The sequence below is a fragment of the Ostrinia furnacalis genome, unplaced genomic scaffold, assembly GCF_004193835.3.
Source record: "Ostrinia furnacalis isolate ACB-3 unplaced genomic scaffold, ASM419383v2 OfSCF7680, whole genome shotgun sequence".
Lineage (NCBI taxonomy): Eukaryota > Metazoa > Arthropoda > Insecta > Lepidoptera > Crambidae > Ostrinia > Ostrinia furnacalis.
In genome coordinates, this window is record NW_021137919.1 from 294252 (window position 1) to 366340 (window position 72089).

The following is a 72089-nucleotide window of genomic DNA, read 5'->3' on the forward strand; positions in this document are numbered from 1 at the left end:
CAATTATCATTTTTTTGTTTTAGGTTCCTAATTTGACATAAGTAGTAAATAATGTAGAATCATGAGTGCTCAGTTACAGTTCAATAGTGTATCTAAAATGTGAGCAAATTTTAGGCCAATATTAAAGCGATATCTATTTTTATTAAGCTTCGAAAAAAAAGTGAGTCACTGTTGCCTCCCTGACCCTACATTAATTTTATGAGATTCTAAGGACTATTTTATACATGTTACTGTACAATTCAATTGGCTTATTAAACCATAAAGATCTTTTAGGTTTGGCATATTGAATAATTGAATTAATTAAATTACCGATAGGACCCTATTTAGACCCGAAGTGTAAACTAAAACCCAAAAAGAATAAAGTTTCACCATTCCCTACTTAAAAATACTTTGCACTCTTAGAGGATACTAATAAACATTAATTTCCCTAACTGGAATATAAAACCCTATTTATCATTTAGATAGATGTTCTACAACCCGATACCATTGTTTACCTAAAAATAAAACTACAATTTTCTGTTTTTCTAAATTACAAAATAACTTTGAACATTAGTTTCGAATTACATAGGTAATATATACGAATAATTTCACCGACATGGTAGGTTGATTAACCATGAGTTTTGTGCAATTATGTATGTTGTATTATACCAAATTACCCTGTGACAACCTTGACTAACCGGCATGAAATGGGTTCACCAAACATGTACTGTTTATGTTTAGTATAATATTGTTTATTCATTTTCGATAGAACTCATTTAGATGTCAAGGATATAAGAACTTAAAAGTTAGTCCTCATTTCTCAAAACAAATACATTGAGAAACATAACAATAATGACTAAAATGGTAACTACATAATTTTGATTAGTAAAAAATAAATAAAAGTTGTTTATAAAAAATTAGTTAGCCTCCATTATAAATATTTTGAGATCACAATACCAATATTTGTCCATCGAAAATGAGCAATAGCGAAAATATGTTGTAAGGCTGAGCTTGGCAAATGAAAGTTTATGGTACATAGTTCAATATAATCTGTCGCAGTGTTTCTCGACTAACTACTATAAATAACTATGATATTTCCGTCTGATATTTTGATTCCAGCCCTTCATTTGCCAGACTAGCCGGTAGGTAACGATCGGGTTTCATACAATAGATTCAATAATATCACGCTATTTCGACAAATATGTTTGTAGCAAACTGACTAGAATTAAATAATAAATTGTCGATTCATCGGTCTGGACAATCCTTTGATTTAAATTAGGTAAATCATTAATTCAGTTTAGTTCAAAATTGTTTTACAACACAATGGTGTGTTGTTGAGGAATCGTTCGTTGAGAATCGTCCGACAGTTGGAACTGCGAGGCGCATTGATGTCACTCCGTCCCACTTCAAACAGAATCGATTGTTCTTGTATCAGACCACCCGCGAACAATGCACAGTGATCTCTCGCATCACATCATTATTAGTAAGTAGGTTAGTAACAGTATGGCATAAAATTCGACTCACAAATTGCGAAGGTTCCATTAAAATCCTAATATAAGTTTCAATTTGGAAGTCTAGCAAAAAATTACCTATTCACATGAATGATTGAGCAATTCTTAACAAATCTATGTTGGGACAATAAATAAGTCTAATTAAATAAGTAGGTAGTGAGGAAAAACATACGATAAGTATAGGATATTCATGACCGTTAAAATTTAAAACCTATGAGATAGATAAGAGTGGTACATTGAACTAGCTACGCTAAAATGTATAACCAACTAACCTAGGGAAAAGTCACATTGAGGTGTATAAAAGATCTCGCTGAAAAAAACTGGATATATATAAGAATAGGTATAAACGTTTCTAAAAACCCCGTTACATTTATATAGGTACTCTAAAAGGGTTGGATTGGTCTCGAGATTCTGAGATACGACTACAACGCTACAACAATACAATAAGTTCAACAATATCTTACAAAATATACACACATTTCGATCATAACTAGATATTTGGCCGAACGCTTCCATGCTGTTCGCTGCCACGAAACGAATTACCAAATTATCAGCTCTGCAATCGATAATCGATGCCTATCTCTAAAATGACTATGAGTATGGTAATCAGATCTATAGTTGCTTACAGTTAAAGGGCACAGGTAGGTAGATATGCAAACGCGTTAGGTCAATCCGACAGCATGGAAATGAGTCAAGTGGAATGATGTACGTACTCGATCGTCAAGTGAGTGGATAAAAGGCTCAGATTGGTGTACAAAGGTCCGGCCGGTGGCGATCGCTGATTGTTAGATTGTTTAATCTGCGGCCTTGCGGTCGAGTTGGGGTACAAAAATAGGTAGAGAGCTCTAGAAGGAGATTCGGGCAGTCTTTAGGATTTGAGTTCGGGGAAGAGGTGTCGGAGGATGGCGAGGTAGTGGACCGTGGCGGCGAGGGCCACGAACACGTGCCATATTGCGTGCGCGAAGGGGATGCGTCCGTCCGACTTGAAGAAGAACACGCCCATCAGGTACAGCATGCCGCCCAGCTTCAGGTCGTACATCGCGGGGAACTGGTGCTGCGGGCAAACAAACATAGATTAACATACATTAAAAAATATTCTTATTTGGCACAGAGAACTTCATTAAAGAATTCCTACAAATATTATAAACGCAACAGTTTGTTATACGGATGTTTGTTCCTCACGCAAACTACTAAAAAGGGTTTTGATTAAAGGACATTGTCAGAAACCGCCTAAAAAACCGCCAAAAAACATTAACCCATCATAATTATTTTCTATTTTTTTTAATACATTAAGCACCCTTTCGTTCTAATGGACACTTAAGCATTGAAAAATTAAATAAATAAGTCTTTTAACGTTTATTCTATAATACTATTACAACTTCCGGACGTTTTGGTGCGTGGCATGGTCTAAAACCTATCAAGTTCCATAATTTTTGCCGATAAAATCTGTACGAGGCATTACCGTACTTTATTGCTGGGAGTCCATGTATAGTGATGTTCCTGCGGCCATCATAGACAATAAAATATCGATTTTGAAAATAAAATAAATCGATTAAACTGCTTTGAAGACTAGATTTGCGTTAAAAGCTAAAAAGATATTGACACTATTACAAGAAGCTATCTAAAGTGTCCAACTGGTCGAAGGTCGTAAATAAAATAAAAATAATTAGGACCATAAACTGATATTCATGGTATCATAACTGTAAAAGTGTCAGAATCCGATGTTGAATCCAATGCCAGTTGAAGTGTGAGAAACATATATNAAACATTTTTCGCGAATCGGTGTTCATACATTCACTTAATACATTAGACGCCATGTTGTCATAAACGACATATTATAAAATCGCTGTGATTTAATATTCTTAATCATTAATTTTATGGCAAGTGTCCATCAGGAATCATTGTTCTTACACACAGAATCGTATTATTTCGCTTTCGGGTAGTAATATGTCAAAATTGTTGGTTCTTAGGCGAACAATGTATGGAGAACGAACATTGTCCTTTACAGTTATTATCGTTTACAGTATTCATTAGATTAATAGCTATAATTTATAACAATCTGTGAGAAACTGAAATTCACGCGAGCGTGCATAAGCTTGTGTTCACATTAGGCTTTTTATTTATGAAAATAACATTCGCGCAAAAATACCAACTTGTGAACAAAATCTGTGAAAGAAAGACGAAAACCTCGTGAGCGGAGGCCAGAAGTTAGTAGTATTATCTCATACCTCATTACTTCGACGAAAAGAAGTACTTATGTATTAATGCAGATGTGGTTCCGCAGTTAAACAAAAATCAAAATACTAATATGCCGTGCCTATAATAAATGCTATGCTCATGCTGTGTCAAGGGAATTAATGAGAAAATATACGTTTTAGGGCCGATTTTTCAATCGTCAGATAACTTTTAACCGAAGAATAAGTTTGACATATTTCCCATACTAAAACTGTCAATGTGCCAAAGTTATTCTTCAGATAAAAGTTATCCGACGATTGAAAAATCAGGCCTTAATCGAGTAATAACGTAGATAATGCATCGCACGCTACTACAGCTATTAATCCAGCGCGGCAATATTTACGGGCCAATATCCTAATCGAGTAATGTAGAAACAATGTCGCATCGTAAACAATAACCATGAGTGAATTTATTATGGTTAGACTATTAGAATGAGTGAGTATTGTGCATTTAAAATTATAAGTAGGTACTTATAATTTTAGATAGGTATCTAATTTAGCATGAGCCATGTCTCTGAGCGTGTAGCTTCGTACGTGCCCAGACAGAGAGCACATAGGGGTCTCTCCAAGCCCAAAGACACTCCCTGTATATTCATAAAACATGTGGAAATCCAGAAAGCCTTCAGTTAGAATTCTAATAAGGTTCTGTAATATTTTTTCTTGAAATAGCAAGGTTTTGAAGCCTGTCTTCATATTGCAGTTTTTTTTATGCAATACAAGGCGGGTATCTGACTGCAATCGCACCTGGTGTTAAGTGAGATGCAGTTTATTGGATTCTATACGGGTTCCAAATACCTAAAGGCTAAGTTGCAGTTTTGGATTTGTTGAATAGGAACGTACAAAATGATTCATGAAATAAAATCCTGAATTCCTAGATGTATTTTAATAATATTGCACTTTATGCATGAAAAATGTTCCTCTCCAAAAGTAATGTCATTCTCAGTACAGTCGCATGCAAAGTATTAAAACAAAAGCAATAGAACCAACACGTTCGACTTGATTTCCAAGTGTATACGAATACGTTGCGAAAACTACGTGCTCTATAAATATTGGACTCAAAGAAAACCGGTAATACACATAGTGATTTGCCGATTTTTTTTAAGGCGACGGACACAATACGGCATTAATATTCATAGGCCGATCCAACAATTTGGTGACACGACAACCTCTAATCGGTTGTTAGTTATTTAAATAAAATATTAGAACATTGATAAATGGTATAAAACCAGGGCGAAGGGAATAGAAGAATTTAGTTTAGTTAGAGGTTCCCACAAATTCTCATGTTATCATCTCTTCTAACTATGGAATAGATAGTGGTCTTGGTCAAGTTAAAAGACGCGTAATTTAAATCTAAATTCCAGCGAGCTAAACCTGGTGGTATTCATTTCTTTATCTAATGTATTAAACAATTTATTAAGCTATTAGGGATAATAATAAAACCCTTCCACAAAGTAGGTATATTGGGCAATAACTTTATGAAATCAATTCGCTTTATGGCTAGCATTCCGCAGCCTTGAAGAGAAATTAAATTCAAGTTATGAAATGCCGTAGGTAGTGGGACTCATTGACATAATCATTTATCATTTCTTCGTTTTTCTTCTTAAGTCTTCAATTATTTTATCTTTTAGAAAACTTTAAGATAAAAAAGATATTGAAATTATGGAATGTTATCTCTATTTTTGTTTGCTTTTGCCACGAAAACTGACGTATGTCAAAGCCATGTTTACATAGATTTTGTCTACAGTTACATTTCCCATATTATGTTAGATACTACAAACAGTTATGAAACCTGTCACTCCATGGCGCGATGGCGTGTTTAACTAAATATTGTGAGTTATTACTTATGTTTGTATTTTTTGTATCTGTCTACACTCTACATGCCGAAGGACCTCATAAACCTGAATAGTTAGTTGACATTTTCGTAGAATATGTATTTGTTTTGCTGCTTGGCCCACAAATCTTTGAAGGATATACCTACAAAAGCGCGTTTTATTAGACTTTTTCGGATACGAATGTCCGAGTCGCAATTGATCGATATTTTATCGAAGTTAAAATGATTTTTATTCACCTACTATGTTATGTAATGTATTTGCTATTTCGTACTTGTGCCCAAGCAGGCATCGCGAGTGCCTGACCCAATGGCCCGTCCAAGGCGAACCACGTTAAATATTTCACGTTCTAAGTAACAAACAACTTAGAAACCGTACTCCATTCGATTTCGTTATTTAATTAGAGTGGAATGGGAATGAAAATCAAATGAACGTTTTTCATTGTTTATATTACTGTTTGATTACATTTTTATACTGATTTGCGTACCGGCAAGTAAATTTTGTGCATAACGACCAGCTTTCGACAAGGTCAACTGGGGAAATATGACATTAAAAGTAAAGTAGTAGCGTAATACATTAAAATACAAGTGAAACAGTTGATAAAAACATAAAAAACTTGTTTTCAACAAAGGCACGCTCACTCACATCCACTTCAAATATTTTTTTAACAAGTTTTCTACGTAAATACTAGAATATTAATTAATTGTTTGTTAAAAGGCAACTCTGTTTATCTTAGTGTAAATGTGTTGTTACTTTTTCTACCTGTATTTTTAAAACAACAGTTAACGTCGCCATAAAATTAGAGGAGAGAGCATATAAAGCGGAGTGACTGCAGCCTAGTTTTTTATTGCAATTTTGACCTCTTTATTTATGGCAAAACTACAAAATTGGAAAATAAATGTACAAAATGTGGGAAAGCCACCCGTATGATAGAAAGTAATCATCTTATACCAACAAAACATATTATGGCATTGATTTGTTTGCTTGACATTCATGTAGTAATTAACCTTTGGATTACCAACTTAATGACTGACTAGCTGGAATCTAGATAGCTAGTCTAAATAAAGTGTCATCAGGCAAAGTGAATAAGGCACAAAAAACTAGCGAATATTTTGCGCATCTTGTAAAGAAAATTAAAGAAATAATAATAGATCTCGAAATTACTGAAGCAAATATTTAAATAAACATTATTTTACTCTGCAATCAAAGATAGTCAAGTAGTATTACCGTGGTCAAGTTGATGATAGCTATGTAGAGGCTAATTTTAGTATCCATTTTGGTTGATATTGTTTGTTTGTAAATTTGTGAATATTAATTTATTGGCACGGATTATACATACGGATGGCGGTACATCAATACAAACACTAGGTGGAATTGGCATCTATGTAGTTGTACCTACTAGGTACGGTGAAAGATGTATGTATAAGCGTCGGAAAATCACGACTTTAATTATACAACCCAACTTCAACTCTTAGATTAAGAGCTGGTGAACGCCAGACCTACGTCATTTTATAAAAGCTGAAAGTTTGTCAGCGTATGGTCCCAATATAGGATATAATGTTGGTGAATCATGAAGTTTGGGTTATCGTGGCTTTGGCAGCTATCTTAAAAAAACTATCTGGCAAGGAGTTGGAACTGTCAAAACTCTCTGGCTGATGTGGAAACAACTTCTAATCATTGCCCTGTCAACGCTTCATACAACAACATTCACTACTTAGCTCTTAATCTATCTCTTCAGTGTCTAAAAGTTATTTATCTATCTCGCCTATGATAACTAGCGCAAAGGTCGCAAGGGCAAGCCGCAAACGACAATGCAGGCCGACCTCTTGTGCAACGTATTCATGTATGGAAATTCAGAGATAGGGCTTCCGAGCCACGTGACATCGTTGCAGTGACCGGTGACGTAGTCCACTTATAGCAACCGCACGAATTGCACCTGGCCTGGTCCACATAAAGCACCTATCGATATCACTATTCGTGGATTAAATATTAACACCTTCGCTGCCAGCCTAAAAATGGCACTGTTCCGTTCGGGCCATGGGGGACAATGATGGGCGACACTTTAACTTTCCGTTCGGGCCGCGTCGGACAATGATGACCGCGAGTCAGACCTATGTTTAAACCTCTGTATTGAGCCGATGGGCAGCATTTCTTCAATAATTCTCATATAAGCTGACCCGCGCGGCTCCCAAGATTAGTGTACGTCACTTGGTTCTTAGGTAAAGCTCGGACTTAGAAAAAAAAAATGTGGATAACGGTAGCGCAATGAAACATGGTAATTATACAATGCATTTTTGCAAATTTATCAACTTTTTAGCAAGATAATAACGGTTTATTAATTAAAACATATCGTTTACTTATTTTATATAATTTATAATATGCAGGACAATAAAAAAAATCACCTTCATTGTTGAACAACCACTTTGTATGAAGGGTTGGTACAGGTAGCTATGGAATGTATCTAGGTGACCTGGAGATACAGCCGGATTATACAGGGTGGTTATACATATGGAACGATAAGTGATCTCACTCGATTATTTCTAAACTATACAAGATATCGAAAAACTAGTTACTGATTCTGAAAGTGCTTCACGAGCTCTTTCAAATGGTACCAATAATAGGTTACAGATTATGGAAACTGGTAACATTGAATTTTTGGATTTTGTAACTTCTCGTTTCCACCCTGTATAATCCGACTGTATCTCCAGGTCACCTTGATACATTCCATAGCAGCTATTTAGGTACATACATTTACCAATTTTGGTGATAAATAGGCATTTTGTATTAGTTTTTGTATGACGCCTAAACAAAAACAAAGGGTAATAATTTGGTGTTATACATAGATTTCGAATATAAAAAATATATAATTTAACTAATTAAGACATGACAAAAAAACTGAGGTATGTCTCGTTTCTGTCGGGCCTGGGTCACAGATGACCGTTCTTCTTTATTTTTACATTTTTGTCCAAGAGAGAGAGAACAAAATATCGATAGGTGCTCTATGTGGACTAGGCCAGGTGCTATTCGTGCGGGTGCTGTAAGTGGACTACGTCGTTGCAGTTGCTATGCTATACAGCGCTTTGTTTTTAACTCGATAAGTGCTTTAATCTCTGGAGCCCCGTTGACTCATTCTTAATTCATCAAACGATTGTTTTTCTATTGTCTGTTATTGCGGCATGCGAGAGGTTAAAAATGATTAAGACCTGAAGCGTTTCATCGAAATAAAAGCAATAAATGTATTACATAGACTTATATGTCCGTTTTCACCATCAATCCCTAATTTGTAAGTGACCCCTATTTGTTAACACATAACAGGAATTTTGTTTTCAAAGGGGTCACTTAAAAATTTGGGATTGACGGTGAAAACGGGCTTTAATCTCTCATAGTAGCCTTTTAAAGTATCAGTTCGGAATTAATGACCGTAAAATTCGGTATTGATAAAAAAGCAATTAAGTCGTTAAACCGCTCTTAGTGGTTTAAATATTGAATACAATCTGTAACTTTATATCATACTGTTATGCCGACCATAATAGGAAATACATTAAGGGATAATCTAAATATAAACATCAATTAAAAGAAACGCATTTTCTTGAAGAGGTTTAGAAGTAACTCTAAACTCTAATGATAAAAGAAACACATCTCAGTCTAACGCCCGTATTCACAAACTGCTTGTGAAGCAACAAATCGAACAAACAGCGTTGAATAGAGCTTTGTGATTGGTTCGTGTGTCACCCTGTGCGTCCAAGCGCACTGTGAGACCTCATAGTAATGTTTGTAAATATGGGCGTCAGTCTCATGACGTGCTCATAATGACATCTCAATTAAATTGCAGGTTTGACATGACCACAATACATGTAGTAAAGTTATGTCTACTTACGTTGGAGGTAATGATTATGGCAGCGGGTCCCAGTCCCATGACGAGGTAGAGAAGCAGCTCCAGCATCTTGTACCGCTCGTGGAAGATCTGCTGGTAGGTGATCCCTAGCACCGCCAGCAGCCAGATGGCCCAGCGAAGTTCCCGGAGCATCCAACAGGATAATGTCCCGACAGTTAGCCAGGGGAAGTACGAGCTTGCGATGAAGATGTATATCATGGCCCGGTCGCAGCGGTGGAGGAAGTGCTTCATTCTACTGGAAAAATATAAAGCGTTAGATAAGCGTGAAACCGCACAAGACCGAAGAAAACAGGAGGCCAAGAAACACGTTTAGGGTCGCTGAGCCATCTGAGTAAGTAAGATAAGCCTTGAACGTAGAACGCGAACGTGCCTATTCGTATAAGCAAGGCTCTGGAGAAAAGAAGAATCCAGTTTTTTTTTATAAAGCAGACCTTTATTTATAAAACTGGATTCTTCTTTTCGAGGCCGCATTATTCGCTTTCTTACTCTTTTCGAGGCCGCATTATTAGGTCATCATCAGCCACCACAATCCCAACTTGAGTCAAGTTTAAATGATCAGCCTATCGATTTTAGAACAAACTAAAAATACAGGGTCTGAAGTTCTGAACGTCCGAAGCTGAAAAATTGAGGTCACATAGAATTTTTATAATAGCATCACTATGTAATTCTTCATTAAATAAGGTATAAACGTCCTCCTACGTAATAACAGACTTCCGTTTCGGCCTCGTGGAAGCCTTAAGACAGCTTACATAAGGATTATGTCTATTTTTACATCATCCATCACCCCTTTTCCTTACGCGTGGGCTATATCGGTCGCAGGTGAAATATTATACGTCATTTGTCTTCTTTATTGGACCGAACCGCTTCCGAAACTTAGTGGTGCTAAGGTACAGATGGACGGTATATCAAGGTAAAATTGTGGTATCTTATGTGGTTGAAATAAGGGCGATTTTGGAACAAAAATGTATGGTCAGATGTGCTATAGGTAATAGGTTTAACCCTGGCGAACATAATACTTCCTACAAATATAATAAAGACGGAAATCTGACAATAGTCGAACGAATATGGATTATTTGTAAATAGAGATAAATTATGCTGTGGAAAACATTGGATACATTTAGTCTGCCATTAAGTTATTAGGAAAACACATAGCTATCATCATCAAACATCAGATAATGGCAGTATTTGCTGTTAGTTTTTATACTAATAACTGTAATTATGTAATGTTTGTTTTAAAGTTGGAGTCCTGTAACCGAATTACTGATTGAAATTTTTAAGGCTTTCTTCAACCACGGCATTTACATTTTCCGGAGGCATATTTTTTTTTTATCCACAACGAGGAAGCTCTTGGCCTGTATCTCACCTGATAGTAAGTGACGATCAGGCCGAAGGTGGAAGCGAGCTTCACCCGGAATCCTCAACCACGGAGGAACTGGCTATCTTACCTCTAACTGCCGGAACACAACAATGCTGTTAACATTGTTGTTATGGCGACAGATTAGGTAAGATGGTGGTAGCAAGCCAGGCGGACTTAGAACAGCCCTACCCTACCACCAACCAAACCGAACAGAAAAATCTGCCCCCACTGGGAATCGAACCCGGTACCTCTGCGTCTGAAGCAGGTGGTCTACTCTAACCACTAGACCACAGAGGCGGTTAAATTAAATATCTTTTTAAAGCAGGTGATAGTAAGCAAAGTTATCTGGTTTTACCACTACTTGTTTGTTGTTTTATCCCAGAAAGAGTCACTTTTACAGTAAGTTTTTAAAGACTTTGTAAGACTTAAGATTTACAAAAAACAAAATGCAAATTACAACTTAACGATAAAAATTAATTATGCAATCTCACTCAATCAATTAAACTTTTACGATTAGACGTTACGTGCATGCGAGAATATCTATTAATTCTATGATAACATCCTAATTAATAAATTAGTGTATTGAACACGCAACTAAACAATCGGAATTCCAGATTACGAATAGGTACGTGTGCTTATTCAAGTAAATTGGTTATTTGATTTATTAACGAGCACCGGGTTGCTATGAGATAGATCTGCCTGGTTTTATACGGTAGTGGGAATATAGTTCCCACCAAATTTTGAACTTTATTCCCTTGTCTTAAGGCCCAAAAACAATTAAAAATTTGGACTTGTTAAAGGCTTAATTAGAGTCATTAACCACATCCCCCACACCAGCCTCCTACCTCTCTCGAGTTCATTAATCATTCAATGAGCATTTTGTCCGCACTCGAAACGTGACTTGCGTGACCGTAATGAGGAAAGATTAGTTACTTACTTACAAGTTTTATAGGGCGTTTAACGAAAGCTATTACCGAAATTAGCTGTTCCAAAATGAATGGACTGTTTGGCTAGCTGACGTCGCGGTGGGACTATTAGGCCATTAACACCTCTCATTCCTTTATACAGTTTTCTCTCAGCGGCAAATTCTATGTAAGTGTCATCTTAGATGTTCTAGACATGATATCAAGAAGTTAATTTTTAAATGTGTCATACAACGATGTCTGATATGTCGCAAGAATTTGTCTGACATGACTAGAGACATTATGTAGGGCATTTGTCCCTTGGAGAATACTTTTATACCATTTGAAGGTGGAGGAATGTTTTTGGACTTTTCAACTAATATTGGCAGCTTGAAGGAGATACAATGTTTTTGGTCATTTCAACTAAGAGTAGGCGCACACCGTTGATTTTTAGTTGGCCGATAGTTGTGCCCGATTTCAAATTGTATGAAGAATCGGCCAAATCGAATCGGCGTAGTGTGCGCACTCCCATACATGCCCATACTGATCAACAGCCCGACTAAACTATCGGCCGACGAAAAATCAACGGTGTGCGCCTACTCTAAGGCTCTTCTTGATTTCGAAGACGACGTGGTAACAAATCTAATAACACTCTTATAAAATTTACAATAGCTATTGGATTGAAATTCAATGCTCAAATGAAATAAATTCTACACGTAGATCTAGTGCTATGCAATGAAAGTTTAAACAAACAATTTTCGTTTTCAGTCGGTCCTTTTTAAATCAGTTTTGTACCTGACTCCATTAAATATAAACGAAATTGAATTGGAGGATACACAAACAAGCCAGCATCATGAGAATGGAAAAGTTATTTCAGCGGTGTACCCACAATTCAGTATTTATTTTATGAAATAAGTATTCCAAACATGAAACCAACATAAAGTGAAGAAACAGAAGCTTCTGAAGAAAAACTTCGGTTCGTTTTTACGCGATTTCTAGAGAGGGAAAGTTTTCGATCGAGAGTATGTATAACTGGTATTACTATGTATTTTCGTCTGATTCATTTTGAACTTAGTTACATAGCATTATTTTATGGCTGATGGCTTTTTGATTTGCTAATGAGTTTCAAACGTTCAGGGTAAGATACTTAAATTTTAATGGTGTAAGTTATACCACAAGTTATACTTAGTAAATTCAGTTTAGAGACGAAGATTCAGTGAAACTTTTAATAATATAATTTGAACTTTTACTGAACTTTGAAGAGTTTACCTATTGAATAGAACGATATGAAAATTATTTTTAAATATCAATTTCATAGGAGTCGCTGAAGATCATTCAACATGCATAAAGGCATAATTATCTAAGCCAAGCTTATACTCTGGCTGTGTACGTGGAATCAGAAGATGTTTGTGATGTGCTCCCCGAACCTGAACTCATATTATGACCTCTGTCATACCTAGCAGTCCGGTAGGTACGTGAACCATCAGACCAAGCGACCTTGCCTGAATTTAGTACTGAATTTTATGCTCGTACACTGCCCTTACGTGACGTCATTTGCAATCTCGTAGGACTCTAACAATGTCTCACATTGTAGTTTCTTTAGCATGTGTTGTAGGGCCTGTTCTCCTGTTTGTTGCCGGCTGAAAGCTTGTCTCAACATCTACAGACGGCACGTCTATTATTTGCAAATATCGATGCGTTATAAATAGCTTTTCTCCGATAAAGGCCGGGGCGTGGGAGGGGCGCTAACACTTGCGGCTGTCGATAGATTGTCTCTAAGTTCCACTTATAGAATCTCTTGGGCGTTGCATCCCTGCCTTTATAAATGCGGTATTAGATCTGTCTGCTTTCGTTATCTCGTGTAAACCGCTGATTAATTTCGTTAAGAAATAGATGGGAGCGAAAAAATGTTGTAAAAATAAAGGATGAAATTTTTACGAACCTATAATTTATCTTCGCGATATGAAAATGCTTTTAGTAGATACATATTATGTGTTTTTTATGAGACGCGCGCGGATTTGCATGGTTTTTCGTTACAGGCAGAATTTACAGCAGAATAAACTATACTTAGGTTCTTATAATAAACTATACGTGGCCTGCCTTTAATAACTATTAGGCTAGATGACAAAATTTCAATTATTTGTCCGTTAGACAGATAATTAGAAAATATTAGACTCATATTTTTTATTTTCTTTCATAATTAAATAATAACAATGCTACATCGAGTTGAAATGGCGCGTTACGTCACGCTTGAGTAGATTTTTTACTCAAAAGTGACGTCACGCGACATTTCAACTCAATTAATACTGTAACTATTCGATTAAAAAAAAATATGTGTCCAAAAATTTTTTATATCTGTCTGACGGACTAAATAGAATTTCAATTTCATTACCCAGTCATCATCCCTAATAGGGATAGGAACCATTTTATAAGATCGTATCTAGACGCGACGACGAGACTCACGGTTCAGTTTCCATCGCGACAATACTTCGACATTACAGTCAGTAACCAACTGAAGGCTGTGTATATTAACGCAATATTATGTGAACGTTAAGTCTGTAAACTTTAAGCTCCTATCTCACTGAAACACGCCTACGCACGTCTGGCGTCCCACGAGTTTGATAGGACTTAATAAAATTAAAGTAGTACCTGACTAGACTAAGCTTAACTATAAAATCGTACCTGTAATAATAAAGAGAGACAGATAGGACGTACTACGTTGTTGGTATGCGACCAGTAATTTTTGGAACTACAGCACTCTATTGCAAAAATCATTCATTGTTTGAAGAGAACATTTTATTTATTTAAAAGCTTTATTGTACAAAAGGCGAACTTAGTAACGTGTGGAATTTTCTACCAGATAATCTTAAAGATAACATTTAGGCCAGAGATTTTGAGAATATTAACCAAGAACATAATATTCACATTATTATTATATTATTAACCCAGAGACAGAAGCTAGTTATGCAAGCATAGTGGGTTTTCTGTCTAAGTAACATCGTTATTCTTGTCATCAGTAGCAAAAAAAATATGTAAGTATGTAATTCAATTCAAACACTCAGCTGGAAAACGAAACGAAAAAAATCTACTGAAGTTTCAATTATAGAATTCCATTTATAGAAGCGTCAATCATCCCAACTAATATTATAAATGCGAAAGTAACTCTGTCTGTCTGTCTGTCTGTCTGTCTGTTACGCTTTCCCGCTTAAACCTCGCAACCGATTTTGATGAAATTTGGCATAGAGATAGTTTGAGTCCCGGGAAAGAACATAGGATAGTTTTTATCCCGGTTTTTGAAACAGGGACGCGCGCGATAAAGTTTTTCTGTGACAGACAAAATTCCACGCGGGCGAAGCCGCGGGCGGAAAGCTAGTGCTGAATACTTCAACAATGGCCGGGCTATCCCCGAGTGCTTATCATACTTCCCCCGGGAACAGAGTAATAAAATAATTCGGAAAGGTCTGCCGAAATTGTTTCAGTTTCCAGAGATTACTTCATGAAAACGAGCTACAACATTTATAAATGGCGAAAGGTTCTAGAGACTTATTCTTTTGTTAGCTCAAAGTAGGAGTGAACAAAGTAAGTTATTATTTTTTACCCGTATGACCTGACTGTGATACGACTGAACAGCTTCTCTTGCACTTAAAATGTAAGGCTCCGTTTTTTTAAACGAGAGCTTTTCAGTTTCTATTGCCATCGAGTAAATTAAAATTAGAAACTGTTCTTCCTTGTCAGACTTTCATTTTTCTCTACAGCAAAAAAGAAGCAGTGATGCAAAGGATCGGTACGGGATGCGTAAAACACTTCTGTGCACCGCACCTAATGGAAATTTGAACTAGCACTTACGTGTCAGATCGGCAGCAGCATACGGAGTGGAAGGTGGTTGAGACTGCAAAAAGGAGGCATAGGGCCAGCCCGTACACCACCGCGGCGATCGCTTGCGGCGCGTTGACGGACCGCGTGAGCAGCTCACGCGCACCAAGCGACGCGGGCGCCACGCAAAGTGCGTGCGTGCACACGTTTGCCACATTCTCCACCTGGCGACAAGGATTAAATGGTCAGATTTGTGGTCTAAATGTTCTGAAAAGGGCCTGTGTACTGGAATGTCTAAGGGACACCCACTCCACACTAGCGTCTTTGGAGCATCTTTTTCTGGCATGCGCGCGCGCGTTGCGTCAACGTTGCAAGTCTATAATGCTCGAAATACACTAGTGTGGGGAATCCCTAATAAAATATGCTAGAAGCGGACAGGTATCATAAGATTTATAGTCACGACAACTCCAATGAAAGACTTGCTTACAGCGTAACGTATCCTTACCACGTATTGATCAGTTATTTGAAATTGTCGATCGATTCCTATTAGATGTCGTAATGGTTGGAATCAGTAATAATTTGGAATCGGAGCTCTGTAATCAGTGTAATGGATACCCTTGGTATAGTTTAATATTCCCATTGTTTTATACGTCAAAGCACCAAACAGACTTTGGAATATCCGTCTATTTTCGCTGAATGAAACCAACGTCTGCTCACGTGTGTTGTTATTGCACGTAGATAGTTGGAATCGTAAACATTGTGATAAAAATAGATACACTGATGCTGCTTAAACTGTTACGGAAGCCTTGGGCTGATACCGAGATCTGGATCTTAATCGATAAGTGATGCAATCGCAAATCGTTTCAGATAGTAGGTAAAGATTAATAGATAAAGGAAAGTTTAGAAGAAGCGTCCAGTGGCTTTCGTGTGGGGCGAACATTGTGACATAGGTGGGTGTAATGGACATTGTTATGACAAAACCTTTGATAAACTAAACAGAAGCACCAAACCAGGTGACTAAAAGCTCCCATCCCTAAAGTAAAACGCATGCTGTCTACAGTTCATGTGGCTTTTGTGAAGCCATTATTGTTTGCCATTTATCAACCGCTCTGCACTAGAGGGAAGTCGATCCTTAACTTCTCCTATTATATTTAGATTAAGTACCATCTACGTTGCGGGTCAGATGCCGGTTAAACATTCCCCCGGGATTAAGTTAGCCTTTACTGGTTGGATCTAGCTACCTAGCTGCAGAAGTACTGTAGTTGTGGGAACAATCAGGGTACTAACTAAGCGTCCCATTTAGGGTTTAACGTCACTGCGAATCAGGTCCACATTGGTCAAAAAAATTATATTGACTAAGTAGAAAGTTGATATCGTGATACCACGGGTGATACTGATACTAAAAGAAAAATCGAGTAGATAGGTAATATGGAATCTCATCATCAGTAAGACCTCCCCCAGGAAACGAAAGGGGAGGAACGTCAAAGAATACAATATAATGGAACGTTATATGTGTAGAGGAAAACAATTACCTACTTACATGTCAAGTTAAGAATGGGGAGGAACTCTTGAAAGGCGGAAGACAAAGCAATAGTCGAGGCCATGGTCGGCTCGTATTAAAGTATAATGGATGCGTGCTGCGTGCTCACCAACTCTTACGATCGTATGGCTATCGATTGGAGCCCTGCTGAAACTGGGATAGCTTATCAACGTTTAATTGGAACCCAGAAGCAATTAAGTTACGGTTAAGAACGCTCCAATGTGGAAATTCTGATCAACTAACGTGTAATTGTTATCACAACGTAAGGATATACCTGAAACGACTGACGACAGATTCTATTTTAGATTTCAGTTGATTTTAATGAATAGGGGTGCTAGGGGGGCGTCCATAAATTACGTGAGACAATTTTGGCTATTTTTCAACCCCCCCGCCCCCCTTTGTGAGATTTGGTGAGATTTTGCCTGACCCCCTCCCCCACCCCCTAATCTCACGTGATATTTTTAAAAATCCGAAATTTAATAGTTTTGGAGTAATTTAACTGAGTTTCAAAGACTATTTTTCGATTTAGGGATCCGTTTGCAAACTATTAAAGTTGAAAGTGCCAATTTTTGTTCGAGCGGGGCGTCCCCCCTAAAAACTAGACTGNCCCCTCCCCCACCCCCTAATCTCACGTGATATTTTTAAAAATCCGAAATTTAATAGTTTTGGAGTAATTTAACTGAGTTTCAAAGACTATTTTTCGATTTAGGGATCCGTTTGCAAACTATTAAAGTTGAAAGTGCCAATTTTTGTTCGAGCGGGGCGTCCCCCCTAAAAACTAGACTGTTGGCTTGAAAAATCTGGAAAAATTCATAATAATACTGCTTTTTATGAACTATCAAGAAAACAATAACGGTTAGGGTAGGTCAGTTAGTTTAAGAGTAATAGTCATTTAACTTATGTATTATAAAATTTCATATCTAATAAAAAATCCTTGGAAGAAAATATTAAAAGTTACTTTAGATGAAGTAATTGCTTGCTTCTGAAATATATTTTGTTAACGACGGACAACTACGGAACCTTACACTGCGCGTGGCATGACACGCACTTGGCCAATTTTTTTACTTAAGATTTAAACCCAGTTTTCTGGCAAACTCTATTTCTCTATTTCTTGCGGAAAAAATTACGTGATATTTCCTGAGACCCTCCTTCTCCCCCACGTGAGATTTAGTGAGGTTTTTGTTTACCCCCTCCCACCCCTAAAAGTCTCACGTAATTTATGGACGCCCCCTAGTTGCCGCAAACTGGGACGCTGTGATACAACTTATGATACCGAGGCCCGTATAAAGCCAAGAACTCGACTCAAACATGAATCAAGCCTGTGATGGTTTAACTTTAAAGTTAACATTTGAACCAATAGTTTAGTACCTATTCTTAACTCCTTTAGATTGATATTTGAGCGTCTATAGACGGGTTTTTAACTGACAATTCAACCGTGTTAATGCGACCTCCAGATTGCTTAGTGCTAAACAATGCACATTTGCAGCAAAACAAGTTATACATGCAATATAATGAATGCTCCGTGTAGCAACATCCTGCTCTCGCGTGACTGCGAAGTGGCGACACGTAATAAGTGTTTACTTATCGGTGTCCACTGACGCTGACGATCTACCAATGCCTAATTGGCAAGTCGAAAATAGAAGATTATTAGATATTAATATAATTTATAATAATTTTATGTTCTAGACAACCAGATAAGACCGATGACCGATCGTTATGGTTTCGAAGTAAGAGACTATTCTAAAATTAGGAGATTTTCATACACAAGAGATCATCACGAAATCTATGTATATTTATAAAAGCGAAAGGTCACTGACTGACTGACTCACTCATCACGAAATCTCAGAAACTACAAGAGCTAGGTAGGAGTCTCAAATTTTGCATAGGGGTTCCTTTCAGAACGTAGCTTAGGTGCTCACTAAGAACGGATTTTACGAAACTCCACCCCTAAGGGAGTAAAACGGGATCCGGGATACGAAGTCCGGGCGGCCGTTAGTAGAGTAATTTTCCTGGACGAAAACGAAGTTTACGCGGCGATGTCCAACTCGCAATTTTTTAAAGTCGTCTGGAACTCTGGAATGAGTCGCGTCGTGCGAAATGTAAGATGCACATTTAATTAAAAAGCAAATTTGGCACAAGGCGACAACGATATATTTAAATAAAAAGCTAATTTTCATGCATTAAAATAGTAGGTAGGTAATTACCTTGTATAAAAAAAACGAACTTTATACCATCTAGGTACCTAACTGAAAAAGAAATTCCTACTTTAAATTTTATGAATTTCATCTCAATTAGTAACCGATAGGTTTCCAATTTTTTTTAATAGGCATAGGTATTTATAAAAAAAATATAATCTCAGAGTTAAACATTGATTAAGTTTTTTTTTTAAATTAATTGTGTAATTAATCTAAATTGTGATATCATCATTCATAGTACTCAATCAAAACAATATATTTTATGTGTACCTATTACATCATTGATATCCCTCTGATAAACACAATGTACGTAATCATTGGAAATGTTTGAAAGATGAGATTTCAACTGTAAATTCGCAGAAAATACTGTGATAGGTATGCATGTATAAGTTTTATGGTGCAAACTTAGATTAATAAAACCTAGATGGATAGTCTTCATACAAACGCTTCGTCAAGAGTGAGGCAAAAATCTTATGTCATTAGTGTCAATTTTGTTGGGGAGTGTAGACAGTGAAGGCGATTTTCCAGAAAGTAGGGAAATTTTTAATACGTTTTTAATTATTTTATAATTAACAAAAACAAAACGCATCATGTACTTACTTATTTATTGAATTCAAAGTACCTACCTAATTACAATAAGATAAATCGACTTAAAAGTCTCGATTTCATAAAAAAGGAAGTGTATTTGTATGGCGAACAATTGGGAAATAAATTTTCTTGTTACTGGTATCATTCCCGTATTTAATTTTTGAAAGCCTAATTCAAGCAAAATACGCGTCGAATTGTAGTACTTACTTATGAAATGTAACACTGGTCACTTTCTTTCGTTTTTCTGATGTATTTTAGACACCCTTTCACAGCACAAACCGTTTTAATTAATTAAAATTCGTCGGACGTGTTTACAAATTTTTCACTTTGACAGTTCATGTGACGTTTACGGGTGAGCCGTGCCGGCTCCCTAAAAACTGCCTCACCTTTCGTGCACTGACTATCTATCTAGGTTTTATTAATCTAAGGGTGCAAAAAAATATCTGCTATTACCTACTTATTGTTTGAAACAAAAACTTGACTTAAACTTTAGTTTAATGTTATTACATTTTAATGTTACATGTAATTTCATTCTTGAATCGCATATTATTGCAAAGGTATTTCTATCATAATATGTACTAGTTAATATTATTATTTTATGTATGTAATAATTAATGAATCCAGTTACCTATTTGAATAAAGTTTTTTAAAGTTCATCACAATAATGTATTATATTACAATTAAAATATTATTTAATTAAACAAAGTAGCAGTTGTGTTATCATAGACTAAATAATTTAATTATGTATTACTGTGATTCCTTTAATATTATTAATAAAAATGTACCAAAATAGTTTGTACTCACTGTGGTTGGCACATAGGCCTTGTTGGACGTAGCCCTTTCATTCATCCACTTCACGGATTTCAGCTTTTGCCAGGGAAGATCATAGTGGAAATAAATTTTACTTTCATTGAACTTAGATTTAAATTTCATTATTATCACAGAAAATAAGCTTACAACGTCACCCATTTGGCTTATGTTTTATTGGAATGGCAGCTAAACATTAAATGGTCATGAGACCAAAGACTGTACGCTTAAGCTTATATTATTCCCAACATTCATGATATTAATTCAATTTACGTTTTTCTGTTAGAGAACACATTTTTCCTCCCTTTTGTACAACAACCACCTCGGTCGATCTCACTTGACAGAATGCAAAAAAAGTGACAACTGACATGACTGACAGCACCTGTGGTCCTTATCCACGTACAAACTTCTTTAAATTCAATATTATCTATCTCTTTTGCGTGCACTGGAACACTAGGAGGAGTGAAAGAAATAACTGAACTAGTATAGTAACAAAAACATTTTTTACAGTAGGACCCCGCTGTCAAAGATGATGAAGACATTTTTATTGTATTCTGTGGCAAAGATAATGATACTTATACAGCCGGTAGCTTCTTCTTTTATTAAATGTAAAGGATAGCAAGGGGTAGTAAGCCAAGCATGCTAGGAGGTTGCAGCAAGGGTTGTTGTAGGCAATCCTAAAAATTGTAAGAAAATTTGGCGTTCGAAACGAAAACTTATTCCCAAACCTGTCAGTTGGAAAGATAAGCGGCCTGCGGTTTCTATCATATAGATGACCCACGCTGAACTGTCCCACCAAACTCAAGGACAGGGGGGCGCTACCATCGTTCAACTATATGGTTTCCAACATGGCAAAAATCTGAACCAGCGATCCGGTATTGACGGTGGCGCCCCACTGTCAATGTCATCGACAGGACAGTCCAGTATTTTGGAACTATAAAGTTAATATTCCTTCCGAAGGAATATTAACTTTATGGTTTCTATCATCTTGAAGAACTTTTCAAATGCTACAAGTTACGGGGTTTTTTAAATTACTTTATTAAATGCTCTCACTATACAAGGGTACATTTAAATTAATTATTTTAATCTGGTGTATTTAACTAACTGAATTTTATACAAGTTGAACTTAAATAAATATAGTTATTATGAAGACATAAAACAAAATCTAAATGTATTATTTACAACTAACCACTAGTTACATTAATAACAAAGCAACAATTACATGCTAAAAGTTATTTTCAAAAATTTGAAGTAGTCTCTTTATTTCTGCTATCCTTGCAGCCTGTGCTTGGACAGGGATCATTGCTTGTGACACCTCTTCACCTTTAGCTAGAATTGTATACATGCTTTTGATGTTATTGTCCATCGCATCACATGTCTTGCCAACAGCATCCTTGTATACTTCCATATTTTCAGCAGTCAGCGAAGAATTGGAATGCAGTATGCTGGATAAATTTTCTATTAGATTATCTACTGACTGTGCTATCCTTTGAGCTTCATATTCGAGATCATTCAATACTGTTATATCAATTTGTCCTATTTGAGGAGCCAGTATTTGTCTATAAAGTTTTCCAGAAGGAGTGCTTGATCTGGATGCGCTAGTAGAACTACCAAATACTGGAGTTTCGCCTCTCTTAGTTATGGGACTGGAGAGTTTAATTTTAAACTCTAAATCATCAGCAACATAGTGAGTCATGTCCCCTTCGTATCTCACATGCCCATCCAAGTCTAAAGGAAACTTCTCTTGTTTGCGGTTTTCTGAGGGAAAGTTGTAAGGCCTGGAAGGCCCAGCTGCCTTCTGGTCTTCAGGACTGAGGCCTTGGTCTGAATGGAATGATATTTCACTGTAGGAAGCCGTCATCCGAGCTGATATCTCTTCATCCATGTCCACCACATCCTGTTTGTTGGAAGGGTCATCGGGCAATTCTTTGTCTTCTGTCGATGGTGAATTTCCTTCAGCTGGGTTTGACATTATTGAGCAAAATAGTTATTTGAACTTACAATCGTAAAACTACAATAATATCAACAAACAAAACCCATCCCAAAATCTGACAAAATCCATCATCAATTTTTTTGACGGTAGTTGGTTGACATTTGACAGCACAGATGAGATTTTTTTTTATAACAATACAAGCAAAGGTTTGCTTTATTGTGCGTCTTGTTGTCTGAGCACATAGACATTGCATTCCAACTTCTCTTTTTTTTCAATCACAAAGCTGTCAAATTTGCGGGAATTTTTGACAGTTGTCAATAAAAACATCGTGAGAATGAGAAATCGTGTGAATCTGCAATTTATTAGCTTTTGTTAGTGCCGTAATATGTAAAGAATAAAATAATTTTAGTTATAAATTGTGGTAAACTTTATGGTTATTCTAATTGGTGAGTTAAGTATTTCAAAATTGCTGTATCTCTCGACTTCATTGTCCGTTTAACATGGCGCTTTGTAGGGACATGTGCAGACGATAACGCTCGTACATCACCTTGTTAGTTACTATTTCTAGTGTTTAGACGTTTATTTTCTTGTTTTTCGAGTTGTGGATTGTGTGTAACGTTGTTTGGTTGTTACATAACGGGTTTGGGGTCTTGAATGTAGCGTTACGACACAGCTACTGCAATGGTGAAAACCCGTCGCAGTAATGGAGAGAACGGAGAGGTTGACGAAGGGAATTACACTATAAACGACGTTGGCAGCGTCTCCGATGAGAAGGTGACACGTTCTCATTGATACTACTTGATAGATAACATTAGCACCTATGCTTTGTTTAGAAATACTTTGTGACTCAACTTCCTGTCCCAATTTCCTTGTTGGCTGATGCAAGTACTTGCATGTGCTTTTCCAGTAAAATTAAGGAGGATTCAGTGTGTTGTGGTCTTGGGGATTACCATCATGATAAGATCTTGTCTTCCAGTCTTCCCAAAGTTGTTTTGTAGTACCTTTATTGAGTTTATGTGCTTTGGAATGACATTTTATGTTTTGATTGGAGCTGGAAAAGTAATTAAAGGGTGTCAATTGGGTTCTATTTATTTATTTAATTTGTGCACTATTCAGATCACTTGAGTGTGTCACTGTTTGTATGGTATCATTACATCATCATTCACAAAATATTGATGATAAGGGGAAAAATGTGTTTATCATAAATATGGTCCTTTGCACTCAAAACCCTAATGTTTTGGTAATGTAATGTTTTTATCCCTTGGTTTACATTTTATTACAAACAATGATATAATTGTTGAGCTTTTAAAAAAGAAGCTCCAGTTTTTATACAGTTCATGAGTAGGTATGCATTAGAAAACTTGTAAAAGTTTGATGGTGTTCTATCAATGGTTTTCATTGATATCATTGCATGCATGCATTGCGTTTTTATTATACAAAATGTATCTTAATTAGTAATGAATAAATTATCCATTGGATTAAATCTTCTCATCAGGGTTCTTATTTTATTGATGTGATTATTTAATTTTAGTTAAATAAGTATTACTATGTTTTTTTAAATGCATGTTATATTTATTTTGCATGGTATTGGGATCAATGTTTTAAAATGATTTATAGACAAATAAATGTTTTTCTATTTATTTTCAATGAATAATAATATTATTCACCATTTATTTTTAATGTGAGTATGGAACCAAATAAGATTTATGGATTTTTACTCAATATTTCACTGTTTCAGTTTTTTTGTTAGTCCATATAAAATTATCTCATTGGATTTGTTTAACATGAAATACAGAAAGGTGCAATGATATTCAATACATTAAAAAATAACTGCACATAGCACATAACTGGACATTGTATAGCAACTTAATGTTCTTTAAATGTATGCTGTATATTTTTAATTACTAGTCATTGAGGCTGATGTCTAGTCAAAACTACACTAGACACGCAAAATAAAAACTAAACAAGCATTCAAATTATTTAAGTAAATAACATATAAAATTTAAACAGATTTCCTTATTTTAGGCATCTAATTGGTCTCAACGGGAGTTAAGAAGTAGCCAACAATATAAGGTCACTCGAAAGATACAACATTGGCCTACTAAATGTAAGTATTGTGTCTGATATTATAATACAGTTATCTAGTTACAACTGATGCTATTGATACATATTTTATGCAGCCAGTCTTGTAACTGGGTACTGGATCCAATTGGACACTAATAATATTTGTCTTAATATAATTTTAGATAGCCGACGCCGCCGCACTATCAAAATGCCTCGCATAGTATTTCCAGAAAGTGATACAGAGCCTGAAAAATATTCTAGAAGGTAAGTGTGAGTTCAATAATGCACACCAGTTATTTTTACATGTTATTGCAAAATCACCTTTATTACAGTTGTATGAGGAGCTAAAGTGCAGCAGGGTCTAACTTGATGTGCTGTAAGGCTAGGCGTGCACGGGTGGCTTGTGATCGTGACAGTATGTCGCTCTTTTTCTCTCCATAAAGGTGTAAAAAAGATAGATATTTAGTGGCGTAACTATAGGGAGGCAGAGCTGGCAAAATGCCACGGGACCCCAACCCTAGGGAGCCCCGGCCCAGGACCCTAATCCCCCCTCTTGCGATGCTTCAGGGCGATGGTCCCGTAGTCCCCTGAAAAATAAACCCTAGATATGCCAAGGGCCCCATGCACAGCATTTGTCACGGACATCAAGGTTACGCCACTGCTGTAGATATTGTCACGGCGACATAAAGTCACCCGTGCGTGCCAAGCGTATTATTTGCAATATTGAACAACATACGAATTGGTATGAAGTTAGCTTATTTCTGATATTCTGTGGACACAGGTCTCGCCAAGTGCGAGTGTTTTTTGCGGAGGACAACGCGTCTACGAACAGAAGCGTGCGGATCAGGCACAGCCGCGGCCCACGGAAGAATTACGTGGAGGACAGTGAAGACAAGCCAATACAAGAAAGTAAGGATTTTATGACTGTATTTGAAACAATAAAACTTGTAATTATTGTTAACATGAACAGGCTTCTAGGTCATCTCGTCGCGTAAACTAAGATGTTAATCAAGGGGTATACCAGATGAAGGATATACTTCAATCCTTTATTGAAAGTTTACTGCTTGTGTAATTTTTAGATCAAGTCCAGAATTATGGCTTTATTTTACCCCTCGCAATGTTTTCTCAGCGTGTACTAGGTTTTTTTTTCACGCCGTGATTTCAAATTGCTCCGCGAATCCGAGGGTTGCCAGTATGTGGCATAACGACGAAAATAATGAACGAATGCCTCTTATTGCCGCAAAGAAAGAAGTCTAACGTCCGTATTCACAAACACTACTATGAGATCTCAGTGGGCGTGGATGCATAGTGAAACACGAACCAATCAGAGAGCTCTATTCAACGCTGTGCGTTCGTTTTGCAGCTTCACTTATGCAAGCATCGTTTGTGAATACGAGCGTAATAAACATTCGATGTTTCCTTAGATGTTCGTAGAAGTTGCCGCAAACGCAAACTCATCCACCACAACTTCAACGAGAGCTGGATCACCAACGAGCTGAAGGTGAAAGGTTATCCCGACCTGTACGGCTTCCCTGGGACCAGCTCCTCAGATGAGTTCTCCTCCGGCGACGAGGCGAGGGTTAATAAGAAAATTGTGAGTGCCAAATGTATTTAGAATAGAATAAAGCCTAAAGCCCGGTCTGTGAACACGTAGAATTTTGTCCAATGACCCCAAGCTACCCATCCTTATCGCTCGCGCGTAATTATGTTGCTGTCGCGCTCGCACACTCACTGCGGGCGCCCGTCGCATAGTCGCGACAGCAATATAATTACGCGCGAGCGATAAGGATGGGTAGCTTGGGGTCATTGGACAAAATTCTACGTGCTCACAGACCAGACTATAGAAAGCATTTATTTGTCTCAAAACATGTAAAAAAAGGTATTATTAAGCAAGACTTGAGGTCATAGCAGACTTATCAACTCGGAAAGGGATCAACACCATATCGCCTTTCGCGCGCTGTCAACTGCGTGGCGAGGCGTTTACGCGTTGCGGTTAGTATAAGTGTGCGTTACGGTATGGAAGGGAGTTTCATACAAAGAATACTGACCACCTCGAGCTGATACGGTTACGATCCTTTTCCGGGTTGATATGTGTGCCACGTCTTTAGTCAAGACCTGCTAATTAAAAACATATAGTTTATTTCCCCTTATTCTTACTTCTTATGTATAGCAATTGAGCATAACAGATTGTTATTGATAACACATTTGTCATTACTTTGTGAGAAAGAAACAATGATCTACAAAACCTCATTTGTTTGAACACATTATGTGGTTTTCTAACAATCAATATACAGGGTGTCCCAAAAAGGGCGCTCTTTACGGGACAAGATGTATTAATCATAACACTGTTTGGTTCTGTTAGTTTTCTGGCGATTAGCACTTTTTATATCTTATTACTTCAGAATAATAACAGTAATGTTTTATGCTTACGTCCAGCAGTGGACTTCCATTGGCTGAAATGATGTAGAGAATAAGAAGTGAGATGTTTTGTAGACACGCGATCTGCCCCCAACCAACACAGATGAAGACACACAGCTCTCTGCGCGCCAGAGGCGGACTTCGGCCAGATTTAATAACAGCAAGAAAACTAATGTGAGTCGCTTTATTTTATAGTATAATTTGAGTTTAAAATTATTATTTATGAATTAGTCATCAAACTTATATCTAAGAGCGCTTTCACATTAGGGCGTTATAAGCGCTCCGCTGTCACATAGTATGAAATTTTCGCAGCGCGTCTGTCGTGCGTTTGTCGTGCTGCTGAATCGCCTAAATGTGAAAGCGCTCTAAGATGTGTGATAATATTGTAGAACTAAGTAATAATAATTATTCTACAGACAATGCAAAGCGAATGTCCTATTTTCTCTGTTGATACAAGAGCCGTAAGTGACATTTTATTTTTACGAGTCAGATAAATGATTCTCTCTCTCTGAGTTCGATGTCGCGCCCGAGACAAGTCTGCTATTATACGACCCATACCTACATTATGTAGCCCTTAAAACTACGTATACATCTACGTATAATATTTCAACCAGGCATTGCTATGCGAAAGAAAGTATTAACAACATATTAAATCATGTCTCAGGATGCGTCCGGATCAGATTCCGAAGATGAGAACAATCAGACGGTGATTGAGAAAAAGACGACAAATGAAAGTAAGAAAGAGAAAGAAACAGACGAGGGGGCGGAGCCTAAAGAGGAAGTCAAGAATGAGACGCAAGAGGCGAACCAAGAGCAAGACAGCGAGAGGTATATTTTTCTTAGCTTTGTTTTAAATGAAAATGATATAAGTTTAACATGACTAGGGGAGACTGGGTACGATTGTAACAACTCGACTGTTGCTTGGTGAGGGTGAGGGGGAGTTGTTACAACCGTACCCAGTTTTCCCCATCAATGAATATCTACACTAAAGGAGAAAAGGCTTTCACTTTAACTATAAATGTTCCTTAAGAGCGTTGTCACATTTTTCATGCAGAAATCGAGAATTTGGCAGATTTCGAAATGATTTTAGTCATATAATTTATTGTTATAGCTTCTTTTGACTTATATCATCGTAATTATCATACGTTTTTACGGAATGTCTATTGACAAAATCTCGTTCAAATTGGATTTTTGCCTACGAAAACAGCGAATTTCGAAAGCCCGATTTCCAGTTAACTCGCGAAGGCACAACTTTGAACTAATATTACAACAAATTTATTTCTAAGTAAGAAGATANTCAGAATAAATTTTAATTTTTCCATCCCGCATCATAAAAACTAAAAAGTCAAAAGTAAAATTTAAATAGTAAATATTTTTCATAAACAAGCTTTTGATGCTGTAAAAAGAATAAAATAAAACATAAATTCTTTCAAACCCATCAACTTATTACTTTACTCAATTTAAAGATTAAAAACTTGTCACGGGATTTACTAGTGTAAAAAATACATTAATTACGTAACTTGATTTTGCTAAAAGTCTGATCTGAGAAAAAATCAAATGGGTAAATTATACATTATTTCTTTATTATTATGTATGATGTACTGTCTTAGGTACGATACAACTACGGATTAAGATCGTTTAGTCGACGCAGCGTTGAAATTGTACAGATAAATGCAGTTTGCGCACTCACTACGCGACGTCAAGCAATAAAAACCTAAAATTCGAACGCCAACTTTTTGCTACAACGCTCTTAAATCTATTTTGTTTCTTTTAGCAATCAAGCTCCAGCAAGATCTACTAGAAGAAATAGAGGACGCCCAAAGAAGGAAGATAGTCAACAAGAAACAGGTAAATTCCTTTTACGAATGTTTATTAGAATGAATTCTATTGGTGTCTGTCTGTAAATTAGAATAATACTGGTTGTGTGTGATGATACCATATTCCAGTATAATCCTGGGAGTGTGGTGGCCATATCAGTGCATGGTTTAAAAACGCCGCGTTATCAATAACCGCATGTGCCGCTGTTCAGTGACAAAACAGCTTGTAACTTCGTGACCTGTAAAGATACAATAACAATTTGGTATATGAGTACTGATTCTTTGGAATGAAAATTTGTTGAAAGAAGTAAGCCGAACTAGTGGTCTAAAACAGCTGTTCATCCCAAAAAGTACTCGTATTAAAAAAAACTGTTTCTGCATGTGTGTCCAAATCTATAATAAACTTCCTCAAGATATTAAAGAACTGTCCTTTAATCAGTTTAAGACCACATTGCAAAAGTGGCTTGTCGCGCGATTATTCTACTCTCTCCAAGAATTTTTAAGCTATAGGGAATAATCAGCAAAAAGTAATACCGTAATAATTATATGTAATATCAATATTTCTTCGATATATTTGCATGCTATTGTTGATGGCTGGATAGGTGATCATATTTTGTTATTTTCGACATTCTGTACACCCTATTCAAAGACAAATAAATATTTCTATTTCTATTTCTGTATTTTCTTCCACAGCGTCTGAATCGTCATCGTCGGAGTCAGGTAGCGAGCTGGGTTTGCAGCCGCGCCGCTCCAAGCGCACGCGTAAGCCTAAGCCCGCCTTTGTGCAGATTGCGCAGCGAGAGACGCGCGGCAGAGGTAACTTAGCAAAATAGCCTCTATTGCATGCGTATTAGGATCAACTCCATATTATTACTTCAAAGCCCGCCTTCGAGTAGATCGCGCAGCGGGAGACGCGCGGCCGAGGTAATGTAGCCATTGTTGTGGAAAAATAGCCTTTGTTACAACTGTCTGAAGGATCAGTGTATGAACATTGTTGAAAGTTGAGGCGAACACGGTTTGTGGGTCTCCTGCAATCACTGAGTCATAGACCTTTATGTCTCTTACTACAGGTGTACAATGTGATGACTTGTAAAGTGAAACTGTTTTGAGACAAATAAACACTTATCTTCTATCTATCTATCTACTCACACTGATGTAATATTTGAATACAGAACACAGATATTACACATACAAGTTTAAACACTGACTACGCTAGCTACCTCGCTCATGCTAAATATGTGCAAATGAGACAGAAAGCATGAGCGTACAAAGATAATAATTTTTGCTTGTTGATCGCCTCAACTCTCGTTGCGCAACCTTATCTGTGGAAATGGTTATTAACATATTATTTATTGTTGCAGCCAAAACATTCACAATCAGAAAGAAACCGTACTCTTTGCGTGAAAGGAAACCTACAATTTTACGCCGTAAGACTATCCGATGTAAGTATTATCATAGGTATTCGAATCACTTAAGCTTTTTGCTCGCTCTCTAAAGCTTCAACCACGCCAACGCGTGCAGATTGCCATTGCCCGGCGCGATCAAAGGCTAATGACAGGTTGCGCGATCTATGACAGTTCACGCGACCTGTCATTTCCTTATGATCGCACGCGTTGGTTTGGTTGAAGCATAAATGAAATGATAGTTTTATATTTCAAACTGTGAATGTATGTTATTCTTTTTGCAGCGCAATCACCATCTAGTAGCAGTAGTAGTATGTCAAGTAGTGACACGGAAGAGGACCTAAATGTTTCCATGAAAAACAAAACTAAGGGCAGGTAAAGTATTACATAAAGTTTTAAATTAATATCTACACTTTGTTGAAATGTTGATCATAAGTGGACGCAGTTTAGCAATAAGGATCCAACAACACCATGTTACATTTGACACTTTTTGCTACATGGTAATATAGATCGTAATGACCACTTTGGTATACTTCACTCATTTTCGACGACTTTGTGGGTTGGATCCTTTTTGCTAAACTATGTCCGTAATGAAAGTACTAAATAAAAATGTTTTCAGACAAAAGTCAAAGTCAATGGATGACAAGAAAACAGATAGAGCTTTGAGAGATATACAACCTGTTGAGGTCGACGGCAGCGTGAGATTTACGTCAGTAAGTATCCTATTTGTCTATTGATTGGCCAAGTTAATCACAGAAAGATCACCTCAGATTTTAGTTCAAAATCTCTATGAACACCGGGTCATAGAGATGTTGGAATAAAATCTGAAGTTCAAAATTAACACACCACATTGATCACCTGGATTAGATCATCCAGAAGGTGATCAAAGTGGACTCCAGGCACACTTTAGTTTCCTATGATAAGATGGATAAGAATTCCATGAGTGATCAAAGGAAATCTAATAAATCCAGGTGATCAAAGTGGAATAGACCAAAATTAAGCACATTCTTAATCTGAATAACATTAACTTCTTAAATTAATAAATAATTGCAAAAAGTTTGACCATTACTTTTTGTCTCTTTCAGGTCGGTGGTTTAGAAGAGCACATAAAGTGCCTCCGTGAGATGGTGCTATTCCCTCTCATGTATCCGGATCTGTTCCAAAAGTTTGGCACCCGCCCCGCCAAGGGGGTGCTATTCCACGGACCCCCGGGCACGGGAAAGACCTTACTAGCCCGGGCCTTGGCTAATGAGTGCACTTTGGTTGGGGGCAGGAAAGTCGCCTTCTTCATGAGGAAGGGGGCGGATTGCTTGAAGAAATGGGTGGGTGAGAGCGAAAGGCATCTCAAGCTGCTGTTTCAACAGGTCAGTGAAGTGTAATGAAGTTATGAAATGTACTTTGGGTGTCATTTATGTTTGGCAAAATTTAAAGGAGAAGAAGCTTTGAGTCTCGTGTTTTTTGGTCTTCCTCGGTTTACCGATTTGAAAGGTAGGGGTGGAAAGAGTCCCTTATGTAGCATTTGTACAGGACTGGCCCTCTTCTCGACCCCATACAAATGTCGCACGAAATGGCCACGCCCCTCGCACGTCACGTGGTTATGCCTTAAATATGGTTACGTAAATGTAAACTTATGTAGCATGAATTGGGAATAGAAGGCGAATATTGTATTCGCGAAGGCGAATAGACATGTATTTAGTCTGTTATTAAAAAGAATATGATTTCAAGCTGCAATGTAAAACACAATGCCAAACTCATAACATAATGCTTCCCTTCCAGGCAAACAAAATGAAGCCGTCCATAATATTCTTCGACGAGATCGATGCGTTGGCGCCGGTGCGTAGCGTGCGGCAGGAGCAAGTTCACACTAGTGTTGTTGGCACACTCCTCGCTGAGATGGACGGCCTTTGTGATAGGTGAGATATACAGGTTTTATTGCAAAATAGCTCCTATTGGAACGACATAAGATGCCAGTGTTTTGGCGCAAGTACACTATGCGGGAAATAAACCGAGATGAAGCGCGTGCCCGCACACCGAAGTACGGGCGATGCACGGCGAAACCAACCGAAGTGCGGGTTTACACTATACGTCACGATCAATTTCCCCCATGGTGTACTTGTGCCATTTAGCTTGATAATCTAATATACTTACTTCTTAGCGTCCGTGTCTTTGCTAATCTATCTACTATTACTACATCCTATCTGTGTCAACGCGAATTTTTTTATGAAGTACATGAGCCTTAAGTAATCAAGTCCTCAATTTTGTTCACTTCTGAGAGACCACTTAACTAACCAACCCTTCATTACCTCAGGGGCGAAGTGGTAATCATAGGCGCAACCAATCGCCTAGACGCTGTCGATCCAGCATTGCGCCGCGCGGGTCGCTTCGACCGGGAACTATACTTCCCGCCTCCACACGCGGCCGCTAGAAGGGACATCCTGCACATATACACCAAGCACTGGACCCCACGCCCAGGGGAGGAGGCTTTGGACCAGATAGCTCAGCTCACAGTCGGCTATGGAGGTCAGTCATTGGATAGAGTCACTTGAATATTATCAATTTAGGTTTCCGCTGTCGCACGCGGCTGTCAGGAGATATCCTACACATTATACACCAAGCGTTGGACTCCGCGACCATGGGAGGAGGCTTTGGACCAGATAGCTCAGCTCACAGTCGGCTATGGAGGTAAGTTAGTTCCGTCCATAGAATTTCTTGCTATTAGAAGTATCCGCTAGGAGAGACGTTATCTTTCTGCCTCCACACGCGGCCGCTAGAAGGGATATCCTGCACATATACACCAAGCACTGGACCCCACGCCCATGGGAGGAGGCATTGGACCAGATAGTACAGCTCACAGTCGGCCATGGAGGTAAGTTTCGTCAATAGCAATCCTATCTTATGCAAGCGGCTGCTGGGACAGACGTTAGCTTCCCGCCTCCACACGCGGCCGCTAGAAGGGACATCCTGCACATATACACCAAGCACTGGACCCCGCGCCCAGGGGAGGAGGCTTTGGACCAGATAGCTCAGCTCACAGTCGGCTATGGAGGTAAGTTAGTTCCGTCCATAGAATTTCTTGCTATTAGAAGTATCCGCTAGGAGAGATGTTAGCTTCCCGCCTCCACACGCCGCCGCTAGAAGGGACATCCTGCACACATACACCAAGCACTGGACCCCACGCCCAGGGGAAGAGGCTTTGGACCAGATAGCACAGCTCACAGTCGGCTAGTAGGTTCACTAGATAGCAATACAAAGAGACCAGTTAGATTATTATCAGAACAGTAGTGTCTCAGAGATTTTCCATGACCAAACATATTTTATTTATGACTTTATTTTGGTTGTTACAGGTTCAGACCTAAAAGCTTTATGCTCAGAATCAGTATTAAAGGCGTTGAGAAGAGTCTACCCACAAGTGTACGACAGCGAACACGCCTTACTTATCGATGCTAAGAATGTGAGTATTGAACTTTAGTATTATTATTATGTGCATTTACACAGCTCTTCCGGCAGGTGCCTGGATGCGAGCGGCGCAGGATCGGTCTTTGTAGAAATTCTTGGGGGAGGCCTTTGTCCAGCAGTGGATGTCTTTCGGCTGAAACGAACACAGCCCTAGGTTTTGTGTTCGGTAGTCGTACGTGTCAAAGCCGCTGTCAGAGGGGGGACAGTATTCAGAATCGCGCTTGTCGACGACTTTTCTGGCGCTTTGCTTATTACAACCCGCTGTCAATGCAGCTGGGCTGTGTGGGCACCCTAATGTGTTGGAAAATATTTGGGTTGCGTTGACGTTATTCAAATGTTTCCAGGTGGAAGTGACAACCCAAGACATGTTAGAGGCGATGCGTTCACTAGTGGCGGCTGGAGCCCGCGCCTGCCCGCCCCCCGCGCGCCGCCTGCCGCCGCCCGCGCGCCCGCTGCTCCTCGCCCAGCTGCAGGCCGCCCGCCAGCTGCTGCCGCCGTGAGTGTGTCCCTAGCCGCTGCTGCGTGACGTCACGCGCGCCCGCTGCAGGCCGCCCGCCAGCTGCTGCCGCCGTGAGTGTGTCCCTAGCCGCTGCTGCGTGACGTCACGCGCGCCCGCTGCAGGCCGCCCGCCAGCTGCTGCCGCCGTGAGTGTGTCCCTAGCCGCTGCTGCGTGACGTCACGCGCGCCCGCTGCAGGCCGCCCGCCAGCTGCTGCCGCCGTGAGTGTGTCCCTAGCCGCTGCTGCGTGACGTCACGCGCGCCCGCTATGACGTCACCAGCATAGTCATTTCGAAGTGTGTGTGAAGAGGCTAATCTATGACATCATCATGATTCCAGCTACAGAACGTTCACTGCTAAACGTAGACGTCTCCCTGCAACCTTTATGACGTCGCAAATTAACTTGAAATATTACGATTCTTATATCATTAGGGACTACGTAGCGCAGTTAGTGGAGCTGTGCAGATGGAGAAGTCATGTGACATAATAGAGCTGTTATTTGTTGACGTTTTAATAACAAAAACACGACCCACACCACTTCACTGCAGTATTCTACTCAGTTAAGCGTCATATTCTATATCAATACAGTTTTTTATTAGATCCTTCTTCCAGGTCGGACATCCCGCCAACGTCATCCAGCGTGCTTCTGATCAGCGGTCCCTGTGCTGAGACCTATATAGCGCCGGCGCTGCTAAGCGATATGGAAGACTGTACTGTCAAAGAGCTTAGCATGTCAACACTACACTCGGCGCTCGCCTTCACGCCCGAGCAGGCGCTTATATCGGTGAGTGGTGATGATAACTAAAGTCGCGCTCGCACACTCACTGCGGGCGCTCGTCGCACAGTCGCGACAGCAATATAATTACGCGCGAGCGATAAGGATGGGTAGCTTGGGGTCATTGGACAAAATTCTACGTGCTCACAGACCGGGCTTTAGCACGAAATATTTCGTATTAAAATCATCTTAAAATAACGATCCACCGATTGAATGACGAAGAAAATCGTATCAATATGTGTCTGGAACAATTTCAGGGTCTACTATGTTAACCATAATAGACGTTACATATACGGACTTATTTACAGATACCGAAGATTCTACATACTCATGTTCTTTACCTTGTTACAGCTATTTTCGGAATGTCGACGAGCGGACAGAGGATGCGTGCTATTCGTCCGCGACGTGCTATCAGTGTGGACATCACTAGCGGCCACCGGGACAGCGCTACTGTTACAACTATGGCGGACGCGCGCTGCGGGAGATAATACATTACTATTGGCCACCACAACTGCGCAACACTCTGACTTGCCGGCAGAGGTAAGAATGCGTGCTATTCGTTTTAGTGTGGTAGTCTTTAGCGCCAACCGGGACGACGCTACTGTTACACCGATGGCGGTGGCGGAACGCGGGGGATAACACGCTATTGTTAGCTACTACCACAGCGCAGTAGTGCGCAGCATTCGGAATTGCCGGCCGAGGTAAGAATGCGCGCTATTCGTTTTAGTGTGGTAGTCTTTAGCGCCCACCGGGATGGTGCTACGGCACTACTACGCGACGGGGGACAACACGCTATTACTGGCTACAGCACTCGGATTTGCCGACCGAGGCAAGACCAGCGGAGAGGATGCGCGCTATTAGTCTTAGTGTGGTCATCACTAGCGCCCACCGGGACAGCGCTACTGTTACAACTATGGCGGACGCGCGCTGCGGGAGATAATACATTACTATTGGCCACCACAACTGCGCAGCACTCGGACTTGCCGGCAGAGGTAAGAATGCGTGCTATTCGTTTTAGTGTGGTAGTCTTTAGCGCCCACCGGGATGGTGCTACGGCACTACTACGTGACGGGGGACAAATTTGCCGACCGAGGCAAGACCAGCGGAGAGGATGCGCGCTATTAGTGTTAGTGTGGTCATCACTAGCGGCCACCGGGACAGCGCTACTGTTACAACTATGGCGGACGCGCGCTGCGGAAGATAATACATTACTATTGGCCACCACAACTGCGCAACACTCTGACTTGCCGGCAGAGGTAAGAATGCGTGCTATTCGTTTTAGTGTGGTAGTCTTTAGCGCCCACCAGGACGGTGCTACTGTTACACCGATGGCGGTGGCGGAACGCGGGGAATAACACGCTATTGTTAGCTACTACCACAGCGCAGTAGTGCGCAGCATTCGGACTTGCCGGCCGAGGTAAGACAGATGGATGCACAATATTCGCCTTGGTTTGGTTGTTTCTAGCGGCCATAGGGATAGCACTACAGATGCAGCTGTGGCGAACGCGGGTTGCGGGGGATAACACGCTATTGTTAGCTACTACCACTGCGCAACACTACGACTTGCCGGCCAAAGTAGGAATGCGCGCTATTTCTTTTAGTGTGGTAGTCTTTAGCGCCAACCGGGACGACGCTACTGTTACAACTATGGCGGACGCGCGCTGCGGGAGATAATACATTACTATTGGCCACCACAACTGCGCAGCACTCGGACTTGCCGGCAGAGGTAAGAATGCGTGCTATTCGTTTTAGTGTGGTAGTCTTTAGCGCCCACCAGGACGGTGCTACTGTTACACCGATGGCGGTGGCGGAACGCGGGGGATAACACGCTATTGTTAGCTACTAGCACAGCGCAGTAGTGCGCAGCATTCGGAATTGCCGGCCGACGTAAGAATGCGCGCTATTCGTTTTAATGTGGTAGTCTTTAGCGCCCACCGGGATGGTGCTACGGCACTACTACGCGACGGGGGACAACACGCTATTACTGGCTACAGCACTCGGATTTGCCGACCGAGGCAAGACCAGCGGAGAGGATGCGCGCTATTAGTGTTAGTGTGGTCATCACTAGCGCCCACCGGGACAGCGCTACTGTTACAACTATGGCGGACGCGCGCTGCGGGAGATAATACATTACTATTGGCCACCACAACTGCGCAGCACTCGGATTTGTCGGCAGAGGTAAGAACTAATGGAGAGGATGCGCGCTATTCACAATTTCACACATATGGCGTGTCACTAATCACGGAAAAGACGCTAGTGTTGTAGATATTGAGGACTAGGGTTGCGGGGATAACACGCTACTGCTAAAGCCTGGTCCGTGAGCACGTAGAATTTTGTCAAATGACCCCAAGCTACCCATCCTTATCGCTCGCGCGTAATTATATTGCTGTCGCGACTGTGCGACGGCGCCCGCAGTGAGTGTGCAAGTGCGACAGCAACATAATTACGCGCGAGCGATTATGATGGGTAGCTTGGGGTCATTGGACAAAATTCTACGTGCTCACGGACCAGGCTTTAGCTGTCTCGCATAATTAAAACTTGAGTAAAACGGAGGATGCGTGCTATTCGAACGCAATATTGGTGAAGACATCAAATCTGATAATATCTCATTCTCAACACAATGTTCTACCGAAATTGTAGTCTAAATTGATATCTATTGGCGGTCAAGCTGTAACCCCTGGCGAGACGATGACAATGGCTTAAAATTATCTTTCTATTTCAGCTTCAAGACCTGTTCCCTCTGTACAAGGACTGCGTATACAGAATGCGGGAACCAAATGCGGCAGAAGTGATCGCGTTCCTAAAGCCGTTGATTGCCGAAGCTCTGTTAGACCCGCCTCCTATCGAAAACACGGAGCCGCCGCCACCGCTGCCTAGAGGTAAGCGAAAGACAACCTTATAACAATGACATATGGGTCATAATTGAACAATCACTACATAGTACAGTCACGGAATGAAAAGGTTCGTCAGTTTTCAAATTGATTCCTTCAACGAATCGCGAGCACATATTACCTTTTGAAACTATGTTACAGAATAATCTCTAGTTAGAGAAAATAATCTTTAACTGTTCGCCAGTAAAGTTCAAAATTATTCAGATCAAAGTTGTTTGACGATGTAACTTGTCAAGAAGATTATTATGATTGAACTAAAACCTTCTTGTTGGTTCAACCTGCCATTATCTATTAAATAAAAAAAAACTACATTTTGTAACATTGCACTGATGGGATAGAAAAATAAACAAGCAAAACCTTATTCGTTAGCAAACGTCATATTTATTTTAATGTTAGCAGCACTGTTTCTTGCACGGTTATGTTGGCAGGTTTGACTCTTACAGTACCTAGCAAGCGAAAACCGACACTAAGGTGACGAACCTTTTCATTTCGCGACTGTACATATAAAACAAAGTCGCCTTCCGCTGTCTCTCCCTTACTATGTATGTTTAGATCTTTAGTACTACGCAACGGTTTTTTTAATAGATAGAGTGATTCAAAAGGAAGGTTTATATGTACAGCCTTGGCCTGTATATTTAGCACCTGTGCAAAGCCAGGGCGACTCGCTAGTTCTAATGGTAAAACTCTTTTTAGCACCACCCCCTCCACCGCCGCGGGAGAGCCAAGAAGACATGGCCCGGCGCAAGCGCAAGGAAGACTACAAACTGCGGGAACTGCGCATCTTCTTACGGGACATCTGCCGCAAACTGGCTTCTAACCGTCGATTCTATAAGTTCACCAAGCCTGTCGACTTGGAAGAGGTTAGTTTGAATAAGATGTTTTCATATTAGGTTACTTAGGTGCTGTCATTGTGAATTCCCTTTAATATGAGTTCTCCAAAACTGATAATTTTGATAAAAATAAGTCGGGTTTTCCTTCCTGACGCTATAACTCCAGAACGCACGAACCGATTTCCACGGTTTTGCATTTGTTGGAAAGGCCTCGGACTCCGTGAGGTTTATAGCAAAGAAAATTCAGGAAAATTTAACAAACGAAATTCCACGCGGGCGAAGCCGCGGGCGGAAAGTTATTAAAAATATTTAACTAAATATAACAGCTTCAACTTGCTTGTTTCATAAATGTGTTCCAACTTAGCAACGGATTTTCTCCCATCCCAAAATACAACAGATCTTGAAGCAAATGCTAGTGAGAAACGTTGTTTTTTGTATTTAGAAACCAAATAGCGACTCACAATTCACCTCTATACGGTTTTGTAGATGTGCCCATTGCAACATTCAAGGCTATAGACTATGCAAGGATACCTATATGGTTTAAAAACCTTATGTTTTCAGGTAACTGACTACTTAGACATAGTGAAGCAGCCAATGGACTTAGAGACGATGATGACTAAAGTGGACATGCACAAATACAACTGCGCCAAGGAGTTCCTAGACGACATCGACCTAATTTGCGCGAACGCGTTAGAGTATAACCCGGACAGGTAAGAATTTAATTTTCTGTTTTTCTTGTTGAAAATAAGTCTTAGGCCCCTTGTACACAAGGCTACGCTAAGCGATATCGACTCGTCCTAATGAGGGCTATCGTTTTACCGCTCACCAGTTAGCGCCACTGTAGAGTAAGGTCCTGTCACTTGCTAGTAGCGAAGACAGTGGCACCAACTGGTGAGCGCGAAAGTGGTACGAGGACTATCGCATTTGCATTCATCAAGATGGCGCCACTGTAGAGTAAGGTCCTGTCAATCGCCAGGGGGGCCAACTGTTAAGTATAAAAACGATAGCCCTCATTGGCGACACATAAATGTTTGAATATGTTCGTGATCACGTGTCATGTGATCAGAAATGGAGAATGTGTTTATTTATTTTATTTATTGTTTATCAAATGACAAATCTTTGAAATTTTTATTTACTATTCTGCCATTACCATGACCATAAAATCATGTTTTATGCCTCTAACATGATGTATTCGTTTCCAGCACTAATTTTACTTTATTTTGCGTATTACCCCACTACATTGTAACCTATTTTTAAATGTGTTTATTATGTTTTCTTCCACATAATTTCCTGCAAATCAAAAATCAAAGGGCTAGAGGGGTGTATAGGTATGCCAATACGCTTGTATATAGCCTTAATAACCACTATAGTCAGTATTTATAGCCTAAATATGATTTGTAAAATATATTACATCCTCTAACCTTTTCTCCGTAAATTTTTTGGATATTGAGCTTGATTCCTCTCTTCACTGAAATGTATTTATCGGATGAAGATCAGAATCAGTCCAGTTGCATGTAATATAAATACAAAATCTATATACAACAGTCATTGTCATTAATTTAGTTATTAGTTGTTATTATTTACACCCATTATAGTGATTAGAATGCTTTTAGCTGTCATAACTAAAAAGTTTAACAGACAATTTACATTAGATATACAGTATTCGTAAAGTTTTGTAAGTACTGGCACGGTTACACGGTCGGTTGATCTTCACAAAAGTTTAAATTTTAAGATTTATAAATTAATTATTTGTATAACCTAATTTCTATATCATAACCATTCGTCACCTATTCACTAAATTGATGACACTCACCCTAAAAACCGACCGTGTTGCTTTAGCTTCATTGATAGCAGTTCCGTCATATCAGTCTCAAATAAAGATTGGTCTTTTTAAAGCTTTAATCCTACACCTACCCTTTTATTGGATAACCAATAGACAAAATTCAATAAATCAGAAGATGTACCAGTCTCGTAATTGGACTTCATTAGTTATTCACCTAGTCTACCTCCACAACCTCTACCTTTTATACATCGCCAAAAACCTTACCAGGACATCATCAGACAAGCAGATCCGGCACGAGGCATGTTCGCTAAGGGACCATGCGCACGCACTCATTGATGTTGAGATGGATAGCGACTTCGAGGTGGAGTGCCAGGAGATAGCCAAGAAGCGGCGCGAGGAGGGAGACATGGCTGACGCAGACCTGCCCGATTTTATCTACACTGCCTCCAACTTGCGTGAGTCATAATCGTCGTCATTTCAGCCACAGGACGTCCACTGCTGTACAAGTGCACATAGGCCTCCCCCAATGATTTCTACATCGCCCGGTTGGTAGCAGCCTGCATCCGGCGCCTTCCTGCTACCTTTATGAGGTCGTCGGTCCACCTTGTGGAGATGGATAGCGACTTCAAGGTGGAGTGCCAGGAGATAGCCAAGAAGCGGCGCGAGGAGGGAGACATGGCCGACGCAGACTTGCCTGACTTTATCTACACTGCCTCCAACCTGCGTGAGTTATCATCATCATCATTGTTTCAGCCACAGGACGTCCACTGCTGTACAAGTGTACACACGGCCACACTGTTAACTATCAATTTCAGTTTTTCCTCTTGCTCTCATCAAATGGCGATTCTTTGCGATAGAACGAGACGTCATGACAGGTAATGGATAGTTAACACTGTTGCCGATGGTACATAGGCCTCCCCCAATGATTTCCACATCGCCTGGTTGGTAGCGGCCTGTATCCAGCGCCTTCCTGCTACCTTTATGAGGTCGTCGGTCCACCATGTGGGTGGACGTCCCATGCTGTGTTTTCCGGCCACTCCAGAACCTTTCTGCCCTATTGGCCGTCAGTTCTCTGTACTACACGTGAGTACACGTGACATTATACTACCACTGTGTATTATTATACGGGGAGACGGATAGCGACTTCGAGCTGGAGTGCCAGGAGATAGCCAAGAACACGTGTATTATTTCAATCAGTCTACTGCTGGGCTGACACTTTTTGATAAGGGGCGCCAAAGTACCCTACTTTATTCATCCGGCCACTGATAACTGACTTCTAAAAGTTGAGATGAGAATAAGCTGCTCGTCTTATAATTAATTTCCTGAGACTTGTTATCCACTTGGAACCTGTTTATTCTATCATTCATGGTGTCTGAAATAGATATGGCTGGCTTACTGATACTTTAGATTTGCTACACACATAAGCAGGCGTGTATTTTCGATGACACTCCAGCCAGGCGGTTTTGGGAGGCATTTTTCCTCATTTAGCCAACCTAAAACCTATTTGTATGTTAAGTGGTGTAAATAATATGACTTATGTTCCATAGAATGCTTCGCAGACTCCACTGGAAACGACAGCAAGTCGATGCGGACGCCGCACAATGGCGAGAAAAGCGCGGAATCGTCGGCCAAGCGCAAGCGCCGCCGCATGAACGCCTGGTCCAAGGGGCTCGTCGTCAAGCGGCAGAAGACTGCGCAGAAGGTAACATTAACGGCACATTTGTAGCAAACTAGCTCTTATTACCGCAACATAGAAAGCAACGGTGAAAAGAGCGCGGAGTCGTCGGCCAAGCGCAAGCGCCGCCGCATGAACGCCTGGTCCAAGGGTTCAGTGGTCAAGCGGCAGAAGACTGCAGAAGGTAACATTGTTGTTGCAAAATAGCTCCCATTATCACTGAATAAGATGTCGCAGTGTTTAAATTCATACGTCATCGTTTGTAGTTGGATAATAGAGAGCATTTATTTTGTCTAACTTTATGTCTTTGCAATATTGGAAAACACTTTCGTCTCGATTTGAAGTAGTTTTCTCAAAGGAAAAAGTAGAAATTATAATATCTTTCAAAGAAACTAAACTGACTATCTGACCTGTTATTCTTATTTAAGAGCGTTTACGTCTAGCGTGGCATGTCAAGTTTAGGTAATTTCGATGCTATTTTTATTCACACTAAAATAATTGTNTTTTTATAAAAATTTCAGCTTGTAAACTGACGCTAAAGTGGAAATTTACAAAACCTGTGTGGACTTATCTTGATATAATTCTTGAATACTAAACTAATCGCAATATTTTCTCAATTAACTATTTAGACGACGAAATTGCCTAACTATTTATGCCTATAACATATTTGTAGTATTACTGGTTAATGATTGTAACGAGTTGAAAAAGTACTGTTTTTGCGCCAAACGGCGTAAACGCTCTTAAATAGTTTTTATTTACTTACCTCTCTACGACATACACCTGACTACGGTCTGATAAACCTTATTTCTTTCCTCAGTCATTCAAAGACTCGAGCATGGCGATCACCGACGAGGAGTCAAAAGAGAACAAGCCGATCACGTCGACGCCGCTGCCCAACGGCGAGGTGACGTCATCATCAGCGTCAGATGACGACGCGCCACTGCGTCGGCCGCAAGATAGCGACTCTATGCTCAACATTACCGTGCAGAGTGCGGTTCATAATCATGTCATAGAGAGGTGAGATGTCATTTAAAACCTTTTAGGGCCCTCGCCCACGGCGACTTTTTGTAGCAATGCAGTAGCGCGTTAGTAGCTCGTTGGCATCACTTCTGTAGTGCGTTGCAAATGCGACTAACGTGCGTTAGTAGCGATGCTAGTAAGAGTCGACGTGGGCGAGGGCCCTTAGATGTTAAAAGTTAAATTACTTGTCTGCGTCGCGGTGACGTCATCTTTGCATTCGATGACGCGCTGCTGCGATGCCCCGCTCCGCATTATGCTGATTGCGAGGCAAAACCACATCTTGGAGAGGTTATGGTTGAAGCAATGAAATACTGGGCTTTTCTATCTTATTACAAAACTAGCGGCCACCCGCGACTTCGTACGCGTGGATCAGATATTTTCATACAAATGTTTTTTCCCGGTAACTCCCGTTCCCGGGGGAATTTTGCAATATCCTGTTGTAAGCTTTAAGTTTACTAAGGTACCTGCATGCCAAATTTCAAGCGTCTAACTTAAGCGGTTTAGATTTTTCATACAAAAGGATTTTCCCGCTAATTCCCGTTCCCGTGGGAATTTCGGGAATTCCTTTCTTTCTTTGCACCTCTACGGTACCTAAGCTACGTCCCTTCCAAATTTCAAGTGCCTACGTTGTTTAGGCTGTGCGTTGATATGTTACTAAGTCAGTCAGTTTCTCCTTTTATATATTTAGATTAACTGCCTATAATTGGGTATTATTTCTTTACAGTCCTACAAAATCGACGGAGAAGACGAAGACATCACCAAAGAAAAGGAATTCAGGGCATGATACGTCCGCCGGAGGTGACTATCACATTACATATTTCATCCTCTTTAATTACCTCCAAAGGTTCAGAACCTTACATTTATTAGGTAAAGGACAGTGCCAATCCATGTATGGAAGTTGGACCAAGTGCTGCCCAGAATGAAACCATAGTGCATTTTGTTCCTTAGGCCAATACTAATTTATAAACTGGAGCGCACTGAAATCTATCCCTGGAGTTAAGAGAAAAAAAGAGTTTTGTTTTGAATTATTTACATACAAAATATCATCGATGTATACCTACTACGCATAAGATTTAGCGATTGTGGCATTAAATAACACTCGCTATGTTGAACTTAACCATACTGCATCCGTACACCTTACTTTAGTACGACTTCAACATTCTTTAAGCGATCAAGCGCTGTTGCAGTAGTTTGGTTAGTTGACAGAAATTAATTATTTCCAAAATAGAGCAAGAAGTTTTAGCTTACAATAATTTCAATAATCGATTGTAATACACCAATGAATTGATTTTTTGCAAGGACAGAGAACTAAAAATTCTTGCTTCATTTTGGAAATAATTAACTAACTTACCAAACAATTAAAACAGCGCTAGATCGTTTATAAAGAATGTCTAAATCGCACTAAAGTAACGTGTACGGATGCAGTATGGTTAAGTTCAAAATAGCGGTGTTATTTAATGCCAAAATCGCGAAATCTTATGCGTAGTACGTATACATCGATGATATTTTGTATGTAAATAATTCGAAACAAAACTCTTTTTTTCTCTTAACTCCAGGGATAGATTTCAGTGCGCTTCGGTTTACACATTAGTATAGGCCTGAGGAAGAAAATGCACTATGGGTTGATTCTGGGCAGCACTTGGTCCAGACCCTGGCACTGTCCTTTATTTTATCATCATCATAATTTCAGCCATAGGACGTCCACGGCTGAACATAGGCCTCCCCCAATGCTTTCTATGTTGATCAATTGGTAGCGGCCAGCGCTTCCCTGCTACCTTTATGATGTCATCGGTCTACCAATCGGACTACATTTATTTACAAATTAATATTCTTTACAGAGGCCGAGAAAGTACTGATAAACAAGACTGAGCTAGATAACGTCGTGTATAAGAACGCAAAGGCTCTGCGCTCGATAGGATTGGAAGCGTTGCTTGATTTGCACGCGCAGCTTAGTGGGATCATACGCTCATACGCGCGCGCGACCGACCGCACGCGTCTGCCGCACGAACTCACCGCCGTCGTCACGAGGTACTTGCAGCATACAAAGAAATGAGACGAAACAAAACACCGGTACGGTCTCAGAATAACGCGTCGAAAGAATCCAAAATATATTCAGTAGCTACCGTATGGTAGGAACACGCGTTAGTTATAATAGCAACTGATACTATCAAGTTTGTGAGCTGACATTTGCTAGCGCTATTGAACTCCGTTCCCCCGCCATTTTTAAGTTGCTACGCGTCTACTATAGTGTTGGTGAGAGCTACATATATTTTTGGTAGGTGGCTCGAAGTTACCTAGGTATTAGGGTTACGTAAACCATAGGGTATATGAAATTTTGCGAGAGTTGTCTTGAGGTATGTTAGGAAATTGTTAACGTCCTTGTTGATTGGTTTAGTGTTGGAATATCACATTCCATATCTTCGAACTAATAATGATCGAAACACTGCCGTCTCGGCTATAAAATTATTTATAAATTATCTTAAGATCGAGCGACCATTCCTAATTAGCCAAATTGTGAGTGAGATTACCAGATATAGGTTAGTTTACCGGTTGTAAAATTGCCCAAAGGACTGTGATATGTAGAAGAAGAGTATAGACGTGTACATAAAACATTGCTTCAATTATTTATTGCGTTGCGTCGCTAGCTGAGTGTTTGTCTGTGCCATGCGTGACGTCAGTGTTGACATTTGGATGCGAATGACTCAAAAACTGTCCAGTTAGGAAAATATCTAATCTATAATTTCAGTATTTACTATTTATTCTTAATCATTAGTGACTAAATACACATTGCGCCTGCACATGTTTGTCTATAGTCCGGTCTCATTGCTGCCGCCCGTCGCACAGTCGCGATAGCAATATAATTACACGCGAGGGATAAGGATAGGTAGCTTGGGGTCATTGGACGAAATTCAACGTGCTCGGCGACCAGACTTTAGATATTCTAATTGGCATTTAATGTAACACAAATAGCTATATCGCTCCAGCCCACATTAGAATTTTGACCTTCTCTTTAATCATTTAAGACGCAAGCGAGCTGTAACGCGAATTATGATAATATAATCGAAATGAAATGACTTTCTGATCAGATATTTTATATTCTTGCCAGCTTATGTCACTGCACAAACTAGTATAAAATTATAGAACTTGGACTCTGATAATTTAGTCACAGAGGAGTCAAAATAAATGAAAATTCAAAGCATCCAAATGTTAATACGGACTTAATCTTGCATGGCGTTTTAAAATTGTGTATTCAAAACTATTTAAATTAAAATATACATACGATATTATATCAGTGCGGAGTGTCCAATTTGGCTTTTTAGGCGTGCTACAAAATTAACGCACTGATTATGTTTTAAAGAATTTATTAATTACCAAATAAGCTGATTAACCATCATGTTTATCGTAGGATAAGGTTGTACTAACAAATTAATTTTAATATATTAATTATGATTATGATTGTTGTGTGGGATGGCGAGTTAAGATTTCACTGCCAACACAGTGGTGTCGATTGAATAGGTATTGTGTACAAAATATTAATACTCTTTTCGTAACCTGACTTAAACTTTACGGTTAAACGTTTTATCGGTACTTAAGATAATTTGCACTAACACAGATTATAAATTAATCTAAATTGCTACACAATATTTATGCAGAGGCGGACATCACTTCGTCAGGTTCAATTGATGTGACTGTTATAGTAATACGATGTTTAGGATATTCTGCAACTACAGTTTTCTGGCGTTTGATCTGAAGTCTGTTTAGCCATAATTCATGAGCCCATCTGACAATTAAAACACTTATTTAATATTTATACACTGTTCATTAACAATTTAACTTCACACAAATCGCCTAGTCAAAATCACGAGTTCAGATCAAAAGTTGTCAACTGTAGTTTACATTAAGGTTTAAACTTATATCCGCAACTATTCGTACCCCCTCGTTCCGAAATATGTGTAATAGTTTACGACGAAAAGGGATGATTGCGATTACGGCTGCTACATTGAATGATCAAGTATCAAGGTGTCATCCAATTTAGGCTTATTGCACGTGATTTCCGATAATAAGTGTGATGTGCCCTTAACAGTATTGTTAATCGAATTTTTATATTAGATAAGGACCCCTACCACATTAATGCCGTACTATTCTACTTAATTCTTGTACATTATAATATGCGTGGGATTTCGTGCAACTATTCGGCGCTAGATGGCGCTAATTCTACAATATTATAATGTACTTAATGGTTCCAGAATTAACAAAATAATAAGTAAGATTTACCTGAAATTTTTAACGAAATACATTTTACAGTATAAAGTATCGGTTACATTGTCTATGGATTTAATCGCATGATGGTGTTGTTTAATCTGTATGTACTTAAATGATCAAAGTGTGAATCGATCAACTTGTATCCCTTGCATACTTCGCAATCGTGTACCTACTCTATCTTTTGTATAAACGTTTATAGAACTACGGGCGAGTATTGTGCAACAAATAGGTCTAAACTAAAATTATACTATCTGTATATTTATTTAAATGATTTTATAAAATTGAAAAGAAAAAACCAATCGATTAGAGATTTCAGAAATTTAAACTTTGTTAAAGTAATTTATTTATTTGGAAGAATTGTATTAACGTAATCATGAAGCTTTATTTGATCAATTTAATCAAATTAATATCGAAGTTCGCTACGAGATAAAATGTTCAATCGAGTAATCTTTCATTTGTTTAGCTCAGTCTAAAGTGCTTGATATTTTATTGTTGAGAAATCTAGTGAGTACATCTTCTTGCTACTGTCATAGTAACTCTTGCATCAAAGTTGCCCAATACGTGCCCGAATAATATGTATGTATACCCACCTAAACCGCGTCTTGGATGTATCTCGGCTTGATCATAGCATTATAGTTCTAAAGCACTATCAATTTAAAGTTTAATTTAGTGTGAACTGATTCCAGGGGGTGTGGCTTGTCTTGTATGGAACATGCTAAAGTAAACCTTATTGTAGTGTGCTTAGGTCTATAAGAGCAAAGGTTGAAGCGAGATCGGATCTAGATAAGAGCTAGGTGAAATATACTCTAAAATTACAAAACTGTGTGATATAAAGGAATAAACGCAACATTTACAAAGCGTAAGTTACCTCGTTCCGTGAAGGAATTAAATCCTATGCCATAGTAAGTGAAATAATTATGTCCTGACGTCTCGACCACTTGTTAAACTACAACTGTTACTAATGCTTGCATTTGCTCAATCGGAGTGTTTTAAGTGTACGCACTCAGTATCCACCGTCTAGTGTATAGTTTTGTATTTATAATGTTGTATTTAAATTAAAACAAATAAAAGGGTACGATTTCATGTGATATGACATTTTGACTTTTATTTTTAGTAGTCCTTTTGAGTTTTTCGTTTAAAATATTTGTGAATGTATCTTGGTGTCTACATGTGATGGTACTTCGTAGATATTTAAGAGTCAAGTTTGATACTAGGAATTTATGCACGACGCACGTCGATTGCTAGTACGCTTTGATTGGTCTAAATAGTCGCCAAACAAGTTTTGAGCGTCTTTTCGTAGTAATGCAGGCCTGTACAGAGTTAGATTTCGCAGTGTTTAAGATACGTGTCAGTATCAGTGTCTCTTCTGTACCGATTAAACCGGTATTCAGATCTTTTTTTAATGATGTAAGTTGTACATACAGTACACACCTATTTTAGAGCGCAATAGCGATAAATCTTGAGTATGATTGAATGACATGCAAAATAAAACGGCAAATGGTATTTCATATTTTTATTTTTTTACACTTTACGTCGGTGACCGTAAACGAATTTTACTACATCGCTCCATCATTTCAATTCAATTACACGATAGAATGATACTAGAACATAAATATTTTTTCGTATTATTTAAGATCAAATAGATAATCTTTTTTACACCCTAATGTAACGATATCATTTAATTTGTCATTATATTAAGCAAAATACAACAAATTAAATTACACAACTTATAATTAATTATACTCTTTATCAGAGAGAACAATTATCTAAGAGCTAAAATCATTGCAATTACAATATATAAATACTCGTAACAAAAATGAAGGAACTAAATATTTGAATCTACTACCAACTAAAAATAAGTACTCAATGTGTCTTAAATATATTATCTATTCTTTACGTCCTTACATTTGGCTCCTGATGAAATTCATTTGTGTAAATCTATGCTTAAATAACTGCCGGGAGCGAGCGCTGCGACACCACGAGAACAGACCTGAACAAGGAACTACAGGAACTCTCAAATCAATCCGACTTCGATCAAATAAAAGACTGCCTTGTAACTACCAAATTATACTCCGGAGACGCGTCCACGGACGAACAACACAATAATCATTTCGTCAACCCCATTAACAAATAACAACTTAATTAAAAACGTCTCAATTAAAACTTTAACAAAATCACTCTAATACTGCTGAATTTGTACGAATTAGGTAAAATGTCCGATAACAAAACGATCACAAGTTCACAACACAAGTAAACATAAAGCCAGCCTAAACAGTGTCGTAGGCAAGATACAGTCCGTGCGCCGGCGCCGGTGCCCTAGGCCCGCGGTCGCCCATCTGCCAAACGTTAGTGCTCACGATATCATAATTTTTGGCACATGTAGTTTTCCATACACACATTGGTTTACTCCGTTTAACACCCTATATATTTTACATTACGCTACTCTTTTAATACCCCTCACAAAAGTGCATCGAAACTTTCAACTGAATACTAATTGGAACGAAACGAGAAAAAGCAATAGGTATCTGTTAAACTATAGTTACATATTCAATTATACAGTAATTCGTTTATATATAAAATCCCTGTAATGATAATATTGTTATATGACGTGACACTAGGTGTACTACTGTGTGTGAGGTTCACTGCCAGAGTTCTGAGATTATGTGTAATGTACAATAATTATATAAAATAGAGTCGTAAATAGTGTTCAGTCTTCTGGTAAGTTTTGCAGCGTAGTAAATGTACTGACGAATATGCGATTAATATACTGTAATCTGGATTGCGAGTCATACTGCATGGGTGCACATAGAATTGATTAAATATAAATACGGAACAACATAAATACTGTTAGTGATATTTGGGAATGTTCATAGCATCGTTATAAAGGAAACATCAAACACGTTCAACATATTTTAAAATCATTATTATACAAATAAACCGTATATACAACAGGTAAACCATTTGCGTCTAGTCACATGGTATCTCTAATTCATTATGAAATCATTGTATACATTTATCTAAAGCCAGGTAGGATTGAACCTCGATTTATTCTAACCTTCATTATTATTCACTAAAATTTTGAAAGCTCCTTTTGATTTGAACATTGAGTGCAGAAACGTTTATTTGTCTAACCTGGCGCGCACTGTCGTGGGAAAGGTCCTCGTAACTTCAACTCGCCACCGGATCGAAAACGCCTCCTACGCATCTCGTGGCCTATAAATACTTCAGAGATGAATACGTAACGCTAAGTCGACAAGTGTGCGAGAACCTTTATTCACCCGAAAAGACGAACGGCAATGAATCATACGCAATTTATTTTAGATTTTACAACAAATCTAGCACAAAAGTGTCTAGATAACGACGCTCGTTCAAAATCACTCCTTTATTCCTCTTGTAAGTAAGAAAACATGTCATTTCTGAGCAAAAAAGCAATAAACGAGCGCCTTTTGAACGAGGATCCGCAACAAATTGCGTCCGAAACTGCAACAGGCGTCCATCATCGGGGCTGAATTGAATTTGTCATACTACAATTTTGTCAGTAATTTCCAGGGAAGTGTAAACAAAACAGTTTGAAGACAAGTGAAGAAGGCTAAACGTCGTTGGTTCGGCGCCCAGGGGCGTGACTAGTGCGTCGCGGACCTCTGCCTGCAGGCAGTCATGAATCAGTTCACTAATACTACAACAATTACAAATACACTACATTACCATTTTAGACACATAAATGTCCCCTTAATAAATGGTTATTAAAATTTATTCACCATTCAATTATCAATAACTATTTACATTTAAAAATTGTATTATCATCGAATATAACTATTATTACGAAATATTTTACAAACTTTGGTGAAATGCAGAAGTGGAATCGCACATTAACACATAATATCTACATTGGGATCGAATTAAAACAATTAGGACGCAATTAAAATTAAACATCGTTTCTTAAATAAAATTCCATTTATAATAATTAATAATTACACTGTAAATGATAATAATTCTAAAAGGAATGTTTGATACGGAATGTGATAACAATAAAAAAGTATTCGGAAAATCTTAACGATAACAATCACAACACCTTTCATACTTATTGCACTCCTTCGGAATAAATTATCGCCTATCACTTAAGAGCGATTTAATATACATTTACAATATTAACACATTTTAAATATAAATTTAACTAATTTTAATGTGGACGTCGCTCGTGCGAGCTACGGAGGTGTTACACAAATCTCTAAAAATATTGTTACACAATTTGTGTACTGCGCACGCGCGCGACGTGGAGATCGGCGCCCAACCTCGGTCCAGTAGCAACGAAAGAGGAGCCCATAGAGGTGGGCACAGCCCATACCCCCCCAAGAACAAGGCGTATGTAGAACTAGTAGAGTGCGAAAGTAATTTATGTTCTAGAAAGGAAACAACGTAGAAAAGTTTACGGTAAGGTGCGACCGAAGTTAGGACAATAATCAGATACCAAAGTATCAAAGTAAACTAATTTGGGCAATAATACACTAATCGGATCCCAGTTTTACGTCCTCAATAACATGTAACCTAAGCGAGATTTCGTCCGTATAGAGAGCACAGAGCGAGCTCGGGAAAGCCTCGTTACTAACACAGTTGAAGGTACAGTAGAGATTCGTAGACGTTTGGACTAAATTTAAGGGGCCCTTAGTCCTGCCCGTTGTGGTGCAGCAGCGTGCGGTTGTCGGGCGGGTGCGGCGGGTGCGAGGGCGCGCGGTACGAGTCGCCCTCCTCGTCCGCCGAGTTCTCCTTGGACCGATCACTCTTGCAGTCCTCCTCTTTCGTCACTCCCGACAGCGAGTCCAGGGCCATCGGCATCGACTGGTACAGCTCCCTCGCCTTCTCGTTCGGCGGCAGCAGGTGGAGCATATTCAGCGGCATCGGGAAACCGGGAGGGAATTCGGGGTAGAAGCCTTGCGAGAACGGGTTAAACATGGGATTAGAGGCGATGTCCGGCTCGGAGCTCGCCGGTCTTTGGCTGGAGTTCTGGTGGTCGTCCTTGTCGTGTTGGTGTTTGCTCGGCGGGTGGTTGTTGTTGTTGTTGCCGGAGTTCATATTAAGTACGTCGAGGGGCCCGCCGATGCAGTCTTTCCGGAGCTGCTCCAGCTTCAGGCTCTTGCCGTACTTGCCGCGCACGTACATGAGCAGCGAGTTGTACGGGATGCCGAAGATGCGCGACGCCTGACTCGTGGTCATCTTCTTGTTCCACACGTGCTGCAGCGCCTCGGTCAGCTCGGCGTTCGTCCACGATCGAGGTGGCCCGCCGCGCGGCGCGCTGTGCTGCCCTTTCGGCCGCCCTGGTGAACAAAAACGGTCTCGTAAATAGCAGGTTCGTGCATGCTAACAGAAATGTTTAGTTAGCTAATTACGTTATGAGCAACAATATAGAGTTTTGTGATTTACGAGTAACAAAGTGCAGGCGGGCAGGGCCTGGCACGACATGTGCCGTGTGCCGCCGTCGCCGGCATTACGCGAATGCACCACTATCTAATAACCGTGTTTTGGTGGAGCAATAACTCCGTACGGGGCACAGCCGAAATGAGCGGGTTGCGGCGACATTTCGTTGGCGGCGATTTGTCATTAATTCGATGCGAGCACGCGATTATTACGGCGAGTTTTGTCAAAAAGAAACGCGGACATGCATACGCCGGCGACGTCGCCCCACGTAACTTTATAGTTTTATAATTCCAACTGAGCACGTTAACTCGATTCCGATCAGATAATTCGGAGAACGTTTCGGATTACAAGCGGAATGATATTTTATTATGGAAATTAGTTTTCTTTTAATAGTCGTCGCGGGTCACGCGAGTCGGGGGTGTATCGGTGGAAAATTAAAAGGATGTTTTCGATTTGTACTCGTTAGCATTTAGCGGGCGCGCGAGTCCCGCGGCCGGGGCACGCATGCAGCGGGCGAGATCGATCGGCCATTGTGCGCTCGACTCGAGTGAGCGCATTCAAAGCATACGTTAGACTCGGCGCCTGTCCTTCCCCTATGAGATACGCTATCAGATCGTCTTAATAAACATGCGCGGGAAACAAAGCGTCCGCTATAGCGATGTGTGATGGGATGCATCTGCGGCTGCAGTTGGCGCGCCATTATTGGCAGCGCCATTGTTGCGTAACACAACGCTTATTCATTGTTTCAATGTATTCGTATTATTCAATAAATCTTAAGTAATCGTGAATGGAGGCCTGGGGTGGCCGCTTATCTCTTGTCTAGCCTTTACAATCGCCTGCTGGTTGAGTAAAGGTAACTAGTTTGCAATAATATAATTACAGCGTAGAATACAAAGTTTACTGAGACCATTGTATTTTATTTTTATCTGGTACGGATTGAAAATTATTAGTTATCAATATTAATTAATGGACCAGCAACTGTGTAGGTTGGTTATCGATCCATGTTTAATCACCAAAGTTTATACCTGAAGCCTTTTGTGAATGGGCTTACGGCTGAACGTTAAAAGTAATATTTCTAAACCTTAGACCACGACAGTCATACAAATGATAGAGGCCATTGAAGTCGGCTTTAATCAGGTTGGAATTGTGACCTTAAAAGTTGTAGGTCGAGGAGCGAGGCGTCTGCGAGGGCAGGTCCCTCCTGCGAAGGGTGGAGGGAGCGAATTGCGGTGACAAACAATTTCAAATGTCTAGATGAAGGTTGAGGTTTGAATTAGTTAAAAAAGTATGGGATTTAAAATAAATAGGTATTAATTACCTATTTGAGTTCTAAAACCCTAACCTACCTCAAAAATTTAGTCGTAGCGTCTTTTTGCTTAGGGGCTTAATTTTTTATGATCGGAATTATTTCGGATTACCAATCATGTAGGAAGGAAAGCCGCGTTCGTAACATCCCACACATTACAAGAAAATCTACTTATTTCAGGACTTGTAGGTAGAGCTAGCTAAACCATTATTAAAAAAATTGTAGAGATGAGGGCAGGACTTACACAAATTTTTTTGAAGGTGCCAAACTGCAGAAAATGGTGGAGGAAATACATGATTTAGCATGAATTATCATGAATAATATTAACTACTTATTTACCTCAGTGTCTTCAGGCAACTTAAAAAAGTACATTCTGTGTTTTTATTATTATTTAGGCAGTTAAATACTGCACAGTATTTAGTACACCATTTTCTTTATTTTTTTCCATCATACACAAGAATACGCGTGCGTGAGTCAATGCTCGCTCGTATGTGTGGACTTGTCGAATAGTAATCCTGTAGGGAAAGAGGTGTAAAAAAGGTGAGGTTGTGACTTACATTTCTTTTTGACGCTGGTGAAGAGTTGTGAGTCGAGCGGCGGCCCGCGGTGCTCCACATCCATCATGGGATACATCTTGTGCTCCATTCCCGGCGGGAACAGCCCCAGCGGGGAGTCGATGCCGAACACTGCAAGAGAGAAGCATTTTAGTATAAACTAGCTTTGTTCCGCCTTAATGGCAATAAATAAGCAGACTTTTTTATTTCGAACGGGATAAAAAGTATCCTATGTCCTTCTCCTGGCTCTAAACTACCTCCCTGACAATTTTCAGCTAAATCGGTTCACCCGTTCTTGAGTTATAAGTGGAGTAACTAACACGACTTTCTTTTGTAATATAGATAAACGTACGTACACACGTAATCTAGGTTAATCTAAGGGAAAAAAGAAAGACGAAAAGGTTCTGTTTGGGAAGGAAGAAAGGTGAAAGAAATATTTGATCGTTGATCTTGAAGCCTAAAAGTGTTCCAATTAAATAGGTACTTTGTTAGTCCTAAAATTGTACGGTTGCATCAGGCTTTTGTTTCAAAATCTTAAGTCCCAGTTGACGTATAACTGTGGTCTGTACCTATACCACAGAATAATAATAAGTACTCCTATACTACTAAAAAAAACTGCTTTTGTTTCAAAATCTTAAGTCTCAGTTGACGTATAAACTGTGGTCTGTACCTATACTACTTATAATGATAGATATCGGATAAACATCCATGATTGGACAATAATTAACAAGAAGATTTATTTATAAGTATGGGTATCACAACAAAAATATTTTTTTCCCAGCAATATTTGAACTCCCAAGCCCAGTTAATTGTAGAGCAGTACCCACCTACACAGTCGCTACATTAAATCAGAGTCAAGTTTACAATAAAAGTGATTATTAATAAAAATACTAACATAATAATAACAACAAATTAACAGGAATTTCTAAAAAGCTCTCATTTGTTTCGTACAAGTTGTGTACAAGTTTAGTGCGTCTACTCCGCGCTAGATGGCGCTAGCAGTTTCGAACGTAACAATCGTTATACCAAAAGAAAACGGGTATACGACCCCAAAATATTTAAGTTTTAGTTAAAGAAGTTATAATGTAAATACGTTTTGCATGGAGTTTTTCCAATATTCTTCATTGAAACTTTTGAGTCTAGTTAATTAATTGACTCTTGCATTTCCCTGCCAAAACTAAGGTAANGAAACTTAAATAAATGAATTATTTGTTTCATAACTTACATTTCAACTATCATAAATAATTATTTAAAAACCAAGCATCAAAATATTATCCATAATATCCTTGATTCGATAGTATCACGAAACAGGGGACACCCGAAAAATAATATGTACGCTATTTCGTGAGTCAAATAATCGCAATTTTAAAGGAATTCTACGTTTTCATTTAACTTTTTTCTAAGCCAAATCAATTGTCAAGGAACACATGAAACCACTATTACAAGTTTTATGCAAATGGACGTTTCTTCGCCTTTCTATAAGCTTAAGAAGTTGGAGCGCTAACCTTACGGTGAGAGCAACCTTTGCAAGCCGCACGGCTGTTTTTGGCTCTCTGAGAGTTTGAAGCTTCGTATTGCTCTCATTTTTGGCGCCACAATGTTGGTACTTGGTTTTTTAGATAGCTTAAATAATAGAGTTTTTGTAGTAATAAAGAATTTTTATAAATAATATTCCATTTGCTTATTATTTGAGCTAGAAAAAAAACTTACGAACTTACGTACTATCACGAACTAGTAGCCGTTTACCTTAAATGTGTAGTTTCAACGTCACCATGAGAATTGAACTAGGACTTTTAACTAGCTTATTAAAACTCCATAAAAGCTCGTTATTTGTCTAGACTCCATACCGAGTAGGTCTTAATAATTTCATAACGCTCAGCTTGGCAGTTATTAACATAATGCTCCTATAATCTCGTCCTAGGAATTTCGCACTGGTCGTCTAATAAAATGTATTTAATTTACTAAATATCCCAATTACCTATGTATTATACATATCTAAGTAACTATTTTCATCTTTGTTTTCAATCGTTTCGTTGTAGAAATACAGTTATAAGTACTTTACTGTTTTAGAGATTCCGTTTTTGGGCAACGTCAATTTATTCATATATTACTTATAGAATTATGAGCATATCCATTAATCAGGTGTAGGTATGTGATATTTTATGTATGTCATCCAGTACAGAAGTCCATCATCAGTTATAGAACTCTAATGGTGATTGATTCGATGGAATAAATAAGAAGGCATATATGCACAATCAACTTTCGAGCATTCCCTGGCAGTGTTGCCTTATTATACGCGAGTTTAGGGTTGCCAGTCTACAAAGCTTAACCATAATGGCTTTTATTCAATATTAAAGCTATAATGGTTAAGTTTCACCCACACTATGCGTAGAAGTTTGTTGCGATTTTCAAAATAGTTATGGTTTTTTATTTTTGTGCTTATACTAAGGTCATCTTTTCGATATCGTATTTCTAGTTGCGAGACTCTGATACTGAATAATTTCGCTCTTTATTTAGGTTCTAATCTGAATATTAATTTTATGAAGTTAATGTAGAGCCTATAGATTTTCAATTTTTCGTACCTAATTAAGATTTATTAGCGATTAGAGTCGCTTCTTTAAAATTTATCGTAAGTTTGAATTGTTTTTGAGTTTCCAACATTGTTCTCACAAGTCACGGCCATCTGTAAAAACTTAAAACATAAAAAAGTAAAAACTTCAAGGATTATCTGGCAACCCTGTGCAGGTGTTGCCGTCCCTGTAGATGTAAATGCGCGGCACTTTCCCGCGTCGTCCGTTGAACCAAATGCGACAAATCGATACGAGCCGTGTCTTGCTTTATTGCGATTATCTGAAGCTGTATGCGGCTACGTCTGTGCCTGTGTCTTGGGGATTAGAAGAAATAAGGTGACATATCGGATGGCGGGAACGCCATTACTTGCGACAGTTAAAACGAACAAAAAGTAACTAAGTCCTTATACCAGACATCGAAATCTGTAGCTAGGTATACAAGTCCGTCTGAAACGTATAAATCGCGAGGGTATTCGATTGAGATGCAACAAATCAATACCATTCGTGAATAGTTTTGCGCACGTTTTGAGCTGAGACGAGCTGGACTAAAGGCGATTATTGCCGCGAAAGTTCTGTTGCCATCAGCTTTTTTATAGTGTTGTTTTGTATGTAACATCTGCATTCTGCATACTAGGCATATGATAATAGAGAATACAAAACTTATGTGTTTCATCGTTCGTTCGTTCGTTTCAGCCGAAAGACGTCCACTGATGGACAAAGGCCTCCCCCAAGGATTTCCACAAAGACCAGTTCTGCGCCGCTCGCATCCAGGCACCTCCCGCGATCTTCACCAGATCGTTTCATAAATAAGTTTTATGTTTTTCTGTGCTAGGTGTAATTGTATTCCCAATTAGGTACATACATGGATAGGATTAATTTTAATTTATCTCTCTTCCTTCCTTATTCTCATACTAAAGGTCATTTGCCACACATAATTATAGCAGTCTGAATGATATCAGAAAATTATTAGAAATATCTCTACATTAAATCAAATCAAATCAAATCAAATTAGTTTATTGCAATTGTAGGTACATATCATACATTGATATTTGATTGATTGCAATATACATATAAATGGTTACTTAATACTAATACCTGTTCATTTTATAATTTTACATGCAAACATTTTATGATCACATTCTTAAATTGTCCAGGAGGAATTCGTTAATGGAGTATAATGAAGTCATTAACATTAGTATAATGAAGTCGCTATCCTCCGGTGAAATTGATTTTATTTATGTAATTAACATAATCATTTACAAGATAGTTCAGTACCGTATTTCTGATCATCTAAGTTTTCTTTTGGCCTGAGCTCTAGGACTTAACCACTTGTTTTTAATACTGCAACTGTATAGCCAGGACCTGCAGTTGTTTGGCCACCTACCATGACAAGGTAGAATATTATCCGAAAATAGTTATACTATAACCATAACTATCTCGTAATTAACAACCTATACAATCAGAGGTATAAGTATTATATGTAGAGTTTGAAGTAATACAACGACTTCTCCCCATTGCAAATCTAGAATCATTAGTTTAACATTGAGACCTTTTAATTTAGCTGTGACAATCTATTGTTAGAGTCAGACGTACGTAGAGCATCTGATATCATAGGCTGAGTGGCACCACCTAACTTTAACTATAATGATAACCGGCGTATTTTGTATAGAGTTTGACAGATTTTTGACGTTTGTTAAAGTCAAAGTAAGATGGCGCAACCCAGCCTTAATAAATTGTAAGAATAAACCATAATTTCCGAGCTTTATTAACATGCTAGTTATCCCTAGATCACATAACTCTACAATGGTTCTGTGCGACTTTCTACGATGTAGAGAAAGGATTGATATCACATAAACTTTCCCTCCCGACTACCGTATGGCAATCTGTGTATCTGTTAATATAGTGCAGTAGAACAAGCCCTCGTAATTGGTGAGTGGAGTTATATTTAGCGATATGTATTGCTAACTTTTTGATAGGAAAATTACAAATAATCGAAAAATATTATAGAAGAAAATAATGACACGATGAAACTGTCATATCGTTATAATTTCCTAAGTACTCGTACAATTAAAATGAGATGATAATGTTGAGTAGCGATACATTTAACGACATGTGAGCTGCGCATGCGGCTTTAACTGTGCCTACATTTTATTACAGCGCAGATACGATACCTAACGAACCGTTAATTCGTGTCACTCGTTAAGGACTCGTTACTCCGACGATACTCGTTATTTTGCATAATTACCGACAATCAATAGCCCACATTCATATCGGCGGCGGCCGCGTAAAAATAAAGTGCACATAAACATTGCACTGATAGCTTCGCCTTATCAATGATCACAGACCGCAGCCGTAAAAGTGTCCGCGCGTTTTCTTTCGGAAATAAACACGTTTAACGACCTAATCTTGTTTACCTAAATAATAGCAGGTGTTATTTACAAAATCATTTTCCGCTTCCACTCATAATGCGATCGGACGAAATGGATTTTCATTACGTCACAATTTCTAGCAGAGTAGAGTAAACCTTGCGGTCAATTAGTGTAGCGCGGCGCTTGACGCTTTCTAATTCTGCCGTCGGACCCCTTCAGAGAACTACTCGACCATAAACAATGATTTACGAAACACACCCGCTAACCAGACTCGCAATACGTTCGCACTCGATTCGATTCGACATTTTTTCCACAAATTTTCGTCAAGTTTCACAACTTTTTAAAAGTTTTGCGCAACGCGCCCGACGACCGGTCGCATTGTTCGGACGGTCCGGGCGGCTATTAATCGGCACGGTTTAGCGAAATCGTAACAGTAACACTGTAGAGCCGCAACAAAGTTAGTTTACGATCGATCGCCGCCCCATATGCACCACGCGTCGAAATCGAAAGCGTTCGAAGTTAGTTCGCAACTCAACCCTTTCACGGGCATGTGTACACAAGTTGTCTGAGTTCACCCCGTTCATTGAGAGGAAAGTTGGGGACGCGCGTCCCTCTCGCACGCATGTGTGTTGTTGTGTCTCGCTCGGGACACGCGTGCTGAACTGCTGAGTGAATGGCGGGGACGCGGGGGTTGTGTGCACATTCGCACGTGACGTTTCGGGCCCATTCAGGCCGTTTCCGGCGGTCGCGGCGCGCGTGAAGCGCCGTGTGGGAGGCCGACGCCGGCCGCGCGTGTTCGCCGTTTATTTTGCAACGAGATTTACAACTATAACTGTAAATTAACTTTATCGAGCGGACCCGAATCTAGGTCGTATGGAATCAGCATTAATTATCGCTTTAATCTAAGACCGATGTCGACTGTACGTACAATAGATCACATGATAGATAGCGGCTCACGCCAAGGATACGAAGGCAATATCGCGGGACGAGAACGACCATTATGGAATATGCCGCAACTGGGTTGGTCTATTGTTTCAGCGAAATATACGATGTACCGATGTGGGGAATAATTAAAGTGGAAAGAAGTCTAGGTCGATTATGATGGGCAGCGCTATCCTTGCATTGTTCGCGCGATCGCGTGTCCAATATAAGTCCCCAATACATAAATATTGTGGGGTGTTGATGCCGTAATGCTCATAAAGGCAGGTTAATATTTATAAGACTGTCAGTCAAGGTTGATGATGATAGATCCGAGAATCTTGAGTACATGCGTACCTAGCCTAGTTTTTTGCAGAATTACAGTTCTCAAGGAGACAATTAGAGAGATCGTGTCATTTCGTTTTCCGAGAAAAATCGCTAGCCTTGTTTAGACAAGGCGAGCCCATATTGTTTTCATTAATAATTTAAACGGCTTACATTATTACACAAGTAAGATAACAAGTTCACGTAATCACGCCTCGTTGCCCGCACTGGAGTTCGATTGTTGAAATGTTACGAATAATTAATAATTGGAATAGCTTTTATGACGCACTTACTAGAACAATTCAGAATTATACAAGACTCTTGAGACCCTTTGTATAATGTTTGTTTCTAAAGATAACTAAAAATGCCATGCGAATACGCCACTACCATTGTAAAGCGATCAAAATAATTAAAAGCTTTACAGGACAGGTTTAAGTTAATGTTCTAAGGGTGGATTAGACCAAACAAGAGTAAATATTAATCTCAGAATAAATCGTCAGTTATTGGACAATTTGACATATTTCCCATACTGAAACTGTCAATGTGCCAGTTATACCAGGAGTTATTCTCGGATAAAAGTTTGGTGGAATCGGGCCTAAGAGTGGCATTTTATCCTACGCACCCAAAGGTCGACCGAGTTGGCACTCGGCACAGCTTTAGCAAAATTACGTAACACGAAAACAAAACAGTAGTAAAAAAATTCCACTAAACACAATTTCGTGTGTGACTCCGTTTTGTTTTTGGCGCAAATTGGTGTACAATTTGAAAGGTGGGACCGGCATGTGTGAAACTCAATTAAAAATGCTGTTTCACAATCAGTACACGGTTACCAAATTAGCGAGAAGTGGTATTGTAAGCTCACATTAGGGGATCACACACGGTCGCACGGCGTTGGGAGAATCTTACAAATGAATTACAGCTTGTCAGCAGGGCTGACACCCGCTATGGACAGTCCAAGTGGATAAATATTTTTCTATAATTATAAAGAAATAGTAAATATTAGTTGTAGAGACAAAAACTATACACAACTGTTTGCAGGAGCTACTCATGTAACTCTCTGTATCCAACCAAATATAAATGCATGATGATTTTGCATTTTCAAAAAGTTGGAAAAGCAAAGATAGGTACTTGTCAGAAAATTAAGTAAACAGTCCGCCGTTACGTAAAGCTTTCCCGAAGCTTTTCATACAGATTACCTACACTCTTTTTTACGATATTCTGTCATCGTAAGAAGTACTTGTATGCTTGTGAGGGATTTGGGTTCCGACACAAACACTTTATAATATTTTATACTATCACAGAAGACTATATTTTGATAGAATTTTTTTGCAAATATTCGCAAAATTTTTAATATACCTATATATTTTTTGCATTATTTTATACAACAATTAATTGCAACATACATACATAATTGGTCATCTGCCAGCCCTGCAGTAACGTGTTAATTTCGTAAGCTCACCCAATTTGGGTTTAGCTATTGAAATGTATTTTCGTTCACTTTCCTCGTCCGTGTGAAGCTTTCTATTGTGGTGCTCCCATTGTCTCGGATGGTGTTTTAATACGCCTAATTCTGGCTCTGATCTATTGGCCGGCGACTTGACATTCGTCTTGGCCCCTCGGCCAAGATAACTTCCGCGAGATGCCATTGTTTCACAAATTATAGTTTACGAGGTTACCAGAAGTTCATACACGTCATTTTTTTCCGTTCGTAAATTCATCTTCGAATGATGAAAGGTTGACCGCGTTTTTGAGCTTCAATGTTTCATAAAGTTCTTTACCGTGTATCAAGTTTTTAAAGTTAAGTCGTAAAATGAAATACAATAGTAAAATTAATTATATGTGTCGTTTTTATTGGTGGTCAAGCTGTAGATCCTACACAAGAGTTGCAGCGGTGGAAACAAGAGGTGGGAATAGTCCCCTGAATGTGTCGTATAAAGTAATGCTACGAGTATAAGCAATAATACCATGTTCCCAGAAATTTGCATCAAATTATTGCAAATTAAAGTCCACTTAAGTGACCTCTGACAAATCGCTATGAATTCCAGGACTTACCTTGGCCACGTCACATAACTTCGTTCGTTCGTTCGTTTCAGCCAAATGACGTCCACTGCTGGACGTCACATACGTATTAAGATTAAATTGTTGTAACTCACATGAGAGTCAATTCGTCATATTGTTATGATCCATTAACTCGCATAACTCCATGAGCGATGAGCGCCACTCTGACGCCCGTATTCACAAACGATGCTAGTTTATGTGAAGCAGCAAATCCAACGCACAACGTTGAATAGAGCTCTGTGATTGGTTCGTGTGTCACCCTGTGCGTCCACGCGCACTGTGAGACCTCATAGTAATGTTTGTGAATACGGGCGTGAGTCATCCGTGGGTGTCCCTCACCGGAAATGTTTGTATTGCCTCTACTCATCTGAATATTATTCACCAATAAATTCAATATTAATTACTAGAATTGATAAACGAGTATTCGTCGTAGTAATTACTGAAATTGTGTTTCCTTAACGCTCGTTGAAGTAGGTCAGTATTCAATTAAGATTGTAAATTGTAATTGAGCGAAACATCTAATAAGTACAGGATAAAATAAAAGCATAATACTTGGTCTGAAGTAATCAAAAAGGCTATGGTTTTTAATCTTCTTAGCTTTATTTACGTAAATTATGAATGTTCGTATTCATTCAACATTTAAATTTTCAACTTTTTTGTTTTGTATCTTTTACTTGTCTTCTAACCTAAAATTACGTAGTGATAAGATTGATGGCAAAACTTCTGTTCTGGCAGATTATTTAAGAGACAAAACGTTCTGTTAGTTGTATCTGTTCAATGAGGAAGGCAAGGAAAGCATAACAAACAAAGTTAAAAATACGCGTAAGTTTGTTATAAGTAATTTGAGAAAAAATAATCTTTCACCCAGTAAACCATGAAAGTTGGGGCAAGAAAATGTTTCCTCTTGCCTCTTCCCGATAATATTTTAAGCCCGTGACGTCACGGGGGCGTTTCTCTGGCCACTTTTTTCCAGTCAGCTGTTTATTTTTAGCGAGACGATCTTGGCGGACAACAATTATGAGGTATTGACCTTTTGACGTTCCCTTTCTATTAGGTATCACTATTTGGACATATTGTGTAAATATTTGTGTAAGTTGACGATAGACTATAGAGATAGACCCATAAGACAAAAAAAGAGTTTTTGGAAATATTATTTTGTAAAAATTTTTGCATTCAATTTTAAAATGATTTGTCTTTTGTTTTTTTTTTCTCGTGACTTTCCGTGATTAATTGTTAGACAATAATGCTATACTATGGATACGGCATTACGTTCTCCTTTTGTGCTTATTTTTTTTGTATGCTAGGTACAAAGTTTTTAAGCGTATTAAACAGCCACCTTTGAAAGTGTATGATGAAGTTAATAAAGCATTTAAAGACCGATCTATTAAAAAGTCATCGGATTGATGTGGTTAGTCGGTAAACATAGAGTGGGTGAGTTAGACTACTTAGGATCAACAAAAACAACATAAAACATACAACTTGTTTTCGCCACAAGCACACCTCTCCCTTGCGCTTTCTCACAATGAACATATTCAATTTTGCGGTTACAGCCACCGTATGTAATGTCTATGTGCAACGCACAAAACGATTGTGGTTTGCGTTGTCGGATCAGTTTTTCTGAAAATCGGGACTTACAGAAAAGGTGGGACGAAAACATCGGGACGTGGAACAATGTGATGTAGAACTTCATTGATGCCTAATTACTCCGTAAACTTGACAGATATCTACTTTAATTTCTACTCCGATTATTTTGGGCCAAACGTTGACTAGAAGAGAATTCCATGTGGCATTAATTTCGCCTTTTGTATGGTAAATGTGGTAAGATATGGGATCTTATGTAGTTGTTTTAGCGGCCAATTTGCAACAAAAAAGTCTGTCTACTACAATGAAGTTTTAAACAAATAAAATAAAGTAAAAAAAATAATAATAATTACACGTACATACTTTGATGAAAAAGCGGGATTTTCAGTGCTTTATTTTCCTGAAAGTGTTGAAAATGGGACAAAAGCGGGACACATGGCAACACTAAGTCACAACAACCGAGTATGAATATCTATGTGCACGTTCAAAACGATTGCGGTCGTTCGCGAGAAACGATCCGGACTCGAGAAAAAATCGATGCACTCCAACCGATCGACTTTCGAATCGATAAAAATTGAAAAAGGAAACGATGCATTTAACTTCTGGTGTCGCTGTAAAACGAATTAATTAAAATCTTAATAACGTCGTGAGAAACCAAATCACTTAGCGAAAAAATGTGTGCGTTAAGAGCTGATTATATCCGCGGTGATTGTAATTGTTTAAAAAAAAATAAGTATCTGCATACATAAAAAATATATTTCCGTTTGTTCTTTACAATTCATGAGGGCAAACTTTCGATTTCATTGTCTTTCAGTTTGTTATTGAGATGATGATGACCTTTATAGCAATTTTATTTTATTATTTAACAAGGATACACAGCCATAGCTCTGCTAGCCGATACACTTGTCACCTTAATACTTTGAATAAGTTTTCAACGAAGGTAACTTATAAAGACTACAAAAAAGCCTTGCGCTGTATTAAAAATAGTGTTGAAATGATTTCATTTTAAAATGCATGTTATTATATTTAGCTAGTTTCATGACTCATTTCAAATTATATGGCTATTCTTAGTTTCGGTTTAAATTGTGCACTAACTTTCAGTATGAAGTATGAATATGAATAATTTATTCATTGGAACAACATGGGTAAAATAGATACGGCGGCGGCGTACAGTTTTTACAGTCATAGAAAGAAATAAAAGCAACTTAAATATAAATAATGACGTACAAAGTGTCAAGTGTCAGCAACAGGTGATAGAAATCTACGTCAAGTTGCTGACACCTATTGCGACACTTTAGTGTGCACACAGCGTGTAAACATGTAATTTCAACTCGAACAAAAAGTCATTATTTAATTAACTCAATTTGTGCTCATACAAAACCAGTCGAGTCATTTGTTATTGGTTTGATAACTTTGAATTAAAAATTTATAATTCGATTCTGTCTTGTTCTTATTTGGACATTTAATAATGCTGTAATAGAACACATAATGGAGTAGAAAGTGATGTGTGTTGAATTAGTTATCCATTGTGGCGCTTGCGACTCGTTATTGTTGTTATTAACATAGTAAAAGTTCAATATAAGATCTTATATGTGATTGAAAATGCGAGCTTATTTGTACTAGTGCTTATTTGAGAGTTAATGAAGTTGTTATCTAAGCAGTTTTTTCATGAATAACAATCTAGACTGCGCCACACAAATAATGATGTATGCGGGTGTGATATTTACTAATTACAATACACACTAAATTAATCAAGACTTAATATTGACTAATCAAAGTTGATTAAGATTAAAAATCACATGATTCTGAGCTTTCCCAAGCTTTTACATCTCTGCATAAAACTGCTAGTCAGGGGTTGATTCACGAGCTTTTTTCAAAAGCTCATCGCTTTACAATTTGCTCCAAGGCTTTGATAGTTGTGTTTGTTCAAAAAAGGTTGTGTTGTGATTGATACAAATTGCTGTTTACGTGTCTGGCCAACCGCGGGCTAAGATTGCTCTGGCGTACGTTACTCACGCGTTGACTCATGCGTGCGCTTTGGTACACTGTAATTTGTAATGGGATTACTTAGAATAGTAACGTTTGTCATTCACGGTAATGATAATGTGTTTTAATGTCATTATTTTGCAAATATTACCTATTAAATATTGCAAATATTACCTGTGAACTTGAAAACTTGATGCAATGTTTTGTTCACTTTTACTTTCTATCGAAGTATGTAATGTGCCATGTTTGCGGAATATTTGCACTAATTGCTTATTGTAAGACGGTGCATTGGTATTTACAGTCATTACTTAAGAGACACACATTTTGTAACACAAGTTTTTAATTACGTTATTGTTTTTACATTAGTTTGGATTAGGTTTTTTAACGTCATAACATAATGATCTATGGATAGTTTATAAAAGAATGATATAATTTATGCCGTCAAAAGGAATTGAAGTGGTTTGCTACCAAACCACCATATTCACCCTTCCCAGTCCCACATACGAGTTTAAATAATCTTTATTGTGGTCAAATCCCATCAGTTTTAACGATATTCCGAATGGGGATTGTTCTACAATTATTCACGAGATTATCATAAAAACTTCTCAGTGGTTAGTTTCGGAAGTCACGTCCAAAATAACATGTCCGGGCGAGCATGTGGCCGCGCTGCGGTTGCCGCCGAACTTTGTAATCGCACGACTTGTAATCCCAGGCTCTACCCTGAAACGATTTCGATATCATACTCTAGTCATCCTTCTCATTCACCCTAATACTTGTACACAGGCATCAGCGAAGAGACAGATTGATCCGATCTAAGTTAATCGCTTTGAGCAATAGACCCCCGTTTCCGACTCCCTGCCCGATAAAAAGTAAAACCCACTTTCGGCTTTCGGTCTCTCGCTCCCTTTGTATCGTTTTCGTCAAGTTCGCAAACTTTCAGGGATGTTTACAGGAATAATTCGGAAACAAAATTAACAGATTTGAACGGCCCAAGACCCGGAACGGCCCGACTTTTTGCCGAGTGTCTCATCACGCGTCGTCGGTGGTGTGGACTTTTTACTTCACGATCGTTCCGAGAAATCTCCGGCGTCGTGGCGATCAAATAATATCCAAAAGATCCGTCGACAATGCGCGGCCGGCTCGACAATTTCATGTGTCGATCGCACTTTTTGGTCGCGTTCGTTTTCGTGGGCACTGATTTTAATTGCTTTCTAAACTCCATTCGTCGCTCGATTCCCATGACGGTCGCTGTGAAATTGACTAGCACACGTAGATGCATGACATGTAGTTTTTTCGTTGGGTTTTTTGTGTTTATCGAGAGAGAGATCTGTCTGTATGCGCGCGGTCATTGTGCGGCGCAGTGAGAGGCTGCGGCGGCGCAGCACTCGTGATCTTATTTCGGGCACCATTCACGGCGCACTCATTCAAATTTCGAATTTAACGGGTGGAATCAATTACGAATGTGTGACGAGTGGCGACGACCCGGCTACCGGTAATAAACGCAAGTAATATCCGAGTGAAAGGAAACTCGCCGGTATGGGGTTGGACGGATTATGGAATATTAATAGCGCGCGCGCACAGCGGGCAGGCGGCACCACACGTGCAACGCCAGTCGGCACCTCTTTACGGCGGCAAAAAAATCGAGCATCGCTTTTTCTCATGGTCACGAGCAACAATGGCCGGGCACATCTCACTTGTTATTAAATTCGTATAAAATTAAATCTAATGTGTGATTTCGACTCCGTTTGCGTGCTGGGAACTCGAGTAACAGTGCTTCATCATGAATGTCCGAAAACAAATCCGCAACTCAAAAATTACTACCATTTGCATGTAATTGAAACACTTGTTACTAAAGCTGTTTTTTGCGTGGTTCTGTTTTTAGAAATATTCGGTTCGGTGATCGATGGTCATGGCAAAATTCGTTTTTAGTCGAAATTAACATATTTTCTGCTTGATCGATAACGTTACGTTTGAAATAAGAAGAGGACTGATACGTAGGCGTAAAAAGTAGATTTCTTTATAGTGTAATGCAGCGGTGTTACGAACGACAATCATGACGCAGCATTTAGTTATTCGCACGTATAAATCTACCAAATCTAACCCACTAACTTGACTGATTCCGTTCGCACCTTTTCCTTGTGAAAAAAAGATAACATGGCTGTATATTAATATGCCTTTGCGTATTGTAACGCTAATAGAAAAAGTTGTGCTTTTTGTTCCTAATGAGTTAGAGCCTCGGTCTACATCGCGACGGTTATTCCATTAGAGTTGCTTTCAATACAGCTATTATTGATAACTTGGTGCGCTCGTAAAGCGCATAATATATTACGCGGACATTAAAGAGGTGCGCGGGCGCGCGTTTTCTTCCAATTAACCGGGAGTATTTGTCAGAGGCTGAGTAACGATTCGCCATTGACTCCCGAGTAGGGTTGCCATTGCTAAAAACAAAAGTTCTCATAATTATGTGAAAAAAAATCTTGAATGAAGCATGAAGATGCTGCGTGCGATTCTGATGTCTAGAATAGTAGAATTTTATTGTTTTTCTTTTGTTTTTCTGAGTTCTGAGTGAAGAGTAAGATGAAATCAAAAGCTGTAGTGAAGTCTAAATGTTTCTGAACTGGCATCCCTAGCAGACCTGACATTACTGGTGATAACTTAAAATTATTTACGGCTCATTTTCGCATGTCCTGGTCACAAAGCGATGTAATGTGCCACAGACAATAGCTTGCACAATCTGCGCATCGTGCAATGCGATAATTTGAACAGGCTTAGCCCGCGGCTTTGTCTGTACTTCAGCGGTAATTAATTAAAGAAACAGGAACTAAAAGGCGACCATAGAACTGAATATGAGAGCATCAGGCCTCAACCCTTTGGCCAGCGTGGAGAGTGTAAGGCCATGTCTTCCATTGACCTCTAAGAAGTTAGAAAAAATCGTGCTTCTGAAGCGGAGACTGATCGACCAGGGTGACGTTGACACGAATAATTTTAAAAAGATATAAAAAAAATCATTTATGATGACGTTTTATCTCTTCTAGTACCTGTATGAAGGGGTAAAAACACACCTGTCCACACAGAACGTGCCGAAAGACCTTTTTTTCTAAGATGCGACTGGGCTGCGCATACGCAAGCGATGCGGTTAGTTGTGCAGTCACCTTGCGTTAAGATGTTCTAAAAAACATCCTTAAAAGTCGCTAATATCTATTAATTACTATCCAGTTTTTAAGACTTAACAAAATTAAGTTGTGTCGTAACTGCAACTCATTAAATATTAATATCTGATCTCCTAATTAGGTGAACGTTGGTTTAATTATTATTTGACTTAAACCGTAGCCTCGGGTCAAGTTGTTATAAATTATTTATGGGAAATTGGTTTGTTTATTTACAAAACGGGTCAATGGTTGATTGTAAACTCGATATTTCAGCATGGAAGGCAAAATATGATTGCAGTTTAATTGAAATTGAATAAACGATTTTCCCGTAGATAAAACTTGTTATGAAGAATATTAAACGTATATTTTTATATCCTTGTAAGGTACATTAAACGCTGAAATAGGTATTGTCCTACATCAAGGATTTTGCAGCATAAAAATTAGCTATAAAAGTGTATAAAGTAGCGAATTGATGCATTGTCTACCAGAATCCTTTGAGCTAGTGAACTTATAAATACTTAATCTATACTAATATTATAAAGCTGAAGTTGTGGAACATGCCGCTCAACCACCATAAGGAAGCTATGGTGTTAGTGCTTCTAATTTACACAATGTTGGTTTGTCTATATATACTGGGCAGGGTAAAAAACTTCGTCACCGCGATGCAGGATTGTATGCGCGGTGGAGTTTGCCATAGTAAGATCGTAACAGCGCCATCTGTTGGTACGGTTTGTAGTGGCGCAATTTATTAATCACAGTTTGTTTATTTGGTTGAACGCGCTAATCTCAGGAACTACTGGACCAATTTGAAAAATTCTTTTTGTGTTGGATAGTCCGTTAATCCCTGAAGGCTTTAGGCTATACATATATCATCACGCTAAGACCACTAGGAGCGGAGCACCAATGAAGAATGTTTCAAATCAGTGATTTTTTTCCTTTTGAGAGCTGACGCTGCGTAAACGGTTAAAGTTTCGCATAAATTATGTATGATAGGATTTTCCCCTTTAAAAGTTCTACAAAAAAGTCCGCTACAGCATATGTCTATCTTTTATGGTTGGCTCACTGTAACCTTTTTGTCTGGATGTCTGGATGTTTGTTCCTCTTTCACGCAAAAACTAATAAACGGATTTTGTTGAAACTTTACAGTATTATTATTTATAACCCAGGCTAATATATAGGCTACAATTTATGACGATATGTGACAAACTAAATTTCAATAAATAGTTAAGAGGTGAGAAATATCCTTAAAAACGCCATCTATCGACGTGCTTTTGACGGTCGTAAACATTCATGAGAGCGAAGCCGTGAAACGTATCATTAGTCCTAATTAGGAACTAAATATTACATTTATAGAACTGTTCATAATATTTAAAATTTAGTCATTATAGATATTTTATGTAATTGAATAATTCACTGTGTTTAAACGAGCAAATCAAAGTCTAAATTAGTGACCGCCATCTATCGACGTGCTTTTGACGGTCGTTAACATTCATGAGAGCGAAGCCGTGAAAAGTATCATTAAAATTTTATGTAATTGAATCATTCACTGTGTTTAAACGATCAAATAGTATTCAAACATTTAGATAATAACGTTAAAAACCATTTAAAAATCCTATGAGAACTTTTTCGACTTCTACACGGACGAAGTCGCGGGCAAAAGCTATTTGTAAAATCATCATCATCATCATCATCATTTCAGCCATAGGACGTCCACTGCTGAACATAGGCCTTTGTAAAATAATTAGACTAAATTATTAAAAGTGCCTACCCAAAGTCATTAGTCCACGCGGACGAAGTCGCGGGCACAGCTAGTACATAGATAAAATTAATCTAAAAATACATATTAATATCCATATGCAATACCTACGAAAACATAATACGGTCGTATACAGTCAAAGAACGTTATCTGTATTGAAAAAGCTCTCGCGATAGAGCTTTCGCGCTAATCCGCCGAGTCCTTCTACCGCTAATACGAAATGAAGTTTTTAATTATTGTTTTACATTAAATCTATTTAAGCCTAGTTTAGCCTCTCAATTATAACATGAAGCCATAATAAGCTTATTTAAACGACGCGATAAAAACATTAATATAAACCTGAGAAATCTCAACGTAATACCACAAGTTATTTATTCAAAATATCATATGAAAATGTCATTACGTACATTACGGACGTGTAATGGCACCGAAACTGGGACCCATTAACGTTATGAGGACGTCAAAGTTTATACGTGCACTTTGGTACAGTCGAAGGCATATTATGACATGTTTCGACGCCTCACTTTCTGAAAAAAAGAAGAAAAAAAAGCGCACAATAGTCTGTAGTAATAATGCTATTCATACTTTATGGGCAGCCAATATAAACCCTGCCTCTAAGAGTCACGTGGGA

General features: G+C 38.9%; 4 protein-coding genes across 9 annotated transcripts in view; 1 reads left to right on the forward strand and 3 right to left on the reverse strand.

The window, feature by feature from the left end:
* Positions 1 to 209: 209 nt before the first annotated feature.
* On the reverse strand, positions 210 to 20997 carry LOC114365891 (monocyte to macrophage differentiation factor 2). Of its 2 annotated transcripts, none has more exons than XM_028322594.1 (4): positions 20648 to 20997; positions 15554 to 15744; positions 9431 to 9680; positions 210 to 2544 (listed from the first exon to the last, which is right to left on the reverse strand). In XM_028322594.1, exons 1-4 carry the CDS (start codon positions 20810 to 20812, stop codon positions 2359 to 2361), a joined length of 792 nt encoding a protein of 263 aa, XP_028178395.1. In that variant the 5' UTR covers positions 20813 to 20997; the 3' UTR covers positions 210 to 2358. The 2 variants fall into 2 exon arrangements, with proteins under 2 accessions (XP_028178395.1, XP_028178394.1); XM_028322593.1 differs by having other exon boundaries at positions 9431 to 9683.
* A 683-nt stretch (positions 20998 to 21680) lies between these two features.
* BORCS6 (BLOC-1 related complex subunit 6) lies at positions 21681 to 22739 on the reverse strand. The gene has a single exon (XM_028322601.1). The coding sequence runs from the start codon at positions 22620 to 22622 to the stop codon at positions 21876 to 21878; it is 747 nt and encodes a 248-aa protein (XP_028178402.1). The 5' UTR covers positions 22623 to 22739; the 3' UTR covers positions 21681 to 21875.
* A 141-nt stretch (positions 22740 to 22880) lies between these two features.
* On the forward strand, positions 22881 to 48568 carry LOC114365889 (ATPase family AAA domain-containing protein 2). 5 transcript variants are annotated; one of them, XM_028322586.1, is made up of 28 exons: positions 22881 to 23029; positions 23244 to 23357; positions 24609 to 24690; positions 24830 to 24911; positions 25429 to 25556; positions 26072 to 26241; positions 27141 to 27239; positions 27730 to 27893; positions 28840 to 28913; positions 29576 to 29698; positions 30244 to 30324; positions 30570 to 30660; positions 30905 to 30998; positions 31371 to 31649; positions 32062 to 32198; positions 32594 to 32805; positions 33630 to 33736; positions 34086 to 34237; positions 34851 to 35022; positions 35365 to 35553; positions 37736 to 37892; positions 38598 to 38764; positions 39296 to 39444; positions 40785 to 40972; positions 42065 to 42219; positions 43010 to 43209; positions 43937 to 44010; positions 45051 to 48568. In XM_028322586.1, exons 2-28 carry the CDS (start codon positions 23265 to 23267, stop codon positions 45263 to 45265), a joined length of 3834 nt encoding a protein of 1277 aa, XP_028178387.1. In that variant the 5' UTR covers positions 22881 to 23029; positions 23244 to 23264; the 3' UTR covers positions 45266 to 48568. The 5 variants fall into 5 exon arrangements, with proteins under 5 accessions (XP_028178387.1, XP_028178392.1, XP_028178388.1 ...); XM_028322587.1 differs by lacking the exon at positions 22881 to 23029 and adding an exon at positions 41148 to 41241 and having other exon boundaries at positions 23036 to 23357; positions 40785 to 40878; XM_028322590.1 differs by lacking the exon at positions 22881 to 23029 and adding an exon at positions 41148 to 41241 and having other exon boundaries at positions 23036 to 23357; positions 40785 to 40878; positions 42077 to 42219.
* Positions 48569 to 49630: 1062 nt separating this feature from the next.
* The window catches only part of lov (BTB/POZ domain-containing jim lovell protein), a 31087-nt gene continuing 8628 nt past the window's right edge, over positions 49631 to 72089 (reverse strand). The window contains exons 2-3 of the mRNA XM_028322602.1: positions 54751 to 54879; positions 49631 to 52787 (exon numbers count right to left, since the gene is read on the reverse strand). Of these exons, the coding sequence (XP_028178403.1) occupies positions 52138 to 52787; positions 54751 to 54879 (779 nt within the window). The 3' untranslated portion in view covers positions 49631 to 52137. The remainder of the gene's footprint in view (positions 52788 to 54750; positions 54880 to 72089) is intronic.

Coding starts and splice junctions, on each gene's coding strand:
- LOC114365891 (XM_028322593.1), bottom strand. CDS start 20,812: ATGGGTGACGTTGTAAGCTTATTTTCTGTGATAATAATGAAATTTAAA. Junction 15,745..20,647: donor AGGCCTATGTGCCAACCACA/GTGAGTACAAAC, acceptor CCTTGTCGCCAG/GTGGAGAATGTGGCAAACGT. Junction 9,684..15,553: donor TGCTGCTGCCGATCTGACAC/GTAAGTGCTAGT, acceptor ATATTTTTCCAG/TAGAATGAAGCACTTCCTCC.
- BORCS6 (XM_028322601.1), bottom strand. CDS start 22,622: ATGTCAAACCCAGCTGAAGGAAATTCACCATCGACAGAAGACAAAGAA.
- LOC114365889 (XM_028322586.1), top strand. CDS start 23,265: ATGGTGAAAACCCGTCGCAGTAATGGAGAGAACGGAGAGGTTGACGAA. Junction 26,242..27,140: donor CGAGGGTTAATAAGAAAATT/GTGAGTGCCAAA, acceptor GATGTTTTGTAG/ACACGCGATCTGCCCCCAAC. Junction 33,737..34,085: donor TACTTATCGATGCTAAGAAT/GTGAGTATTGAA, acceptor AAATGTTTCCAG/GTGGAAGTGACAACCCAAGA.